The sequence below is a fragment of the Pinus tabuliformis genome, chromosome J (genome assembly GCF_031772625.1).
Source record: "Pinus tabuliformis cultivar Carrire ecotype Pingquan chromosome J, CPIR1, whole genome shotgun sequence".
In the NCBI taxonomy this organism is placed as follows: Eukaryota; Viridiplantae; Streptophyta; class Pinopsida; order Pinales; family Pinaceae; genus Pinus; species Pinus tabuliformis.
The window spans coordinates 239,622,824-239,694,912 of NC_142295.1; the positions used below are offsets into that span (position 1 = coordinate 239,622,824).

The window sequence follows — 72,089 nt, forward strand, 5'->3', positions numbered from 1 at the left end:
AAATCAAACTCACTCCTTGCATAATATCTGGTCTTGTAGCTATGAGATACATGAGGCTACCAACTGTTACACGATATTTTGTCACCGACCCCGCATTCCCTGATCTGGGACACTGTCGATCCGTGTTATTGACATCTTCTTTGTTTCATGTTGCAAAATATGTGTCAGTGTCTTCCTTGTCATATCAGGAAGAATACCTCAGTTCATTACTCTTGGAGCAGACCCTTTTTAACCTCTATTTTTGGGTCGTCGCGGGTCATCAGTTATTCCACCCGCAAAGATGGCCAAGATTAAACTAAGCCTAGCAACATCGTCGCCCTGTCCCTGTGTTTCACTCACGACGAGCTACTTTTGGCGGGGTTTTTTTTTTTTTAAATTGTCGAAGCTTTTGAGTGGAGGTCCTAGGGCTGGTTGTTGGATCAGTGAGCTCGGCTCTCTCCTTTGGGTTGGTTGTTCCACCCTTTGTGCAACCTCCCAAAGGGATAAGCTCTTTCTCCCATCTTTTAAGGAGGCTCCTCCTCCTATAGATACCTCCTTCATAGCTAAGATCTATTAGAGGGAGTTAGAGAGAGTGAGAGAGTTTGGCGAGAGTTTGGAAGTAGCTTCTAATGTAACTTAGCACGGGATAGTTTTGTGTGGATTTGGCTTGATTGTATGAGTGTTCTAGCATCATAATTTTGCCTTTTGGGTAGGAGAGAGAGTTATTCATCCTCTTGGGAGATAATTCATGAGTGAATGCTTGCGGAGACATTTTGATAGGACCCTTCAAGGAGACCTATAACATCAAGGCATGGTTGTAAGTTTTACTTCAGTTCATATTAATACAAATCAACAGTTTATTTCCTATATATTATGTCAAAATTGCATATTGCTAGCTTGAAGTTCCTTGACCCTTTAAGTGGATTGTTTTTGTTGTATTCTATTATGTTTGTTTTTGTTCTCTCTATGTTGTTTCAGGTACAAAGTGATTAGAAGAGAGCTGGAGCAACACAACGAGAATTTCATCAAACGAGGATTTGAAGGTAGGCCTTTATGACATTAACTATCTAAGGGAATTTGCTTTGATATTGTTCTTACGATGACTAGACCCACTCTAGGGCTAGAGGGGTCGCCTCTGTTCCCAGAGGGAACTTACCTGCTTCACACCAACCAATATTTTGAATATAGTTGGATTGACATCTGATCCTTCATCATCCTCGCTTAAATTTGTACCTGTTGCCACTGGTGCAGGGACAGGTTTGCAATTTTCCATCCTGAATCTTTTCAACAAATATTTGGCATATTTATTTTGACAAATAAAAATTCCCTTTTTAGATTGCTCAACTTCTATGCCAAGAAAATATTTCATGAGACCAAGATCTATCATCTCAAATTCTTTCATCATGGCTGCTTTAAATTCATCTATCTCAAAATCACCTGTAAAAATCATGTCATCAACATATAAGCAAACAATCAAAATCCGTCCATGCTCATTTACCTTTGTGTACATGGTAGGTCCAATGTTGCTTTTGAAAAATTCATTCTTGATCATGTAGCTACAATTATGTTATACTAAGCTCTAGGCACTTGCTTTAGTCCATAGAGCGTTTTCTTCAACCTGTAAAATTTCTCTTCATTACTTTCAACTTCATATCCTGGAGGTTGCTGCACATAAATTTCTTCTTCTAGAATTCCATTCAAGAAGGTTGATTTCACATCCATCTGATATACTTTCCACTTGTTCTGAGTTGTTGTGGCTAGAACTGCTCTTATAGTATCCAATCTGGCTATCGGAGAAAACGTTTCTCCAAAATCTATTCTTAGTTACTGTGAGAATCCTTTTGCTACAAGTCTAGCTTTAAATTTGTCAATTTCACCTTTCTCATTCAACTTTGTCCTGTACACCCACTTCACACCAATGAGATTTTTGTCCTTTGGAAAATCAACCAAATCCGATGTATCATTCTTTTCAATAGCTTCAATTTCTTCATCCATGGCTTGCACCTAATATTCATCTCTGATTGCTTCTTCAAACAAAGAAGGTTGGAATGAAAACAATGCAAAATTTGAAATAACATCCAAATCATCATAAATATCTTTCAGAGATCTCATCTTTCTCTTACCATTGTTTGATTCATCACCTGATTGACTATTGGGAGAATCTCGACCTCTTGATATGATTGAAGATCCATGCTGTTCAAAAAATCTTGGAGTCCTTGTTGGTGTGTCTCTGTTTGGTGTCTTCACTTGTGATTCTTGTTGCTCCTTTTTTGCTACATCATCATCTTCCATCAATGTCACTTGTGCATCAACTGTATTGTCTACAGTTCCATTCCACGACTCTTGTTCTTTGAACACAACATCTATGCCAATTATGGTCTTCTTGATGACAGGGTTATACAATTGTAGGCTTTTGATTGCTCACTATAACCAGTGAATATGCATTTTTCACTTTTATCATCCAATTTGCCTCTTTTCTCTTTGGGCACATGTGCATAAGCTACACATCCAAATACTCTAAGATGAGATACACTACAAGACATACCTAACCATGCTTGTTTTGGTACTCTGTTCATCACACTCCTTGTAGGAGATTTGTTGATCACATAAATAGCACATGTAACTGCTTTTGCCCAATACTCATTAGTCAAGTTTCTGCCTTTCAACATGCTTCTTACCATGTTCATAATTGTCATGTTCTTTCTCTCTGCTACACCATTTTGTTGCGATGTGTATCTAGTAGTAAATTGTCTTCTAATTCCATGTTGTTTGCAGTAATCATGGGATGCCTTTGAGTCATATTCTCCACCACAATCTGACCTCAATACCTTGATCTGTTGATCACTTTGGTTCTTTGTTAAGGCTTTGAATTCTTTGAACTTTGCAAAAGTTTCAGATTTCTGCTTCAAGAAGTAAACCTAGGTCTTTCTGCTATAATCATCAATGAAAGTAAGGGCATAATAGCTTCCACCAGTTGATTGTGTCCTCATAGGTCCGCACAAGCTCTGATACCAACTGTTATAAAGGAACAGGAGACAAAACACTAGCTCAAGAGGTTTCTTTGCTCTGTATGCAACACCCTTTGGAAAACTTTCATGACGTTTCTTTCCCAAGATGAAACACTCACAAGTACTAGCAGATTCTTTGATGGGAGGTAATCTTCTGACCATATGTTTCTGCTGTAACAATCTTAAACCAGAAAGTGAAAGTGTCCAAACTGAAAGTGCCATAACCAATAATAATCAGAACATGCAAATGTAAACTTAGTTGCTGCTTGCTTAGGGGCTTGTCATATATAACACATTCTTAATCTTGAAAGATAACTTTGTATCATTTCTGTGTTAATTGACCAACACTTATAAAATTATGTTTGAGACTAGGAACATAATATACCTCTAAGATTGTCTTCATCTCCCCCTGCTTGGTCATAATGTTGACCACTCCTTTTCCATCTACTTCCACAGTCTTGTCAGTCCCCAACTTTACTTATGTTTTCACAAATTGATTGAATTTTGCAACCAAATTCTTGTTTCCTGTTGCGTGGTTACTTCAACCACTATCTAAAGGTTCTTGCATGGTATGACAAGCTAGGAACATGGAGTTAGTACTCTCTGTAGTGACATTAACTCTCTTGTTCCCTTGATCAACATAGTGACCAAATTTATTGCAGTAATAACATCTCACATTTGATTTGTCAACTCTTTGATTATTGTTGAAGCTTTTGTAGTTGCTTCCATTTTCATGTTCATGCTTTTCTCAGCTATCTCTCTGACCACCATATCTTCAACTTCGTCTATTGCCTCTTGATCTACTTCTGCCTCGACCTATGTCTCTTGAAATAGAAACCTGACTTTTGAAGGCAGACTCTAAAGTGGAATCCTTATTTCTGTCTGTCATTGCCTCATGTGATAGAAGTGATCCCATTAGCTCATCAAATGTCAATTATGCCAAATCCTTGGCTTCTTCTATGGCTACTACCACAACATCAAATTTGGTAGACAAAGATCTGAGGACCTTCTCAACCATTGTTTGATCTTTAATTTCTTCACCATAAATTTTTCACTGATTTACGGCAATTATGACCCGATACATGAAAGAATCAATGTCCTTTGTCTCCTTCATCTGCAGACTTTCAAAATCTCTCCTAGTATTCTGCAACTTAACAATATTGACTTTGGCCATACTTGTATAGCTTGTTGCCAAAGTATCCCATGCTACTTTTGCTAAAGACATGATCATAATCTTCTGGAACACTGCTCGGTCAACTCCCCATTGAATAAGCTGCAACGCTTGTGCATTCTTCTTATTGTCTTTCTTCCATTGTTCCCTCTCTATATTGTTTAGAGCTCATTCTAGTGCTTCATCCTTAGGTTCTGAAAACCCAAGCTGGACATAATCCCAAACATCATGTGCCAACAACGTGGTCGCCATCTTAATGGCCCACACATCATAATCCTTCCCTGTAAATAGTGAGAATTGGGACTTGAAATTTGAGAAAGCCACATTTTTCTAAAACAAATTCTTTTAAAACCCTTTCAATAAAAAAAACCTTAAAATCTATCTTTTATAAAAAAAAATCCCAAATTTTATATTTTTTTTTATTAAAAAAAACTTTAAAAAATTCTTTTTTCCAAAAACCTTTTAAAAAATTCATTTTTGAAAAAACTTGTAATAAAAAACTTTTTACCACACCTTTAAAAAAAATAAACTTATAAACCTCACGTATTAAAAAAAACCACTGTGAATTTGATATTTTAATAAACAACGTGAACTTTTATAAACTACCCACGTGAGCAAAACGACTCCTTTGACTTCGCAATTAATATGTTCTTTGGTTGATTAACGCGTCCATTGTGGTGATGGCATGTGTGCTATCACCTTACACGATGATGGACTCCCACATTATTCCTATAACATTTCAAACACCAAAGGAACCCCATGCATGCAAATCACGTTAAGTTTAACTGTTGTAACACGATGCTTGCTTACACCGACCTGCTTTATAACGCTTTGTGTATAACGTGCAAGGTATGTTATGGTATTAACTAGGAGAAAAAATATATATTTCTCCTTTCACACGGATTGTTGTTTAATTTGTTTTCCCTCGCTTTTGTAACTTTGCTCTGATATCAATTTGTTGGAAAGGCACAGGAGACAAAACATTTATTCACACACAAATCACACAAGTTGCGGCTCTTCTATTGAGCACACACAACTTAATCCTGACAATAAACCTAGTGAAGGGTATTTATCCTTTTCCAACTAGCGATTTGCCTAAAATATCTTGACATGCAACCACATACAACCACACACTAAAAGTCGCCTATCACTTAACTCGACTTTACTCAACACTCAACCCTCAACATTCAATTAACTGTCTCTAAGTCTAGCTAACCCCTCATGTAGGAGTAATTATCTTATTTTAACAATAAATACTCTGAACTTGGAAACAAATATAAAAATTGTCTGAAATAAAAAGTAAACCCTTTGAACTTGAAAAAAAAAATTGCAACAAAAAATAATAATAATAATTTGCAACATATAAAACAATAATTTAAATATAAACTAAAATATTAATTTTATTATTAAATTCAAAATAAATAAATAAAAAATATTTATATTTACATGTAAGTCGGAGGTCAGACCTTTCTATTTCATATAACAACACAGATGTACCCCACCTTCCGACTCTCGTCTTAACCGACATCGGGCCACATATTGCAATAGAATGAAACTAGAATCAGATGTCGCGATCTCCCGACTCTCGACTTCCATCTCATCCTGACCTCCCAACTTGCCTCCTTCCCCGACCTCCTGACTTGCCTCCTTTCTCGACCTCCCTCTTAACCCGACTATGCTCCACGTTGGGCTCCCACTATCCGCTACAATATACAATATATGAAGAGTGTCCCGACTTCCGACCAACCAACTCGCCACCGCTTTACGAGGTTGAAGGTTGGACATTGCAGTGTTTCGGAGGATAAACCTTCAGAGGTCAGAGCTCGAAGGTCCAAGGCAACTTTCGTGGTCAGAGGTCGGACACCGAAACACAACGGAAGAACATTCTCTCGCCCCAACCTCCCGACTCTGAACTTCCCCATATTCGCATCCTCTCGACTCTCAACTTCCCTTTTAGCCCAACTATGCAGTGCATTAGCCTTGCACTATCCATTGTGCTATACATCATATCAAGACCGTCCTGACCTCCGACCACACGACTTGGCACCCCTTTCCGAGGTCGGGCATCGGGCCTTTCTATTTCCCAAAAAAATACTTGCCATATACTGGACTTTCTGACTCCCGACTACAACACCACAGGAGAGAACACCCAAAAAATATGAACTTTGTTATTCTCCACACCCGACCTCCCGATTTTCGACCTCCCGAATACCTCCACCACACTGAAGGTCACCATCACAACTTCTAACTACCTAACTTCCTTCCACTCTACATAACAATAAATTGTATATCGGTATGAGTGCCAACCATAATTATCTTTCACGTTTCCCTATTTATTTGTTTAAAACAAAATAAACATTCCCCCAATTCCCGCCACGAAACCTCGCATCGATTTTCGGACGCAAGTGGTTGAAACATCTCGTCACTTTAATGATTAATTAACACATCTCTTATGAATATATTAATGGACATCCCAAGGACCTCAAGAAAATATAGCAACTTCCCCGCTTTCCACTCCCTATTTTGCACTCTCTTCTCTGCACCCCATTTACATCGGTTCTTTGAAACTTGTCCCTCATTACAAACTATCAAGTTGAAATTCACTGCAATCATCCTCATTTCGAGTAAGCATACAATGCCATACAAAATTCCATCACTTAATTTCATATATCTCATACAAAGTTGAATTTTTTTTTAACTCATTTGTAGGGCACAAGATGGGAACGAAAGGTAAATCCACGGAGTCAAAGCAAGCCATACAACACATCAAAGAATGCCTAAAGGGAGCAGAAAATCTTGAACCAGAGCTCTACAATATCAACACATCTCTCATCTCCGACACCACCTTTAAAACACAAATGGAAGATTTAATTAAGTGGGAAGAAATATATAATTTTTTTGAGAATAGAAGTTGTTTACATTCTTAAATTTTCAACTAAGGAAAAAATAGTGAGTTTGAAAAAATTAAAGGTATAGTGCTTCACAAAGTCGCTGCTATAGCCAAAACATTTCCTTATTATGACATTGTTTCATCGGCCATGCGACCTTTGGATTTTTACACTTACAGTGTACTAGATTTCAACAAAAATGTTGAGCCTCTTTGAATCCGCAAGTACTCTCAACAATTTACATGCTTAGTCCTCTCAAAATCTCCTTGAACACCCAGTTTTGATAATTGCAAGAACACTATGATAGCTGTGTTTCAAATTAGACATGAGACCTGTAAGATCCAAACTTCCCCACCTAACTATTAGACCACATTCCTAGAACTCTACATGTAACCAGTAAAAACATTCCATGGAAATCTCACTTTCTTCTACATGGCCACAACCATGATTGATTCATTCGGCTCTTGTGTCACGATAAATAGTGTCACAGGGTTTGCCGAACTTTAACCTTGAGGTTCGAAATTCGGTGAACCTCAAAAAATAAATTCAGGTTTGGGTTAAGTTCGATAAATTTCGGTTCATGTTAGATTTTTTGCGTGCCTTATTTTACGTGTTAAGTTTGATAAATTTATGTGCATGTTCGATTTTTTGCTTGCCTTATTTTGCGTTGCAAGATTCGTTATATTTCAACTGTGGAGTTCCAATCTCTTAGCGTTACAGGGTTTACCCACCATATTTCAATTTTAGAGTTCCGATCCCTTTTCATTTGGGTTGTCCAGCGTTTTCCCACCATATTTCAATTTTAGAGTTCCAATCCCTTTTCGTTTGGGTTGTCCAGCGTGCAAATGAAAACGTCCGCATACATCTAGTATAACCTGTATGGAAGCCATCGTGAAAAATCCGACAGTTTTAGAAGCCATCGAGGGTTCTCCCAGAAAACGTGGGTTGTTATAAGAGAGCCTTCAACTTATCGGCCTTCATGATTTGTAGATAAAAAAAATAAAAATTACCATTGATAGAACTGCAATTGCTTAGGTTATGCCCTCGCCAAGAGAGACTGTTGGTGTACATGCACTTAGACTAGCTGTGTTGGTGTACATGCACCTAGATTAGCTCCAGTTAACTTATTGCTTGCATGTGGCACATGTACACATTAACATAAGATAAAGCACACTTAGCTTTAGTTAGCTTTAGTTATTGCATGTACAACTAAGCTTAACTTAGTTGCTTTTATGTATTTATTCTAAAACTAATATTGTAGAATTAAGTTTTCATTCTTTTCTCAATTCTTGCTCGCTTCCTTCCTTCTCTTGCAAGCTTGTTTATTGTTTTGCAGATCTAGATCTGTGTATCTCAAAAATCTTACATGGTATCAGAGCACAGGGATTTGTAATCAGTGCAAAATCAATTTTATTTGCAGGTTCAGAAGATTGAAGCAACAACAAAGAATGGAGTCTAAATTGGAGTTTCCACAATCGGCAATTCTCACTCCATATAATTATTTCGAATGGAAGCCAAAGATTCAACTTCATCTCAGAAGTAGAGGCTTATTTCGAATAACCATGGAAACGGAAGTTGAACCAACATCGGCAATGGAGAAAACAAGATATTTCAATCGCATGGATGAGGCCTTCGGCATCCTATGTTTATCTATTTCTCTAGAACTGCTATTTCATGTTGAATCATGTTCAACTCCAAATGAAGTATGGAAAATTTTGGAAGGATTGTTTGGAAAACAGGATGAAATGCAAGGTCACATTCTCGAAAATGAGTTAAACTCATTAGATCCGAGAAACTTTGAGAACATTCAAGATTTTTTCACAAGGTATAAAGCCTTGTTGGTTTAGCTGAAAGGATGCGGGATCGACAAATCCAAGCAAGAAAATCAGTTGATTCTTTCCATTTTATCAAAACTTGGTCCAGAGTATGCAGTATTCGTCTCTACATTCTACACAGTCAGATTTGCAACTGGTGCAGCTTGGAAGATGCCCTCACTGGATTCTTTTATTCAGTCTTTGATGCATGAGCAAGATAAGCTCATCAAAATGGGCACACTTAAAAATTCCAAAGCGCATGCACTTACTGTGCATGCAAAAGGAAAGGCAAATTCCAAAGACCATCAGAAAGGAAAAGGGAAGAAGGATCGTGATCCAAGAAAGGGAGGACATCCCAAACCCCCTGATGGATCATCTGGCTCAAAGGAAAGGAAAGGAACGAAAGGGCAATCAATGTGCAATTATTGCCACCGTGGTTTTCATCCTGAATCTGCATGCATGAAGAAGACTATAGATCTTATGGCGCAGACACTCCAGCAACACAATCTTGGAGACCACATTCCTGAGAATGCTAAGAAGAAGTCTGGAGAAAAAGCACCAGATCCAAGAGGTAACGGGCATGCTCTGATTCAGGGGCTTCACATCATATGGCTTCTTCAAAGGAATCCTTTTCTTCTCTACATGCATACTCAGGTCCTCCCATTCTCATGGGGGATAATTCTGCAGTTGCAGCAATTGGACAAGGAAGAGTGCAATTCGAAGATGGAAGTTTTGAAAATGTCTTGCATATTCCAAGGCTTTCTGTGAATCTTCTCTCAGTGTATCAGAGGACACACACAGGCAACGGAAGGAAAGTGGAATTTACCCCAGATTCCGTGAGCATTTATGACATGCAAACCAATTTGAAGATTGCATCTGGGAAGGTACATGATCAATCTCGTCTGTATACATTTTCTGATTTTGTTCCTCAATCAGATTCTATTTTGCTACTTACGCATGCAAATGAAGAAAGTAGGATTTGGCACGAGAGATTTGGGCACTTGAATTTCAGATATATGCAACAGCTTAGTAAGCAAGGGATGGTCAAAGGATTGCCAACCATTGAATTTTTAGATGGTGTTTGTAATGGATGTGCTCTTGGAAAGCATCCACAAGAAAAATTCGAGAAGAGGCATGCATGGAGAGCCTCTTCACCTTTGGAACTTGTACACAATGATCTCATGGGTCCATTTCCGGTGCTTTCAATGAGCAAAGCAAGATATGTGTTGTCATTTATAGATGATTACACGAGATTCACTTGGGTTTACTTCTTGAAACTCAAGTCTGAAGTTTTTCAACATCTAAAGATTTTCAAAGCGCATGCGGAAAATCAGTCTGGAAAACGCATCAAAATACTCCGCACAGATAATGGGACGGAATATGTCAACAAAGATATCAAGAATCTTTGTGATGAAGCAGGCATACAGTTCCTTACACTCCACAGCAAAATGGCGTGGCTGAAAGGAAAAATCGATCTTTGAAAGAGATGGCTAATTGCATGTTGCATGCAAGATCTCTTCCGTCGAAATTGTGGGCCGAAGCTATTAATTGTGCCTCATACATCTAGAACAGATCTCCTCATAAATCTGTTACTGGAAAAACACCTTTTGAGGCTTGGACTGGCATGCAACCTGAAGTCATTTCCGCATTTTTGGATCTCGAGCATGGGCCTGCATTCCTCCAGAGAAGAGAAAGGCTTTGGAGCCTCAAAGCAAAGCATGCATGTTTGTTGGATATTCTGATGAAGTCAAAGGGTACATATTGCTTGATATCCACACTGAAGACCTCTTTATTGAAAGGAGTGTAAAGTTTGACGAAGATATTTCGCATGCACCAGTAGATGAACTTGTTACCAAATTTTCATCACCACTCATTGATGAGTATGCAGATGAAACTTCAGACCAACATTCTGATGAAGATGAGTCTTTTCCTGTGACCCCTGTTAGACCACTAGTTGTTGAACATCGAGATCATACTTCTGCATGTAGTTCGGAAGATTCTCGACCACCTTCAACACAAAAATGGCGCAGCATGAGTGATATCCTTGATGATCCTGCCTCTATCCCTCTGTTTGAGGAAGATCCGCAAGCACTCTTAGCTATGGAGCCATCCATGCCCATGCATGCTTATATGATGCATGGATCTGATCCACAAACTTATGCAGAAGCAAATGGGCATCCTGAATGGGAAGCCGCCATGGATGAGGAATGTAACTCTGTCATTGAGAACCAGACTTGGGATTTGGTTCCGCTACCTTCAAATCGCAAACTTGTGAGATGCAAGTGGGTTTACCGGACCAAGAAAGCATCAAATGGCCAAGTTAGTCGATATAAGGCACGATTGGTAGCAAAAGGTTTTCAGCAAGTACATGGTGTTGACTATGATGAAACTTTTGCTCCAGTGGCAAAAATGGATTCCATTCGGCTAGCTCTCTCCATTGCAGCAGCAAGAGGATGGGAGGTGCATCATATGGATGTGAAGAATGCCTTTCTTCATGGTGATCTCGAGGAGGAAATCTACATGGAGCAGCCACCAGGATACATGCAAAATTCTTCTCTGGTATGCAAACTAAAGAAGTCTCTCTATGGCCTCAAGCAGGCACCTAGAGCATGGTATGCAAAGATGGATTCTTATTTGTTATCTCAAAATTTTATACGCTGCAAATCTGATTCCAATGTTTATTTTCTGAAGAAAATTGACTCCTTGTTGATCATAGTACTCTACGTAGATGATCTTTTGATAACAGGTAGTTCAGCTTCTGTCATTACTAACATCAAAACTGCATTGCATAAGAAGTTTTCTATGACAGACATGGGCTTGCTAAATTTCTTCCTTGGACTAGAGATCCATCAGCGTGATTCTGGCATTACCATTTCTCAACCAAAATATGCCAGAGATCTTTTGGCACGATTTCACATGAGTGACTGCAAGCCAACAACCACACCTTTCTTATCAGGGATAAAGCTTGAGAATGGCAAAGACACACCATTGGTTGATTGTACATTGTATCGCCAGCTTGTGGGAAGTCTTCTTTATCTCACTCACTCCCGTCCTGATCTCTCCTATGCTGTCGGAGCAGTTTCCAGATACATGCAGGAGCCACATGAGTTACACTGGAATGCTGCAAAGCGCATCCTTCGATATGTCCAGGGGACAATCACCTATGGGATTCATTATGCAGCCAATTGTTCTTTGAATCTCATTGGGTTCACAGATTCAGACTAGGCTGGCGACACCATTGATCGCAAGTCTACTTCCAGTTATGTACTTAGTTTGGGATCTGGCCCAATTTGTTGGTCAAGTAAGAAGCAGGCTGCCATTGCTTTATCATCAGCAGAGGCCGAGTATAGAGGAGCAGTCAATGCCACTATTCAGGCAATTTGGCTACAACATTTCCTATCTGAGCTCGGGATTAGTGTCCATCATCCAACTGTCATCTGGTGCGATAATCAAAGTACGCTAAAGTTTTGCAGAGATCCAGTGCAGCGGCAGCGTACCAAACACATCGAGATCCACATGCACTTCATTAGAGAACTCATTCATGATGGGATCATCTATCTTCAGTACTGTCCTAGTTCCGAGCAGATTGCTGACATCTTCACCAAGACTTTCACTGAGCAGAAGTTTCAATTCCTGCGAGATCGTCTCGGGGTGAAGGACACGATTGCCTAGCAGTTGTCTTTTCTCTACTTTTGCATTATATTTTGAGGGGGGGTTTTCTTTCCACTGGGTTTTCCCTCTTTCCTCCTTTTTATGAATTGTATATGGGTACCTAAAATGGCCGTGTTGTCGGGACTCATTCAATTTGCATCACACTCACCTAAGTTATGCTTAAGGGGGGGTGTTGGTGTACATGCACTTAGACTAGCTGTGTTGGTGTACATGCACCTAGATTAGCTCCAGTTAACTTATTGCTTGCATGTGGCAAATGTACACATTAACATAAGATAAAGCACACTCAGCTTTAGTTAGCTTTAGTTATTGCATGTACAACTAAGCTTAACTTAGTTGCTTTTATGTATTTATTCTAAAACTAATATTGTAGAATTAATTTTTCATTCTTTTCTCAATTCTTGCTCGCTTCATTCCTTCTCTTGCAAGCTTGTTTATTGTTTTGCAGATCTAGATCTGTATATCTCAAAATCTTACAGAGACACGATGGTAAATTAGTCAACAAACTTTTAACTTCTTCAATTTTTACCATTTTAAAAAAAGTTGAATCACATTCATATAATTTTATAATTTGCTTTTAGATACCTATTTTTTTATACATATTAAAAATATATATATATTAATAATAATGAATTTAAATAATATATTAATAATAATGAATTATGTATTAACTTTTATTTGAATATCTTTTCTCATTAAAATTGTATTATAAAATATTATAATGAGATACTTGAGTTAAGTAAATTTTATGTTAAATATAATAATGTTTGTGTATATAAGAATTACAAATTTAATACATAAATATTATATTATATTATATTAAAAACATTATTTAAATATATATTGAAATTTAATGCCTAACCTTATTTGAATTTATCAGAAAATTCAAATTCGAATCAAACTTAATCATTATTTAACTTGAATTCAAACCCGAACCAGGTGACATTGACGATAAATCGATACTATTTTGAGAGTGGCCACGGCCTTTCTTGAATTTTCAACCACAGGAAATTGGTAGCATTTTTGTAGGGGCCAATTATTTTCCGTCGGCACAACTTGACGGGGCCAGGCCAAATATAGCTTTACTTTGACGAGATGGCTTCTCAACTTCACGTGTCAAGCCCACTCTTTACAATGAAAAGTAAAGTACGACAATACGAACATCGTTTGACTCTGAGGAGAAGAAATATTCTAATAAGGAATCTTTATTATATATATTTCAGGGTTTAATTTAGGTGGTACGGAAAATGTTATTATTTTGTCGGTTTTGGATTTGGTTTTAATTTTAAGATATACTAAGTTGAATTTATAATAAAAGTACTTACTGGACTTCATTCCCGTCCATTACAATCAACATAAGAATAATAAAAGCATTGTTTACTTCCCATATCTCTCAACCTTAATTTAAAAACAAAACATGTATACTTCTTACCATTTAAAAATATATGAGTTGTGATTTTAAGCCGGGCAACTTTTTTTTTTCAGGTTTCTTAATGATAATACATATGTTTATTTAATTCCTAATTAAAATCTATCTCTAGCTAATCGTTATTTTTTCAATAAAAATGGTGTCTTCTATTTAAATTGCTTCCTCACAAAGCTCAAAAAGCTCCCATGACTGGCCAATTTTTTATATTTAGTTTCCACAAAATCGAGTTTAACCCTCTTGAAATCCTCAACATTATGTTTCCAAGAAGCAACTTTATCTTTTGACCATACATTTTGTGTGTATTAAATATTTTATTACGTGTTATTTGCAACAAAATAGAATTTAACACTCTTGAGTTCCCCAACAATGTGTTACCAAGAAGCAATCTTATCCTTTGGCCATAGATTTTCGTTTATTAAACATTTTATTATTATTTTTTCTTCCTTAATAATGGGCATTGATTATGTCATTATGGCTCTATTGAGCATCTTAAACATATCTTATAAGTCATAAAAGGGGTGCCAATATTTAATATTGTTTTAATAGTATTATCGTGAAACAACGCTATTAAAAGAAATTTTGTTTACTTATTCAGGTAGACATACTAAAAAAATTATGTACTATGTAGGTTTTATGAGGGAGTAATTTGTTCCAATCTTATATTCATTAAAGATTGAAGTGAAAGCAAGTATTCATGATAGGACAAGGATTCGAAAGAAGATCGTTCATATTTTTGTTTTTATCGAAGTGTATATGTTTTTCCATTTATAATTAAAATTTAAATATGATAAAGTGATTTAAATACTGTTTGAAAAACTTTATTAAATTTGGATGTGTAATATCTTCTTCTCCACCACATAGTTTAATTAAATAATTCAATCAATATTACTGACTCTTAAAACTTAAGCAACCTTTCATATATGTAAAAAACAAACACATTGCAGCGACCTAGTCAAATATTCCCGCGTGTGTCTCCTCTTGTAATACGTGGGTGCTTGCCATGATGGCTAGGGAGGGGCAATGTGATAAGGTTTTCCCTTATAATGAGGTATACGTTACACCTTCCTTCCCTCTATTGAAACAAGTTTTGTCCTCCTTCGAGTCAATAGTGTGAGAGCGAATCTTAAAGTTATTAATTTTTAAACCATTAAAATAAATCAATAATAAATATTTTTTTAAAAGAGGTGCAAAGGAATGTCCAAAGAATAAAATATTCAAAAAGATTTTATAATTTTTTGTAGTGTTGATGGGAATGGTAATGATAAAGCTAAAATGCAATTCCATCCCTAGTTTGAATTAACTATGTTAGTTAATTGCCCTTAATTTTTTTATGTATGGTTTTGTTAATTAATCAACACTAATATTTATGTATGGTTTCACTAATTAATATTTTCCTTGGAGTCATGAGAAGCGACACAAGTAACATGTTTCCACAGCTGGGAGAGTATTGAAATATGTATGTGTTCACTAATAAATCACTTATCCTGCGGGTTCAGTGTGTGTCACGTGCTCGCTAGTGGAACAATGCAAAGTGGTCCCATGACAGGCGAAACATTGTTTTTTAGTTAATTTGATCAAAGTGTGGTATATTGTTGCATTGTTTTGTTTTCGAATTTGGAGGGACTTTAGGATTCTATAATATTTTTTTCAGTGTGTTACGATGTTTTCTTTTGGAAAGAGCATGTGTTAATATTTTACAATATTTCTTCTGCCTGGCAAGTTTGAATTTCTATCCTTTATCTGCATGTAATGAATTCATAATTCAATGTTGAGTCTATATAATATCAACACGTAATAAAGTCAGAATTTGAAGGTGAATTTCTATAAATAAACAAAGAAGCCCAAACCATTCACATTCCATTGAGAGCAGTAGAAGATGGAGATCTGTAACATTCCATCACTTTTATGGACATTACTTTTACTCGTTTCTTTTTCCATTCTCTGTCTCAGTCCCTCCCCATTTTCTTTCACCCTTTAATTATGACACCGTCAACATCCTTGTCTCGGAAATGATTTTGATCAAGAGGCTCTCCTTGGACTTCTATCTGCAAGCATCTATGATCCATCTCAATCGTTAACCACTTCATGGAAAACCAACATTTCGTTCTACGAGTTGAGAGGTGTCATATGCAATCGGCGCAGACAGAGTGGTTTCACTCAATGTTTCATCCAAGGAATTGCAAGGTACAGTCTCTCCTTTTCTCAATAATCTCTCATTTCATAGAATGGTTGACCTTGCTAATAACAGTTTTCATGGTCACATTCCCTCTCAATTCATAAATTTGTTTTACTTAGAGATGCTTTAATTATATATGAATCAACTCCACAGTTCTATTATGCCCATTCTTGGTCGTTGTCGTAGTTTATGAGTCATCTCTATGCACTCTAACGAGTTCATAGGAAACATGTAGTGGACAACACTTCACTGGCCTATGAAGCAAAATCTGAGCATCCTCCTCATTTTCCAACTCCACCATAGGCTTCCAAAGCCTCACAGAGCCAGGAATATGCTCAAGCCCCTTCCTCAACACTCGACTCTTGTTAGCACCATCTTGTTCGATCTTTGAAGCTTACATCCACAACTTCACTAAATTGGGGATCGCCTTTACACCACGTGCAATGACAACTTTGGCTTCATTTGGACTTGCCAATTTGCAAACCTCTAACCATACATATTCATTCTTTAGGAATTCTTCACAAACTTTTCAATCAAATGTTGTGCATCATGTATCTACCCTACAACCTCCTCTATCCTCGCCGCCATAATCCAACCAGGAGGATGCTTTGGGTTAGTATGAGTAACCGACTTGAGCAACAATCTGGCCTTTTTAACTTCCAAAATATCTGCATCACTGGTAATCTTCATACTCTTGAGATCAATCAGATACCCATTAAGATCTACGATGGTCAATCCTGAAACTAAATTAGAGAGCCTATTGAGCTTCAAAGACAACACAGTTTGTCTCCCCTCTCCAACAGTCGTGAGATGAGTCACCAACGTTTGTGCCCACGGTGTCTCTGTGCGATCTGCAAACCTGTTTTTGGGATCCAATGCACTGACGTGCTCCTTCTCTTGCCTGGCATTCTCCAACAATGTATCCGGAATGGGAACAAACTCTCAAACCTCTTTTTCTTATCGAAGCGAATAATCCCCAATCTCTGGTATGATGTCCCACTCCTCGGTGGAGAGCGTATACAATTTCCTCTTAAGATCTGCAAACTGCTCTGTAATTTTCAAGTTTGAGGCTCTGTACTTCTCAATCTCTTATGTTTCAACCTTGCCTCCCGCCAGTCCTTGCGACGAGAGTCCATTATTTAATCAATGCTCTCCCAAACAACATCGACTTCCTTGTCATCCTCATCGTATTTGGAAAAGGCAAACAAATCCACATTGTTTCCCTCAAATTCATCGAACTTATGGTTCTCATCATATCCCTTCTCGTCGTCTACTTCTTCCTCCTCTTCGACACCCATGGCACTGGCACCAGCCTTGCCCCGCCCTTTGCCTATTGTCGCACTGCCTATGGTGGTGGAAGATCGATCTAGGGAGGGCCTCCCAGGCTCGATATTAGACCGGGCGGTGAACATTGTCACCCTTCGACCTAGCTGAAGTCTTGATGTGATAAGAAATTTCCACTGATTAAGGGATTTTCTTCACTTCCTCATTCTTGTTGATATTATTCAATAGCCGCCCATTTGTGTTTAAATTGGAAATTACTATATATAGATATTCTTTTCCTTTTAGATACTATTGCATCTTTCTATGCAGTTATGTTTATTCAAACCAACATAATATTTCATAAAGTTGTAGGTGCATTACAAACTTTAAAGGTATGTAATCTCTCAACTAGGAAACATTTGTGGCCTTGGAAATTTCAAAAATTTACAATAGCTTTTCACATGATTATCTTTGGACTCTTTAATGATGACCTTGTGAGTAAAAAAGTGGTTTATGGTCTGGTCTACCACCATATGGCACATAGATGATGATTTTTTGAATTGATTCATGTTTAGGAGGAGATTTTTTTCCTTTGATTCACCTACCACATAATGTGTCTAACCTTATTTATTTATTGCTTATCCAACTAGCACAGTTGAAAGAAAATAAATCCCCTTGGGATTTGCAAAGATATAACTTCTTAAGGCATAATGATTTGGAAAGTAGTAGACACTAACTTTTGCACACTAAAAAACTATGTTCATTTGATCATATATTGACCAAAGGCCATTTCGGCATAGTTGAAAGAAAACAAATCAAAGATCTAACTTCTTAAGGCACAAAGATTTGGAAGGTTATAGACATTAACTTTTGCACCCTAAAAAACTATGTTTATTTGATCATACATTGACCAAAGGCCATTTCAGTAGAATAAGAACTTGAAAGAAAATTACAATCCTGAGAAGATTAACTCTAACTATGCTAGATTGTACAACATATCACATAACTTGATGTCACTTGTTTAAATCGCAATCAAGGATCACTGCATTGGATTGGTTCTGAAATCTTGAAGCGAGATATATAACCAAATATATTATTCTAATGAATGTGTTTGTTTTATAAGGCTTCTCATTCAATTTCTTTTCAATAGTGTATCCATGCTCAAATTAGATAAATAATTTCAATGCTTTTTTTTTATAAAAAGACATCTCATATTTCATTGATGCAAAAAAGAGAATAAATCATACAAGCTATATCATCAAGCCAAAGTTTGAACATGCAATTTCCCCTCTCTACATGGGAGGGGAGACAACATATACAATATCAAGAGAATCAACCTTATGGCATCCCATATGCTTCTACTTACTTTCCTGACCATGCATCTGCCTCAAAAGATAAACACTTTCAAGTGAAGGGAGACGGTAAAAAACAATAGATAACTGAGCAATATCAAGTTCCCAACACGTTTTGTCTACTTTGCATTCCCCAAAAAAATGTTTCAATTGTTTCTGCTTTTTGAAAAATCACGGAACACTATCATTATGAAAACTAATTGCCTACATAGAAAGGGAAAATCATAAAGATTCAAGAGATACCATCTTCTCAAATGCAACAAGTGTTTTGGATGTTCTTTGAAATTAAACCCAAAATATGCACATCCATGCTCGAATTTATCAAGCGCCCAAAATATCTATCTAACGTAATTGGATAAAATTATAAAGCAACACTTGAAAATATATCTTGCATCCAAAACCCACATTTGTGTTATAAATTACCCTGTATCCAACACCCATATATTCCTCAGGAAATCTACGGTGCACCCAAAACCATTATATTGTTATTGAACATAATTGTACAGAAAAGCACACATTGTACAAAAATATATCAATGAATATGCATTTATCTATATACCAACCATAATGGAACATAATTATAGAGTAACTAACCTTCAGTTTGTTTATCTAGATCCAGAATCTCATCTCAGAAGGGAGTATAGCCTCTGTGTCTTTCATTCCTCAGCAACTTCATCTTCTCCTCCTTGGGCAACTCAAAGAATATCATGCTCTGTCTGAATACTGTTTAGAGGAATTCTTCATTGATTCCATGATTTATCACGTAGAAAAACCCGCAATCCGGTGATACCTGCCATCTCACAAAAACATGAATTGGAGAATCAAATAGACGAGAGGCTTTCAATGCAGCTAAGTTGGTGCGAAATCGATCACCTATCTAATAAGAGAAGTCGATTTTTGTAGGTCCGAACTTGAAAAATCTATTCGAGCAAGGGATGAAGCTATTGGATTGTGCATGGTTAAACAACAAGGAGTAGCCAAATGGAAATGGATATAGAAATTAAGTCAGATTACATGAACACATGTATCCTTGATCCAAAGTCTCAGGGATAATGCTTTATTGACCTATATGGCCATAATGCAAAAGGATTAGTTGTATCAACTATGGAGGTGCGTAATCAAACTCCAGTGGGGGCCAGTGAATCACCGCACCTCTATGGAATCTGTAATTTCCACCCTGGGTGTCACGCCCCAGGCCGACGGTAGTCTTTAAACCGCTCTTGGCGAGGTGCGGCACCACCGAACACTTTCTTTTCACCAATACTTATGTTTGTGGACTACGCCTAACCACTTATCCCTACTTAGTTTGTGTTTCGCAACCAAGTATTATTAATGTTCCTTTATACCAATGAACACCCATACACATTCATTAACATCAGCAATTATACATGAAGAACACAATTGCGCAGTATAAAGGGAGGGGCGACTCCCTGAAAAGTGAGTCTGCCCGATATTATATTATACAGTTTTTTACAAAGTTACAAAGCTTTACAAGTATACTTGGAAACACCAAGTTTCATACTTAGCTAAATTTACAACCTTGTCACACCTCCGTGCGACAACCAAGATTTCCTTGCCCAAGGCGGGCGGGCGCGCCCTCACACGAGCTGCCTTTCGCACTTCACAACCGAACCTTGTTTCCATGCATGATGAGCAATTGACTCCACCAAGTCACCAAGACACCCTCTTCGCACAACCGGCTTCACCAACATTTCACCGTGCACCCGGCTTCACTACGTTCCACCATTCTCCAACTTCGCACCGGCGGGCGACTCACCAAGTCTCCACCGTTTACCCTTGCACGATGGGCGGGCGCTCACCCGAGCTACCAAGACACCCGTGCCAAGTCTCACCCAAAACCAAGCTATGCACTACCTTCGTGCGGCCTTGCCCAAGAACGGGCGCATCACCAAAATCTGCGCCTTCCTATCTTGCTGCGTCCACCTCTTAGATCTGCGCACTTCTTCACATGATGAGCGAAGTTGTTGTGTGTGTCAAATGAGCTCCACGCCTTACCAATATATACGAGTGGCAGGGCGAAGTCTTGGCTGCCCAGCCGACTTGCCCACGCCCTCATCTTCATCGCAAATATACTCTAAACATGAGTCGGCCTTGCTACTTTTGTAGGTCGGCCGTGGGTTGAGCGTACATGCTCCCCATGCCTTATAAAACCATCGCTCTCCTCTTCTATGTGCTCGCATTACTACATAACGCCTTCGCACGCCAAGTCAAGCTCGTTCCTTTCTTTGTTTGTCATCGCACTTCATGCCGGAGCGCGTGTCAAGGACTGCAGGTCCTTACACTAGGGATCCTAGTTACTAGTTTGGAACATTTATCAACACTGCGGGTTTTGGTGTAACGGAAAACCTCTACATGGTATCAGAGCCCACAGGTTGCTAGATAAAAGGCGCACTAGTACTTTATTTTGCAGGCATTACAGCGTGGAGATTGAAGATCGACAGAAAAATGGAGTTTCCCAAAACATCGATCCTAACACTGTACAACTATCATGAATGGAAAGACCAAATGGCTCGATACCTTCATCAAAAAGTGTTGTACAGGATTACCATGGCTGCAGAAGTAGAACCCACTTCAGCCATAGAGAAATCCAAGTACCTCAAACGCATGGATGAGGCCCACGGATCCATATGCATGTGCATCTCCCCAGAGTTCATCTATCTGCCTGCAATACTCCCAATGAGATTTGGAAAAAGGTTGAAGAACTCTACGGAAAACAGGATGAGATGAAAGGACATCTGCTCGAAGTAGAGCTGCTGTCATTGGATCCAGAGAAATATGACAGAATTCAAGACTTCTTCACCAAATATAATGATCTATTGCTGCAACTCAAGGGTTGTGGAATTGACAAATCCAAGGAGGAGATTCGCCAAGTTCTCTCTATTATGTCAAAGCTTGGATCAGAATACTCCGTCTTTGTGTCTACATTTCATTCAGTAAGGCTCGCAATAGGTAAATCCTACACTATGCCTTCTCTCAAAGAGTTCACGGAGTCCCTTACTTTTGAGCAAGATAAACTAATTGGCATGGGGAAAATCAAACCTCCAAAAGTGCATGCACTTGCTGTGCATGATGGCAGCCACAATAAAAATCACAGATCTGATTCAAATTAGAAAAATCAGCAGCAAAAAGACAAAGGAAAAGCCCATTCCCATCCAAAGAAGGAAGGGTACACCAAGCCCTTCAATGACTCCTCCGGCTCGAGAAATGAGAAAGGGAAGAAAGGAAACAAATGCACCTACTGTCAAAGAGGATTCCATCTAGAATCCTCTTGCATGAAGAAACAAATTGACCAAATGGCAGAAATCCTTTAGAAGCACAACCTTGGGGACCACATCCCTCAAGGCGCCAAGAAGAAAACTGAGGATCCGCCACATGGGAAAGGTAACAATTTTCATGCTTTAGTTGCAATTAATTCTTCCCTTGATGCATGGATTATAGATTTGGTGCATCACATCATATGGCTGCTACGAAGGAAGTCTATTCCTCTTTGGATGCATGCAAAGGACCTCCCATCCTCATGGGAGATGACTCACCTATTGAGGTCACCGGAAAAGGTAGAGTGGAACTTTTACACGGAAGCTTTGAAGATGTGCTTCATGTTCCAAAACTTTTGGTAAACCTGCTTTCAGTTTATCAGATCACTCATTCCGGCACCGAAAAGAGAGTGGAATTCACTCTAGATGCAGTGAACATATATGACCTACATAGCAGCTCCAAAATTGCAACCGGTGAGGTAAACAATGGAGCCAAACCGTATACATTTTCTGAATTTATTGAATATGAATCCTCCTTATTTCTTACACATGCTAATGATAGTAGTAGGCTTTGGCACGAGAGGTTTGGTCACTTAAATTACAGGTATATGCAGCAGCTAAGCAAGCATGAGATGGTGGAAGGCTTGCCAAATATCAGTTTCTCCAAAGGAGTTTGTGAAGGGTGTGTCCTTGGCAAACATCCTAGAGAAAAGTTTGACACCGGCAAGACTCATAGAGAATCCTCTCCTTTAGATCTGATCCATAGTGATCTCATGCAGCCTTTTCCTCATCCTTCCATCAACAAAGCAAGGTATGTGCTTACATTTATTGATGATTTCTAATGGTATACTTGGGTGTATCTTCTCAGGGAAAAATCTGAAGTTTTTGCGCACTTTGAAGATTTCAAAGCACTAGTTGAGACACAGTCAGAGAGAAAGATCAAAACCCTCCGTATAGAAAATGGGGGGAATGTGTTAACACAACACTTCAGAACCTTTGCCTTGAGTCTGGCATACAGTTGCAGTACACAGTTACATACACTCTGCAGCAGAACGGAGTTGCTAAGAGAAAGAACCGATCTCTCAAAGAGATGGCTTCCTGCATGTTGCATGCTAAGTCACTGCCTCATAAGCTATGGGCTAAAGCGCTTAATTGTGCTAACTACATCCAAAACAGATCTCCTCACAGGTCTGTCAAGGATCAGACCCCCTTTGAGGCTTGGAGCAGCACTAAACCAGAGGTCACCCACTTCCGTGTTTTTGGCTCTCGAGCATGGGCCAGGATCCCCTCTGAAAAGAGGAAAGCTCTTGATCCATAGAGCACTGAGTGCATCTTTGTTGGATACCCTGATGGTGTGAAGGGATACCAACTCCTGATTTCCTCTACTGACAAGCTCATCATTGTCAAATTTGAGGAAAGTCTCTCGCATGCACCTCAATTGCCGCATGCAGACACCTTTTATCTACCTCATGTCCGAGATGATGACTCAGTACACTCACATGCAGATATAGAGCATGCCGATGTCGTGATAGAGCATGCAGATGCAGAGACAGAATCTTTAGATACAAATCTAGTGCATGCATATGATGATCCACATCCAAGCCCAGATTGAGCTTCCAACAGTGAATCAACTTCCCCTTTCATAAATCAGAGAACAAGGAGCTTACGTGAGATATATGCACAAGACCACCCAGCTGCTAGAAATGGTCTTGTGGGGGATAATTCTAATCCACGGAGGACTAGCTCAGAGTTTATTGAGCCTCCTCTTGCCCTCACTGCCACTGAACCAACGCCATCCTGGCATTGTCATTTGGTTCAGTCTTCTGATCCGCAGTCTTATGCTAAGGCTGCTGGGCATCCATCTTGGGAGTCTGCCATGGAGGAGGAGTATAAATCCCTCCTCGAGAACCAGACCTGGGATCTGGTCCCCATACCTTCATGAAGGAAACATGTCTAGTGCAAATGGGTCTACAAGACCAAGAGTGCTGCAGATGGGCAAATCACTAGACAGAAAGCTAGGCTAGTAGCCAAAGGCTTCCAGCAAGTGCATGGCATTGATTATGATGAGACCTTTGCTCCAGTAGCAAAGATGGATTCCATACGCCTTGCACTTGCCATTGCGGCTGCCCAGGGGTGGGAAGTACATCAGATGGATGTGAAGAATGCCTTTCTTCACAGAGACCTATCTGAGGAGATCTACATGGAGTAGCCACATGGTTTCATTCAGGATTCATCTTTGGTCTGCAGATTGAAGAAATCTCTCTACGGCCTTAAGCAGGTCCCGAGAGCTTGGTATGCGAAGATGGATTCTTTTCTTTTATCACAAAACTTTGAAAGATGTAAGTCTGATCCGAATTTTTACATGCTCAGGACACATGATTCTCTTCTTATCTTAGTTTTGTATGTGGATGATCTCCTGATCACCGGCAGCTCGGTTTCAGCCATTGTTGTGGTCAAGAGGGCCTTGCATGATAAGTTTTTGATGACAAACATGGGTCCATTACACTTCTTTCTTGGTCTTGAGATCAGCCAGGATACCATAGGCATCAAACTCTCTCAGGCTAAGTATGCACGGGATCTCCTCGAGAGATTTCACATGACTGACTGGAAGCCAGCACCGACTCCTTTTCTGTCTGGCGTCCGCCTTGAGGATGGAGGTGACACTCCATTAGTTGACAATACTCTCTACCGACAGCTAGTGGGGAGCTTATTATACCTCACCCACTCCAGACCATATCTCTCATATGCAGTAGGGGCAGTTTCCAGATACATGCAGGAGCCGCATGAGCTACACTGGAATGCTGCCAAGCGCATCCTCCGATATGTGTAGGGCACCATCACCTTCGGGATTCACTATGCAGCAGGCACTACATTGAATCTCCTTGGCTTCACTAATTCTGATTGGGCGGGCGACAACATTGATCGCAAGTCCACCTCCAGATATTCACTCAGTCTAGGGTCTGGCCCTATCTGTTGGTTGAGCAAGAAGCATACTGCTATTGCTCTCTCTTCAGCTGAGGCTGAGTACAGAGGAGTAGTCAACATCACCATTCAGGCTCTGTGGCTACATCACTTCCTCACTGAGTTGGGCGTCCAGTTCCACCAGCACATTGTCATCTGGTGTGACAACTAGAGCACTCTCAAATTTTGCAGGGATCCAGTACAGCGGTAGCGGACGAAGCACATAGAGATCCATATGCACTACATTAGAGACTTAGTGTTAGCCTCTCTCACAAAACAATAATAAATCCAAAAATAAATAAATAAATTAAATATTCCAAGTTAGGAATTTCTGCCTAACTCTTGGGTTGTTCCTCTAAGATAGGAGTTAGTTTAGGTAACTCCTATATTGGTGTGTGTCTGGTGAGAAATTATCTCAACCAAAGAAGAAATTATCTCAACCAAAAGTGTCTAAGATAGCACGCACTATCTTGAGAACACTGTCTCTCATCTATTTATTTGTAACACTATATTCAATTATTTGAATGAAAATGTGAGAGAGAATCCCTGAGGCTAAAGCCTTTTCAGCCAATATTTTGTGTCTGGTTTATTATGTGTGCTTTATATATTTTTTTGAGTTAATTTCATTTTCAATATGTGGTATCGAAGCTGTTCTAAGTTAAATCCTGTCTATGTGGAGACCGACCCTGCCGACTGGTGCAAGTGCAGAAGAGTATAGTTCATGGGTTGTGATCCAGAGTGCAACGTGAGTATTGTATCCGTGAGAGTTGGTTCAACGAACGAAGAGAGCACAGGTTGAGCACAGAGTAGCAGTGGTGATAGCCTTCAGCAGAACAAACTGTAGACATCTTCACCAAAACATTCACTGAGCAGAAGTTTTGCTCTTTGTGCGATCGTCTTGGAGTGAAGGACACAGTTTCTTACCAACTGTCTTGTCTTCCTCTTTTCTTTTGATTACATTGTATTTTGAGGGGGGGTTTTTTCCCACGAGGTTTTCCCTCTTTCCTCAATTTTATTACAAGTTGCACTGTATTTTGGGTGACCTTTGGCCTTAGTTGCCAGGACCCATTTTCTATTTTTTCCCCATAGTGATGTTCAGGGGGGGTGTTGGAGTACTACACACCTACATGCGGACACTTAGTTAGAGCATGGGACTACATGCAAGATTCCTTCTGCATGATTTACTCCCTGATTTGCTTCTTCTTTAACTCCGCAACTGGCTAGTTCTCTCCGGAACTTGTTGTAGGTGTTGAGTCCTCTCATTGATCACCACTATGGTGCATTACCTTGGGATCTTCACCCAATAATGCTATATCATGAGAATTGTAACCTATTTTCTAATGAATCATTCTTTTGTTCTTTCGATTTTCTTTTAGTGTTTTTGCTTTGCAAAGCTGTGTGTTCAACCTTTACTAGCTAGATTCATCTGTGTAGGTTTTCTAACACATTTACATGGTATCAGAGCCTGGACCCAGGTTCGATTCCCCCAAGTTGCATTTGAGGGGGGTGTTGGAAGAATCACCGCACCTCTATGGAATCCGTAATTTCCACGCTAGGGATCCTAGTTACTGGTTTGGAACGTTTATCAACACTTGCGGGTTTTGGTGTAATGGAAAACCTCTTCACAATCGACGCCTGCATCCTTCCTGCAACAAGGAGTAGCAATGGCAGTAGTTACAAGTAATTACACTGACCTATGTCAAGTTGTAGACCTCTCAGCGGCATCAACACCTTCTTCGACTGACGATTGAACTTGTACGTACGTTGATCCTGCAGTTGATTGAATCGAATTTTATCGCCTGGTTGGCTAGGGTGAACAGTGTTTACTGATGCCAAACCCGCCTTGAAAAACTCCTTCAGCGTAAATATATTAAAAAAAAACTATTAAAAAGGAAAACTAACTAGAGGTAATACTTTGTAGATTAATGAATTGTTTTAAATCTCCCTAATAGAATCTTTGGAAAACGAAAGAGAAAAAATGTTACATATATAATTTGTTTATGCTTATGACAATAATATATAAATAAATGTTTGATGGCGTAGATTACCTAGTAGAACGCATTATATCTAAATGAAACATATTTATTGTTTGTGAGGGACATTTTGGGCATTGTTTAACTTGGTGACAATTTCATTTGGATGATTCAATTTTTATTTAATTTTATTTATTTATTTATTTATTTTTTTTTAAATAGTGATTGAATCATGTTTTTATGGTGAAAATGGATTCCATCAAAAATTTCTGGGCACAAAAAATCCTGAAACTTGACAATTGTAATCTGAATTTTCAAAAATTTCAATTAAATTTTCTCAAAATTGTGCCAAAATTTCTATTATTTTTTGGGTGAAAACCTCACGTCCTTAAACTACGACTTTGAAATTTAGTATTTTCCTTTTAGTTTTGAAATGGAAAAATTAATATTACATTATAGCATAGTTTTATTATTATTATGTCGATGGTGAACATATATGATCTATTTTTTTGTGTAATAAAGTTGTGATATTTTAATTTTTTTAGTGTAAAATTAAATTTTTGTAAACGAATTTTATTATTTTTTGATTTGTTAGAAAATAAATTTTTTAAATATTATTGGATGGTAAGAGATGACATATATCTCAATTTTTGAGCCATATATGGAGCGGCTAGATGACATTCTATTGCTATTAATTGTTCTTTGTATATCTTGTTTTCTGTTTTGGTAGTTCTAATCACACTATAAGGCGTTTATTATCTAGAAAAAAAGTGACATGCATGATATTCATATGCAATTACATTCACGATATTCAAATGCAACAAATTCTCTAAAGATCTTCAGAATCATCCATTTTTCAAAAGAGAAAAACATTAGTATTTGTATTATATATATCACAATCCTTGACATGAAGCTAAAATATAAGTCACTTTACTCCCTTAACAAAATATTTTCATGTGAACCAAAAAGCCAAAAATAAACCAGGAAATACAATGTATTCTCAATATACACCAAGATATGTCCAAGGAAGTAAAGCCAAAAAAGCAAACAAAACTAACACAGCCTTAGAAAGTCTCAATAGTAAAACCCAACAGAAATCAAAATATCTAAAGACCTAACAGTATTAGATTAGGGGCAGTCTTCCTTCCTCCACCAGAAAGCCATCAGACGCATGTCTGAAATGTATACTCGCTAGAGCAGCCAGGAGACCCTTCTTCGATAAACCATCAACAATAGAATTCAAATCTCTTGAAAAATATGAGAATATTATATTCTCAAAAGACTTCTTAAGGAGCACAATACAGGCCACCCAATTGTCATGGTGGGGAGGCGATAATATGGTCCTTCCATAGATCCCATCAATAATAGATCTGGAGTCACCATATATGGCAATGCTAACAACCTGATGTCTTTTAGCAAACCACAAGAGTCCCCAAAGAGCCATCAATTCGGCTCTGGTATTTGTCCCGAGGCCACCACTCCAAAACATATTGAAGTGGAACCTAAGAGTGAGTCTCATCGAGTCACCACAACCACAATGTCCAACCTATGCGGTGTCGTCGAAAAAATTAGCCAGAAAATGTACTTGTAGAATTTTGATCTATTTTTGGGCTCGTTGTCAACTAATTTGAGCCCCATCGTAGCCTCCAGCGAAGTCAGAATGTTGGAGCAAATTCTGGATATATATACCTATATACCATAAAAAATCAGAACGTTTCACGCCCTCAAAATTTCCCAAATGTTTGCTTCTATACCAATCCATCATTGACCTTCGTTTCATATATTTTTCAAAAATCATGTCCTACCAATTTCCTTTCCTGTAGAGAGCCCACCACAGTGATTTAATTAATAATTCCCATCCAAAAACACAAACATCTAGTATACCCTAGCCACCACACTCCTTCTGTGTAGTAATGTAGTCAAAATGAACCAAATGAAATTTGTGCACGCCTCTAGAGCCTACCCATAAAAAATGTGCCATAATAGAGTTGTTCTTTTGGAAACATGGACATGTAGAGAGAATAAATGCATCTAGTAGACCATTAATTGTTGTAATACATATTGCATTAAATTATATCTACCACCCATAGAGAGCCTCTGGTGTGACCATAAAGAGAGTTTGTTTTCAAATTTGTCCAAAAGCCAGCTCTAGTCAACAGATCTGTATTTTTTCGATTTCAGCCAAAAACCCAAATAAGTGAAACCATCTTTCAATTTGGAGATTTAAACCCTAAAGAGCCCAACAATGTACTCGATTTCCTTCATGTCCCTAGAAGGTGGATTATGATGGATTTGATACCATTTGAAACCAAACGAGATGTGTCACCATACCTGGAAAAAATGTAATGCAATATATGCCATTGTTCCCATGATACTTGACCGAAGGTCAAGACATCATCAATAAAGAACATGTGTGTAACAAAAACGTGTCGAGTAATTTGAAGTCCTCCAAACAAGCCCAGAGATCGAGCCTCATCGATATTCTTACTTAAGCCATCCATGCCAAGAATAAAAAGAAACGAAGATAAGAAACAACCTTGACATAAAACATGACTAGCCCAGAAGAGCTTCAATGGGAAACCATTGATCAAAACAACAAAATTAACAGACAATATGCAGGCCATAATCCAATCAACATTATTCACAGAGAGCTCGATTTTAGTGAGGATCAATCATAAAAAAATCACAATCAACTCAATCATAAGCCTTATGCAAGTTTGGCTTCATAACCAGGGCCTCTAACTTTTTGGACTGAATCGAGTGTATGCATTCTTGCGCCATAGCCACCACATCTTGAATCAACTAGTTAGAGATAAAGTTGAACTACTCCTAAGAGACAAATTAAGAGACAACCTCCTTCATCATGCCCGAAATAATTTTAGAAATAAGTTTTTAGGTGATATTACATTGGGATATCGACCAAAATCCTAGAAAGAAAAAGGATGAGAGGATTTTGGGATGAGGGCGATAAAGGTTGAAATTTATCGCCCCAGATGTGTGACCCAATATACAATATTCCTCAATCATATCAAGTATATCCCTGCCCATGATTTCAAAGAACTTTAATAAAAATTCCACTGTCTAGCCATCTAGGCTTGGGAACTTATCTTTCGCAAAGGATTTGAGGACTTTTTCAATCTCCTCTACTAAAACAGGACGACCCATTGTAGTGTTTCTATCTTTTGTGAACATGAGCGGGTAATTCCAAATACGCCAGAGTTGATCTTCAGTGTCGACCCTCGAGGAAGTAGAGAATAATTTCTCAAAGAACATCATGACCTTACTCTAAATATCAGTAGTGGTGAAAACTCGGTCCCCGAAGCCGACACCATCTCCGATATAATATTAATTTTCCTCCCACGATTTTCAAACTGGTGAAAAAAAATGTGTGTTCCTGACTCCTTCTCGAATCCATAAGGCCTTACTCTTAAGTCTCCAAGAGGCTTCTTGAAAATCAAGAATAACCCTCTTCTCCTTTTCAAGTTCCTGCAAGCGGGCCAAAATTACAACTGAAGGGGCTGAGAGGTCCATAATATTACCAATGTGTGCCATCTCAGTCTCAATTTTGTGCAAGTCCAGTCTCATCTTATGTTTTTTATGGCGCTCCCAAGTCCTAATCACACTCTTTAACCACCGTAGCTTCAGAGTGATCTGGTGCATAGCCAAGTGCACCTGTGTGTGATTCAAGGAGGTCCAGAAATTGTGTACAATCTTAACAAAATCTTCATCTTCCAACCACATTCTATTAAATTTGAAAGGAAGGCCCTTGCTAATATCCTCCCTTCTCCATTGAAGAATAATCGAAAGGTGATCTGAAATGTGAGTCTAGACAACCCATGACCTCGTATTGCCCAAAAGCTCCAGTAAATTTTCATGTACCATAAATCTGTCAAGTAATTTCCCAATATGATTCTCACTGACCCTGCCATTACTCCAAGTAGGAGTGAGTGGGTGAGGTTGAACCTCCACTAAGTGATTTGCTTTAAATAGGTCATGCAGTCGAGCAACAAGAGGATCCCTTTTGCTGCATGAACCCCAACATTCCTCGCTCAACATAGTATCATTCAAATCACCAGTAATGAGCAAAGACCCTATCTTTAGTACCCCACATGCATCCAATCTTTCCCAGAAAGCGGGCCTGTCTCGGCATGGTGCATATATGTTGTGAAAATGTAGGTGACAAGAAAAGACCCTAATAAAACTAGACAAAAGTATACTTGCAAATAATTTATATGCTTTCAGATTCACCTATTTTTGGTCCCAAAGAGCCACCATATATCCAAATAGACCACACGAATCAAAGCCACAACCCAAACGTATGTCTCGGATTAGACCAAAACCACAAACTATAATGTCACCAAACATATAAATCGTCAAAAAATTACCTAAAACTTATACTAAAAATTTAATTACAGAACTTATACAAATTACATATCTTGTACCCATTAGTATGTCCTTATAAATTGAATAAAACTAATAGAAAAATATGCGTAGAAACAAACCATTTAATTTTTTTCCAATATTTCCTTTCACTATCACTACCATGGTTCCACTTCAATAAATAAATAAAAAAAAATTATTAAAAAGAAACTTAAATAAGTTTTTCAGTCATATTTTCTCCACCTCCAAATGTAAATATTAAAATCAATTAATTAAATTATATTTTAACAAAATTCAAACTAAATTTAAAATTAAAAAACTCAACTTACCTAAATTGGAATTTATATTTTATATAATCAATAAAACCATTTAAAATAAATCACGATCTTTGAGGAAAAAATAAATACCAAATTTTAATAAAGTTATTGGTAAAGGAAACCATTTTAATTCCTCGGAAGGGAGGATGCACTTCTAAACCCAACAAGTGGCACACAGCTCTATTGGAAAAATCAAACTCTGCCAACATAACAAGTTTTAACTAAATCTTCTGGGTAGACTTATTACCTTTAAAATCAAAATAACCAAAATCACCATTTTAACCAAATAGATGTTATTGGGATTTCTTTTATAATAAAACATTACCAAATAGATGTTATTGGGATTTATTTTATAATAAAATATATACAAGTGAACTATGAGAGATTAGAAAACAATACAAGCACCCACTCTGAAACGCTGGTCACTGTCCACTGAATCGAAATAACATGTTCACACTGAACTGTATAAATATGAGAAAGGTGGCTATTCTATTATTAATAAGACGCCATATCCGGGGACATATGGTCTAATCGGGTCAATATGTTGTAACTTATACTAACGTGTACAAGATGTGTAACGTGTACGTCGTCTCATTTTTTTTTTAAGGAATTTCAAATCCGAAGCACTTCTCAAATTTGATTTGATTGATGAACGATTCAATACTTAACCTAAAATGCTTTTCAATCCTTTTAACATTTTGACGGTTTCTTAAATTTTTTCACTTAATAGCAAATCATTCCATAAAAAACAATTTTCCGATCAAATTCCATTATGAGTAGAAAGATAACACTATATGAACATCGAGTTATTTTCAACCTTCTTGATTATTATCTTTTTTAGTTGAAATAATTATAATCTATATATGTTATGGTTATGAGGCTGAACACTTTTTTAACTAAAATATTTATTTAAGGCTTTTTTTTTGCTCGTGTTAGGTAGGGAAGGAGGCATATTACAACTCATGGTTTTGGAGGTTTCATTGCTGAAGGAATTTGTTGTAATGGTAATACTATATTTATTTAATTTTTGATTAAAATAAACCAGGAATTTGTTGTAATGGTAATATTATATTTATTTAATTTTTAATTAAAATTTATTTTAATTAAAGACACAAAAATATTTATTTTGTTTTCTGTTTTTTTGGTATTTTTTATATTGGAGAAACAGGCATAGAGAATAAAAAACATACTGCATATAGCTTTAGCGAAGCATGCGGAAAAATAGAAACACCATGTCTGTTGTGAATATTCCAAGGTTGTTACTAAGGTTATCACAACATTCCAAGGTTGTTGCTAAGGTTATCATTTCCACCACAGGAAACTTAGGGAAGCGATTGAGATTGAGAGGCATGTCAAAAATATGAATAGAGACAATGGTTGGAAACTAAGTAAGAGTTAGATTCCGCCTCTCTCTTTATGATTCTTCCGCCCTTTCTTATCCCTGCTTTGCTTTTGTTTCAGTCTGATTCATCATTTATCCCTTATTATCCTTATTAACATTCTTTAATTACTTATGTTTAGCTTCCTCTCTTTAAATTATGCTTATCCCTTTAGCAATTTTTTTTTTTACCCCTTGAAATTTTGGATTTTTGTTTTATCTCCCCTCTTGACCTTTCATCTCTCAATTTTGGTCCATCCTCTTCCTTTTATTATTTTTTCATTATTATTAAGTGTAAGAAATAACCTAACCTCTCAAATTATCAATGAAAATATTAATAAATAATCATATTAAGTGTATTGATACTACTAAAATATGTATACCCCTAATAATATATCTTGATGTAACCTCCTTTCTAATTTACTAATATTAACCATTCTTTACCTAAAACTACAGTTTATATAATTCAACATTTCTCTATTTCTATTTAAAGGAAATAAGCTAACCTGACAAATTATCAATGAAAATATTGATAAATCTAGTTTTCAACTAACTGGAGACAAGTCAACCCATAACAAATAAAAATATAAAAATATAAATAAATATTATTAATAAATAATTATATTATATAAATCAATAATATTGAAGGAAAACATTTTATAAGTTTTTCATTTAAATATATAATATTTTATTAGATCTCTTTCTTAAATAATATTTTACTTTCCCATTAACTATTTACCAAATAATATTTTACTTTCCCATTAACTATTTACCAAATAATATTTTACTTTCACATGGTCTTGAGGATGAACCACATTAGTTGGTTTGAAAGGTGGACCAAATCCTAGCTATGTGATTAATCCAAAAGACTTACATTATCACAAAGGTCTTAGATCCAACAACATTATATCTAAATAAAACATCTTTATTGCTAACTCTGGGTAATGATGCATCCTTGCCATTTATTCATTTAGATTGATTGATTTCTCACATTGTCTTGAGGAGAAACCACATTACTTGATTTCTCACATTGTCCTTAGGATGAACAACATTAGTTGGTTCAAAATGTCAACCAAATCCTAGCTATGTGATTAATCCAGAAGACTTATATCTACATTATGGATCACAAAAATCTTAGAGCTAACAACATTATATCTAAATAAAGCATCTTTATCTTTTGTGGGACACATTTTGGACTTTGTTTAATGATGTGACAATTTTATTTGGACAACTTTTTTCAATTAAATTAGGGTTTTGTTTTTGAAAAATAGTATTTGAATCGTGTTTTCGATGAGGGAAATGGATTTCATAAAAAATAAGTATAACACTCAAAATCTTGATCTTATTATAACTTAAATTTACAAAAATTTCAATCAAATTTTATCAAAATTCTTTTAGAATTTTTATTATTTTTTAAAAGAATTTAAAAAAAAAATGGTGCTGAATTTATTTTTACCATTAAAAAAAATTTAAACATTTAAACATTTTGATTTTTTAATTTTTTTTTAGCAATTTCCGGTAAGAAATTTGCCTTCCAGCAGAATTTATAATGTCTGTAGTAACGAATATCGACGCACACCATATTCATATGGTGCGGTTTCTCTGAATATCTTCAGCATCATCCATACGCAGTAAATATGTACGATCTATGCCTAGAAATCGCTGCTGATCAAAGTACGCAAAAAAATTGTACGATTTACACGTTGAATGCGCCTTGAGATTTCGAGAGAAGAAGGAAGGGAATGAGATTGATTATTGGAAATTGGAATATTGTGTGTACTACCTAATAGAAACGCAGAAGCTTTCGCGTTGTAGATCAAAGCCCACTAGAAACGCACATGCCAAAACTTTTATTTACCCTTAATCATTTTATAAAAATGATTTTTGTGATGAGAAAATCCAGGTAGGCCAGATTCGGGAGCAATGGAATCAATATCATTCAGCTCAACCTAATAGTGTAGTGCACGAGATCAATATTGTGCGCATGAAATATATTGAATATATAATAAAATTTCAATATTGAATATATTTGAATAGGGCAAAGAAGCGTTTACAATTTAATGTTATTTTTAATTTTTAATTATCATATTTCATGGGACAAGGAATTCTTTACCATAAAAACATCTTATAAAAACATCTTATTTATGAGAAGGATGTTTAAATTGACCTAATTGGGAGTGGGATATTCTTGTTAGGTTCATAGTCAATTATCTAAGTTCTTTGTTCATATTTAGTTAATTATTTATTTTATTAACAAGGGAAGCTGCGAGGCAGTAAGTCCTGGATTAAGTTCAGTGTGAGAATTGGGGAAAAACTAGCTACTTGTAATCAGAGCTGTAATTGGGGAGCAGTGAATCAGAAAAGATTTTACAAGAATAGTGTTCTGCATGTGGAGTAGTGAATCAGAAAATATTTTACAAGAATAGTGTTCTGCATGTGGAGTAGTGATCTGTGATTTTCTGCTGCGAAGCATTTGATCCATTCTGCAGAGCCAAAAGACAAAGATCTGAGCTATTAAAGTGATTTTCATGTTGTTGATATGAGTGTTTCTATCACTGACATCCGTAGATATGAGTTGGTGTTTGTATTTGCCCAGAGTGGGCGAAGGAATTAAATTTGGGACTATAGACTTACCTGCTTCGGTGTTGGACCACTGTGGTGGCTGAGATCGTGTGTTCTACATGTGGAGTAGTGATCTGTGATTTTCTGCTGCGAAGCATTTGATCCATTCTGCAGAGCCAAAAGACAAAGATCTGAGCTGTTAAAGTGATTTTCATGTTGCTGATATGAGTGTTTCTATCACTGACATCCGTAGATATGAGTTGGTGTTTGTATTTGCCCAGAGTGGGCGAAGGAATTAAATTTGGGACTATAGACTTACCTGCTTCGATGTTGGACCATTGTGGTGGCTGAGATCGTGTAAAAAAACAGTAATGCTTTTAATAAAACATCTTCATGCATTGCTTTACTTGAAACATGTTCATGGCAGGTTAGGGTGGCAACACAATCAACTCACAGACCAATACAATCCATAAGGTCTCTGCAGAATATCATTGACAATATTTGTCTTCGTATAAAATGAATATCAATATTCGAGCACTTGTATGTTTGAATACCCTAACAAAATTCCAAGAAATCCATGGCTAGCAAGCTTGAAGGGACAACCATAACATTTAAAGAATCCACTGCCTTGAAATTCATTTGAAACAACAGCAAGTTAGTGGATATAAGTAGGCCATACACTAACTACAAATATACTGAGATGCAAGTTTCAAGCTTGAAAATCTAGTGCTCAGAATAATGAAACACATTAGTGAACTAAAAGAAGAATTTACATGGCCATTGATTCCAGTCATCGAACCATCCAATAGCTATTCTCGCCTACAGGCATCCCATTGAAGTAAAAAACAAAAAAACTGGCTGGTGTTCCTAGAGATCATGAGGGATTGATCTCCACAGATTAGAAGGCATTTCTGGGTTGATAGAACAGAAGAACATAAATATGAACAGAAACAGAGCAGCATGAATAGAAACAGAGCAGGTGGCAGCGCAGCTTCTAGCTCTTGGGCTGGTGTATGAGTTATGCTTTATCAATATGTTGGGAGGTAGGCTCGAACTGTCTTCCCCAGCTGCTTGGGATGGGAGGCACTGTATTCCTATGGCTCTGAACAAAATAAATGCTAACAATTAAGACATTAGACCTATCAAGCAGCCATGGCTAGCAAGCTTGAAGGGACAACCATAACATTTAAAGAATCCACTGCCTTGAAATTCATTTGAAACAGCAAGTTAGTGGATATAAGTAGGCCATACACTAACTACAAATATACTGAGATGCAAGTTTCAAGCTTGAAAATCTAGTGCTCAGAATAATGAAACACATTAGTGAACTAAAAGAAGAATTTACATGGCCATTGATTCCAGTTGTAATCAGAGCTGTAATTGGGGAAAAACTAGCTGTGGATCATTTCAACAGTAATGCTTTTAATAAAACATCTTCATGCATTGCTTTACTTGAAACATGTTCATGGCAGGTTAGGGTGGCAACACAATCAACTCAGCCTGCTTCTGTAAACGCAGCTGTGAGCTACCCTCCCCAGCACTTTGTGTATGTCCATTAAAAAATTCTCATAATCAAGATAACACCAAACAAGAAGAACAGTATACAGAATTTGAAGCATCCATACTAAGCATCAACTTCTACAGGCATCCCATTGAAGTAAAAAACAAAAAAACTGGCTGGTGTTCCTAGAGATCATGAGGGATTGATCTCCACAGATTAGAAGGCATTTCTGGGTTGATAGAACAGAAGAACATAAATATGAACAGAAACAGAGCAGCATGAATAGAAACAGAGCAGGTGGCAGCGCAGCTTCTAGCTCTTGGGCTGGTGTATGAGTTATGCTTTATCAATATGTTGGGAGGTAGGCTCGAACTGTCTTCCCCAGCTGCTTGGGATGGGAGGCACTGTATTCCTAAGTTTTTCATAGTTCTAGAAAAATTCTATGTGGTTCCAATCAATTGTATTCCCAGTGACCAGGTTAACGATAGTGTTAGTTGAAGTTATGTTAATTGACAATCTGTTCTCCATACCAGATTGGTAACAAAAGGAAGAGAAGTTTCCCCCGATGGCTCAATCTCCGAGAGGCCCAGTTAACAGAGATGGCAAATGACAGGAATCCTTGGTAATTGTTGAATTGTATACAAAATCCATTAAAGAAGATACAAAGAACACAACAGTTGAAGGACAGAGAGGAAAGCTTCGAGTTAGTGATATAAAGCCTGAGTCCGGTTGCATCATAGAGTTAGGCAAAAAGGAACCTTCAAGAATAACCAACTTTTGTCAAATTCGGAGAAAATAGGGCGACTGGCTCCATGCTTCCTTTTGAAAGGGTCATATTCAGAGAATGAATGATCAATAGCTTATACATATAAATATATTTGACCATCCGTTTTGAAATATCAACACTGAGAAGGCTAACTTGACAAGGATTTTTTTCATATTGATGATATTAGAAGCTACAATCTATCCGCTAAATATATATTCATCTCAAACTTTCCAACTCTGCTAGCATATAAGTCAAAGAATCTTATTGTTATATAACCTCTCAGGTTAGACACAAACATAAAATAGACCCCATACAAAATAAATGCTAACAATTAAGACATTAGACCTATCAAGCAGGCTGATACTCTTTTCAGAAAGTTTTCATATATATAGAAAACTGTCTCAAACAATTGATAACAGATGGCCCAACAGATGCCATAGCTCCCCAAACAGATTGCTACCCTAGGTGATGGCCCAACAGATGCCATAGCTCCCCAAACAGATTGCTACCCTAGGTGATGGCCCAACAGATGCCATAGCTCCCCAAACAGATTGCTACCCTAGGTGATGGCCCAACAGTTGTCATAGCTCCCCAAACAGATGTCACCGCCATTGCTATTTTTGCTATTCCCTTCATGGCAATCAAATTTGGTTTTCTCCTCGGGCTAGATAGAAGGACCCGGAGGGCGCTTTCCTGTAATCAGGGAAGGGCTTTCCTATTCTTTTATGTGCACCTTGTCAATCAATGCAACCACCCTCTATGGCCAGCTTCTGAAAACCTATTGCCGCGGTATCGTGAACTTTGAGACGTTAAGTGGAAGAGCGACCTAGGCCTTGAACCCTTGCTTCCCCTAGAGTCGTTATAAGTTGGGGTTGTAGGGTACTGTCTTAATTAAGAAATTGTATCCGGTGAAGCCTGTCCCCCCAACAATCTCAATAGTGCCTACCCACCCGCATGACTCCAGCAAGTGGTTGTTTCGAACGCCCGTCCCGTCCAACAGCTCTATGTGAAGCCCGTCCCCATTCCTATCGCTCAAAGTTTGGGGCATCTGTCTCTAGCTGCTGGCTTGCTACGGCTGCTCAGGGACCTTAGCGTACGACCTGGGTTGTTTCCCTCTCGACTCTGGATCTTAGCACCCAAAGTCTGTGCGAAGCCGCTTGTTCTTCTGAGAACAAGGTTCCTCCAAATCCTCCACTCTACTCTCAACCCTTAGATCCGGATCTGGCGAATTTGCTGCGAGTTAACTGATTACGATTACTGTTGTGGAAGAGACTGCTGCAGAACCTGCTAATCACGCTGCACCACAACACTGTCATCACTGTTGCACCTTCGCCAATGTCAGTTTGAGTGATGCAGGTAGGTTAGGCATAAAGGTAGGTGAGGTAGGCTAGTAATGATGAATAGATGGTGGAAATGACTACATGTGAGGTCTGATGCTGAGGTAGTGAGGATGAGAGGGTAGGAATGAAGATATGGGAGGTATGCTTGATGGTGAGGTAGGTTAGGTCGGCAGGTTAGGTATGATTGGCTGGGATAGATGATGGATGGGTAGGTGAGATAGGCGGGTTGAGTGAAGCAGGCAGCAGGAAGGTTGATTGAAGGCAGAGACAGTTAGAAAGCCAGAGCCTGTAGTTCCTAATTCATATGTAGAGGATCCAGCGGTAAAAGCGGCTAGAGAGGCAAGGGTAGCAGCAGTAGCTAAGGAAGCACCAGTATAAGCGATCCCGGTGCAGATCCAAATCCATACTCAGAAGCAGTTCCTGGTCCAGATTAAGCAATTGATCCCGGCGATGAATAAGTTGATCCGGTTGGTTCTGTCGTTGATGAAGTTTACCCACTACCATCTTGCTTAGCGTACCTTCCAGTAGATTAGACGTCTTGCCCAGCATACCTTCTAGCTTATCCACCGGCATCCTTTCCAGGTCGAGAGCTCAAAGGTTTAAGCATCAACGGCAGAGGCAAAGGCAGGAGCCATACCGACCATTCGTTCGAAAGATCCAGTCCCCTCAGCATCTCTTCTAGTTCCAGTCCCAGATCCGGTTTCAGTTCCAGCCATTGACCCGGTCGCTTTGCGATTCAGGTTAATTCGGCTCCTGAGCAGGTCAGGTCCAGGGTATTAACAACCAAGCGAGGCCAGCGAAACATGAGACCTCCGCCATGCATGGACAGCTGCAGCACCTGCATGCAGAACACCTGCCTGCCAATATGCTCAAACTAAAACTGCAAATAATTCAAACTAATGTTAAGTAATGTTAACATTAATATATGAAATCGTCTGATGGTCACCAATAATAAACACGGCTAAGCAAAATAGCCTATGCTCCGGCCTCTTCCGCCTCGGGAAGAGGCCAAATAAGATGGCAAACCAGAAGACTTTGCTTATCCTGGCACGACGCATTTGAAAGCATTTGAAAACTTTGGTCTAATCACCGTAATAGCACTTCAAATTAATGCTATATCAACCCATTTGGATTACTATAGTCCCTGGCCATTGCCAGATGGCAGGGACTAATAAGAAATAAATTTAATTTAATTATTCTTTCAATATTTTGAAAGTTATATAATTTTTTTTTATTTAGTTTATATTTATAAATAATTTTATTTGATTTAGTTTATATTTATAAGTGATCATACTTAAAATTATATTAATTTGAAAAATATATATTTTAAAAAAATATATTTAAAAAAAATTCAATATTCATTATAGTTAAAATATTGTATAAAATAATTTAAAGTAATTATTTTAATAGAAAAAAGAGTAATTGAAAGAAAAATATGGATTTCGCAATTATGTAACATTTCGATGATGGACTTTGTGAAACATTATATTTTTGGAGTTCTTGGTTGGAATCTAGTGAATTTTTTTTTGATCAAATCTTGATCTTTGTTGCCTAAAATTGTTTTTTGACTTTATATATGGATTCAACACCCTCAAAAACCCCTTGGGCACTTGGCTTGTGGAGAGTTCACAACTCAAATTTGTTATTCTAACAAATCCCTATGGAATTTTAGATGAATTAGACGAGAAAATATGTCAAAAAAACCCTCCAAAACTTATAACAAATAGACTAAGGCTCAATGATGTATTATTTAGTATGAGGGAGACAAGTAACTGCTTATGTGTGTTTAACATAGAGTTGATGTATGCACACTCACACATTTTCCTCACCTTCACGACACACACTACTTGAAGATGGATCAAATACATAGAGATTGCAAGTTTTCCTCAATTTTTTTAAATATAAAAATGGTTTTCAACTTAAGAGATTTGATTTTTTTTTTTATATGATAGTTTTAAAATTAAAATAAATTTTAGTTATAACATTTTAATAATTTGTTTCTTAATAAGTAAAATATATAATTCTTTTTATCATTAATATACAGTTTAAATATAGCAAATACAATACCACATAATTATCATTAATCCATCTTAATTTCTAATCTCTATATATATATATAAATTATAACTCAACCATTATTATGTTATTTTATATTAAATTTAGTAGGATGAAAACCATCTCAAGCGATAAAACATTTCTAAAGTCTAACATTAAAAGTAAGATTAAACGAAAAGTGAGTGAATGACAATTCTAGAGTATCGGTGTACCCATCCTTAAGAGTTTGTGTGTATGCGGAATCATTTTTCTCACCATGTTATTTATTTTAAATTCATCTTTCTATCATCGTAAGTGTATAACAAGTGAATTGTATAAATTTTATATAAATTTATTGTATAAATATTGATAATAATTATTTTAAAAATTGATTTATTATATTAAAATAAAATAAATGATAAAACTAATTATTTTTAATAAATAATGTTTTATATATTATGATGATTAACTTTTATTAAGAATTATGTGGTTTATTGATTTTGAGAAAGTAGGAGATTAATTGTGATTTTCTAATATGTTATTTTTATAATAAATAGAAGGGAAATAAGGATCATTATAGTTTTGTCTACTTAACAACAAATCAAGCAGGTTGGTAGTAGCGTAAATATTTTGGAAATGAGAATAGGTGTGAATAAAAGCCTGACAATCTAAGAGAAAGTATTTTTCATCTTCTTCAGAGAATAAAGCTGAAAAATTCTTTAGTCCCAAGGTGTTTTAGGAATAGAGAAACTCCTAGTTTTACTTGGAAGCTTATGATAATTAGTTCTTATTTTTGCAATGTTCATTTTCTTTTTTTCGATTTAGCACTGTTCAAGACAAAAAGATAATTCTGATTAGCAAGTATGGGGTTGATCACCTCCTTATAATACGTTAGATTCATTTTTCCCTCTAGTTTCTTATCATCCCGTAATTTATCCTTAAATTTGGAAGTAATAGTATCTTTAATATATTTTTATTCTCCCATATGATCTCCTCCTACTTTCTATATTAAACCATTTTAAAAATATTTTTAAACTAAATATTTAAACTAATATTATCATCATAAAAATGTGCCAAAGGCATATTGTCGCAAGGCTTAAGACCACTGAAGGATGGTCTAAAGAAGTTAAATGCAATATCGATGTTAAGCAAGGGTGTCCCTTATCCCTTAATTTTTTGATATTTACATTGATAAGCTTGAAGCCTGACTAGAAGTTGCAGGACGAATTGGCACAAAGCTCACTGGTATGGTCATTTCTCTTCTCCTATATGCTGACGACATTGTTCTTTTGGCCAAAATCCATGAGGATCTCAACAAACAACTTAATATCCTCCATGATTACTACTCTAATATGGGTATGATTGTTAATAGCAACAAGACTAAATTTATGATAATTAAGTCCAAAAAGGCTAACCATGATAATTTCACCTACGATAATAATTGCTTTGAGAAATTTTCTTCATGCAAATACTTAGGTATTGAAATTAATCATTAGCTCAATTGGAATTATAGCATTGAAACAAGAATTATTGGTGGCTGGAAAGCATATTATGAGCTTGAAAACAATTGTAAGACGACTGATCTCTGGGTTTAAAGTAAAAAAAAGTTCTTATTCAAGACTCTTGTTACCCTTGTGATTTAATATGGATGTGAAGTTTGGGGTTGTAGTATATCTAGAGAATCATGGAGGAAGATAAAGATGATCCAAAAGAAATTTAAAACATACAACTTCAATATTAAAGCTAATACTCCCTATCTTATCCTCTTGAATAAAGCTAGCCTTTCCCTCGTTGAAAGCATAACTATGTTTCACTATTTGATGTATAAAAATAAGCTTTACAACATGGAAACCAAGAGGTTCCCCAAAATTGCTTCTATCTCTAGCCAAAACCCCCAACTTTGGCTCAAGTGGGGTTGGCACAAGGATGCTCAGACTTGGGCGGTAAAGGAGGAGATCGTCTTGGAGAATAAAGTTAATATTAAAAATACTATCACTTCCAAATTTAAGGACAAATTGTGGGATGATAAGGAGCTTGAGGGGAAAAGGAAGCTAAGGTACTACAAGGAGGCGATCAACCCCACTCTCACTAACCAGAATTACCTCTGTCTTGACTAATGCTAAGAAGAAAATGAAAATTGTGAAGATAAGAACTAACTCCCATGAGCTTCAAAGTGTAACTGGGCGTTGGTATATCCCCAAAACATCTGAGGAAGAAAGAATTTGTCAGTTCTGTGACACTAAGAGAATTGAAGATGATAAGAACTTTCTCTTGATTGTTCAACCCTCACTCACATCCTTTATCATTTCCAAAACGTTTGCCAAACTTCCAACCTTCTTGACGTGTTCATCTAGAATAACTACAGTGATCTCGGAATGCTCCTCTCCCTTCTATTTGATTATAGAAATATCTTTTAAAAAAGTCTCAACTAATTTCTTTTCTTAAGGTCTGATATACCTCATCGGTATCTACGGACGTTAATCATCATCATCATTACACTGAACATTTCATGTCAAATATAGTTTTAAGTCAAGCAGTACCTTGGAGCATACATTATTACAAAAGATATAGCATTAGTAGATTTTCTTGTTAATCATGTTGAATTTACACATCTATGAATAATTCCAATTAAACAAATACATAGCATACCAACATAGATCCATTTTAAATATAGATCTAACATGAGCACAGAAGGATCCAATTTCTTCATGTGTAATTTGTTTTAGGAGCCGACATTATTTAAACGTTTTTATAGTTATTTATTTATTTATTTTTATTTAGATTTTTTAAAATTTTTATTTTGGCCGACAAAATTTCAACTTTGATAACAGACAAACAACATTACATAGTTATAGAATGAGCCTCTTGGCTCAATAAAAATATGTTTCAACTTAATAAACCAACCATCTAATTAGTAAACATTAATTTTTCAAATTTTTATTTTAAAAATATTTATAAATGCATAAAATTACTATAAAAAAAACATGCAAAAAGTTTAAATCAACAATTTAATAAATAAGAAAGTAGATGCATTATGTTATACTGTAAATAATAATAATAATAATAATAATAATTAAGCATAATATATAAAATGCATAATATTTGGTTAACAAATTGTTTACTTATTGGTTTGAGAATATGCTTAATAGATTTAAGAAATTAGACAAGCTTTTATTTATCTTTTTCAAAATCAATATTAAATATATTTTTTTTGAATATATATATATATATATATATATAATTTTTTATTTGAAATATTTATATTATTATAATAACTATTTTAAAATGATTTTAGGTTTATTATAAAATTAGTAAAAATTAGTATTAGATAATTTACCATATTTTATATTATTACAATAAATTTATTGAAATAACTTTTGATGAAGTTGAAAAACATTAATATTATATCATAATATTAGGTGTATTATGGATTTTTTTATATATATTTATTTATATAAAAATTTAATACAATAAAATCACATAGAACTATGTTTAGCTTTTATGAAAAGAAAATAATAATTTTATTTTTATTAAATAAAATAATACAAATTCTCTATATTTAATGCAAAAATAAATAAAAATATTGTAAACAATGATTCAAATTAAGTTCGAACCATATGCAATGATCTGATTTGTAATCCATCAAATACATAACAGTAAAAAATAATAAATATTTATTTTAAACCTACAAAATCAATATTTAATTTTCTATTTTCTATTTATTTATGATGCAAACTGTAGAGATAAGTGGAAAATATGATTGATAAGTGGGAAAAATGATTGATAAGTGAGTTACTTAAAAGAAAGAATTTGTTTTATGGATTATGAATAATATATATATATATATATAAACATGTTTTTTAAAATAATTTATCAATAATTAATAAAAGAGATTTCATTAAATTTGAATTATGAATATAATTATATTATTTGATAAAAAATATAACTATATTACTTAAGATAAATTAAATTTTTAAATGATATATAAATAATCTATTAAATACTTAAAAATATATGTTATTAATATATTATATTTTTTATTAAAATTTTATGAATAAATTTGATATTAAAATTATATTATATTGTAATATAGTTTTAATTTTAAATAATAAAAAACCTCCAACAAAATTGTCTCCTCTAAACATTAAATCATTTATTTAAAAAAAATAGAAGCGAATTTCAAAATGAAATTCAAGGGACTCCTTAATAATCAATGTTCTTGTTAGTTTTATCTTAGGATTATTTTTGCATAATTTTTTATTTTTTTTAATCGGTAAGAAAAAAACATTGTATTTATATATAAAGTATAAATTAGTACATCTGTCCAAGAGTATATAGTCATTATATTTGTTCACATATCATCATAATGATTTGTCATTTGATATAAGATGTTGGAATATACCACCATACAAAATTAAAACATGTATATAGTATGGAAAAAACATAAACTGCAACCTATTAAAAGACTTATAATTCACAGCATATCAATTGTTAGTGATGCCATATAGTAAATCATCCATTCCAAAATGTCAAAAGTTCCATGCAAAAACTGCCATCAAGAAAGATAAAAGAGGCAGATCATAGATATAGTCCCCTCCATGTGATATGTTATCCCAGGAGTGGGAAAATCCCCGCATCCAGTGTATTGTCTCCCAGTTTTATCTCAATATGCATCCCATCTAATGCATCCAGTAGTCCCATCTTAGACATCTTGTCTGCATTCTGGTTGTATTCCCTCCCAATGTGTTGAATCGTGGAGTCTTTAAGGGTGCCCCATATATTCCCAATCCGACTGAGCCATCCATGTAATTGTGGTTGATTTATATTGATGTTACCCTGAATATGATCAATGATAGCCAGAGAGTCCCCAAATATATGGATGGAAGGAATGTCCAGATATGTAGTGAAATGAAGGAGGCCCCATAATGCAATAATTTCAACCTTCATATTAGTACCCCGGCCAGCACCCCAGTGTACCCAATATTCTTGTTCCTTCGATATTCTGACCCAAAAACCACATCCACAAATACCCCTTTGTGCTGCCCCATCAAAAAAACCTGTCGGGTATACATTCCCAAGGCCAGGCTTCCTACAAATAGTCCACATGGGGCCCCTGTAGTTGTCCATTGTATAGTGATACCATCCAATGATGTGATCCATAACCTGAGTTTCATGTTCCCTGAAATTATCAAAGATAATCTTGTTGTGCCATCGCCAAATTTCCCAAAAGAAAGTTAATGGAATAGTCCGCCATTGTGTTTTTTGTTTGCTCCACCAACCCAAACATTCCGCGATGTTTGAGTATTGGTTGAGTGGGAAATCGATGGCATGCACAATACAACACTAGATCTTCATAGTAATCGGGCATCTGAGGAATATGTGGTCATTATTTTCCACCACTTCCCTACACAAAACACATACTCCTGGCCCTTGCCAGTTCCTCTTTTGTAGATTTTCCCATGTCAAGTTCTTGTTTTTCCAAACAAGCCATACAAATAATATGATCTTAATAGGGATTTTTGATTTCCAGAATTTAGAAAAACAATATACCTTATTTTTGTGCGCCCCTTGTATGCAGAAATTATTATAGATGTCTGCCACAACTACGCCTCCTGCCTTCATTTTTCCCCGCCAAGTAATCGAGTCTCCGCCAACCTCCCATCTGATACCAACCAATTCCAACTCGGTTATAATCAACTCTCATTCCCCTACCAGTGTACCTTCCAGTCCCATCTCATCTGACCATTTCCAGATATGTAAGTGTCCTTGCCATGTTGAAATGGCCTGGTTCCAATAGAAAATACCCCTACTATGTATACAATGAATGAGCTCATAAAAGAGAATTAAATCCCTTCTCATACCAAGAATAATTTCTTGGTCAATCAGAATCTGATGTCCAGAGCCAAAAGCCCAGCATAAATTCTGTAAGAAACTATGTCTGATCTTGTTAAAAATGCACCATATGGCAGACCCTGAGGTAGTCCCAATGAGATCCCTACGCATCCAAACAGTGAAATCCATGTCCTTTAAGTATTTGTGTCTAATAATCCTTCCCCATATGCCTCCTCCAAAAATACCCCTCCACAGTGTTTTTAGTAACAACGCCCATCCAAATTGCCTCAGATCTAGTATACCCCAACTGCCCAATCTTTTTGGAGTAGTGATAGTGGCCAAACTAACCAGGTGATATTTATATTTGGAGGTCCCACCAGACCAGATATATTGTGCCATGATCCTATTAAGTTTCTTGATGATGGTACTCGGGATACAATATAAATGGGCCCAATACACACCCAACTGTGTGATCACAGATTGTGTGAGGGTAATACGTCCACCTAGTGAAAGACATCTGTTCTCCCACCCCGTAATATTTTTATAGTACCTATCCACTAACCACATCCAGTCATTTATCCTGTATTTGTTGGGTTTAATATGATATCCCAAGTATTTCATGCCCCCCTCCAATATCTCAGCACCAATACCAAATAAATTCCTGATGTAAGAAATATCCTCCAGGTTGTGGTTATCACCAAAAAATTGATCATCTAGCCTAATTTACTAGATGGATCGAAGTACACCATGTAAATCCAATTTTACCATAGTAAAATTGCTTTCACTGTGAGAAATTACTTAATAAAACACCTTAATTTATAATTAAACTCATGAAGAATAATTAAATAAATCATTATTTATTTGATTTTCTTCTAGGAATAATTAATTAAAGCATTGTTCAATTATTATTCCTTGTCATATTTGATCCAATTATGAAAATTAAACAGATAAATCATTAATTATCTTATTTTTCTCTAAGAATAATTAATTAATCACTAATTAAGTATTATTCTTTGTTAAATTTGACTAAATGCCTTAGGAATAATTAAATAAATCCTTATTTATTTATTATTCCTTAACTAATTTCTTGAGATGATAAATAAATCATTTATTTATTTATTATTTCTAAATAAAAGTTTAAATATTTTTTCCCTCCTAACCAAATATAATAAAATATTAAAAGTGGCTATTCCAAGAATAGGATCAATAATATTTTATTATTGCTCATTATTCGAGGATAACTCAATATTTTGTTATAAATAGAAGGGCTTTCAATTCATTATTCACTTTTGATTATTTTCATTGTTGCACTCACTGTGGTAACTCTAATTATTTTCATTGTCGCAAACCATATTTTTGCTGGGTTTATATATTATAGAGGAGAGAGACTCTACACAAGCTGAAGACGTTTGAGGATAGCAAAGAACCCATCCCTTCGTGGGGGACTGGTAACATCTATTTGTTCCCTTCACAAGTGTTATAATAAAAACTATTCTTTGTATATCTGGTTTCCATTTGATGATTGGAGTTATTACTCTTTCTTTTTGTTGTTTAACTATGATTGTGGCATAGATCCAGACTCTAGAAGGTTTTGTTTCTATCAGTTGCTACAGGTCTACAATGTTAAGCATCCATTAATATTGTTGAGATTGTTTGTCATCCACAATCTTAAGTGGGTTCTTTTCGTACATCTTTGAGAAGAAAACACTACAAAAAAATTGGCAACTCTGTTGGGGAGTATACTTTAGATCCAGAAACCTGGGTGACCTTCAGTTTTAAGCTTAGGGTTTATTATTTTTTCAATTCTCTTAATGTTTCCTAGTTTTTTAACCCTAGATCTATTAAATTTCTGACTTTCGCAAGCTTTCTGGTCGTTTCCGCAAGTCACAAGAACCAGCCACGACAAAGGCGACACTTATTTCCGAGATTTGCCGACCAGGATCCACGGAGCAGAAATCACACTTTTTGGCCCAAAAAGTGTGATATGAAGGCCAGAGTGCACTTATTAGCCCAAAAAGTGCAACCCCTATAGGAAAACAGGTTAGTATTTGCGATTTTGGGGTTTTAGGGTTTTTCTCAGATTTGTTTCTCGGTTTCGCATAGAATTGTCTGCTGGGTTTTCTGACCTCTGTCTCATCCATCTTAGGCCTTGATACACTATGATTTACTCGTCGAAGTCGAATTTAACCTCCCCTATGGCTTCTAGTATGCTTCCACCTTTCTAGGAGGAGTTTAGCTGCGTGAGTAGTTTGAGTTTCTGTAGCGCTTTCAACCACATTTTCCAGATCTGTACCCTTCTCTTTCAGATCTATTAAGATAGGTTATTACCGTCCATAGTTTCACATTTAAACTTGTTTGGTCATTTGCCTTCGGGTCCCATCGGTTTCCCTAAGTGTTTCACCCATCTCCCTATCTTTTTGCAACGATCTTCCTCTCTAGTTTTTTTGCTGCTATTGCACCACTTTCCAGCACCTTAGTGTCGCTTGATCCCAGTCACACCAACATTTAAATGTCTTAACCGTTTTAGTGTATTTTCTGTCAATTTAGCCACAAAACAGCGTAGTGTTTGCAAACCCAATTTGGGTGGGGTTTAGTTAATTGTTTTGTTGTTCATTTTTTCTTATTAATTTCAATTTATTTTCAGAAAGATTTTTTCCTTTTTTTACAAACACGATCTGGGCTTAATCAATAAATACACTTGCACACACAAGCACACCTTAAGTTATGGGCACTTGGTTTACACCACCAAGCCAAGACTTAACATAATAAATTTATCTCCCCTCATCGAGACAAAGGCATATTGTTGATATCCCTTTACCATTTTTGTGTCACATGTGTCTTACCACCATTGCGTCACCAAGGAGTTTGTCGTGGAGACTATTAAGCCTTCACCCCTAGTTTTCTCTTGGGCATATTACCCCTCCCCATCGGGTTCAAGTTCATAGCCCTCCGAGTCCCCATACCAACTCTTCTACTAGTTCTTATGATTCTTCATCTGATTCCAAGCCTCCTTCACCACATACCATCACCATGTCTGAACCCACAACTGGTGCAGGAACCCAACCTGGTGTTGGCTCCCGTTCTATCCTGATGGTAACATCAAGCAGAACAGTCTCAGGAACTGTTCTGGCAGCCCCCATGCTCCCCTTTATGGCTAGGTTAAGTCTATCAGATTTTAGCCAATTGATAAACGACCCCATACACCATGATGTTGGTTGGACTTCTATGCCGACTAAGCTTCCCTCAGACATCCCAAAGTTTGAGGGTAATGTTGGAGAGGATCCTACCAGCCATGTTGATCCTTCCACATGTGGTGTTCGTCCAAATCCATAACTGATGACTCCATTCGTCTCCGTCTATTTTAACGCACACTTACTGGAGACGTTGCAAAATGGTATGTAGACCAGCCCTCCACATCTCATTTCATTTTCATAACGCTTGCTAAAGCATTCCCTTCATACTTCCAGTTACCTCTCCGGTACGATACTGGTACGGAGCTATTGACCTCATTCTGTTAGTCCTCTGCCACTCATTTATCTAACCATGTTCAAGAGTGGCGTCGAAGGAGGAGCACATGTCATTCCCCGCCTTTTGAATACGTGTTTATCTAGACTGGTTTCTCAGGAGCTTTTTAGCACCCATTGGAAAAGATGTTGCATCCCATTTTCCCCAGACAGAGGAAGAGGCTCTCTAAACCGCTCTGAGATATGACCTTATTTATGCGCAATCCGCTTATGTCTATACTGTCATTCGAGATCTCCCTCGTCCTGGAAGTGCCAATGCACCGGGGGCATCTCACACCACTGACGGTATCGTTGGAGCCCTTTCACACCCTTCGCCATATACTCAGCAAAGTTATGGTTGTCTGCAAGGGGGCACTAGTTCCTCTAACACGCATGCCCCTCCTGCTAGAAACATGTTTTCAAAGCCCCAACTTGTCTACCAAACTATTGCTCCTCCTTATGCACAGTCGAGTGCTCCAACCACTCAAGCATTAGCGTCGCAGCCTCCCAGGCATCCTCAGCCCCAGCAGCCACAATGGAGTGCGACCAATCTCCAAAATTCGAAGAAAAATAATAAGGGGAAGGGTAACAAGGGTAACTAGGGTAATCAACGTAACCAACCTAGTGAACCCCATGGGAACCATCCTAACACCAACAACCAGCAACAGGGCAGCCAGCCCAAGCAGAACAAGGCTATTCGTACGAACAAGCCTTATGCATGTTTTGGTGTACATGGTCATTATACACATGAGTTTCCTCTCTTACCCCAGATGCGCCAAATGTGGGAAGCTCAAGCAACTTCTAGAGGTAAATAATCGCCCCAGAATCCTACACCATCTCAATCGGCAGTGCTCACAAATCCTTTCCCTTACCAAGGATTTGTTGTTGCTCAACCTCAGGCAGGTCAAGCAGCCCATCCCCCTCAACCTTCTGGTCCTGGTGACTACCAGATCCTTATGATGAACTATGATGAGGTTTAACCCTCCAATATCAACCTGCAAACTCGGTCGCGTCAATATGACAAGCCCTCGAATTTGAATGCCACTGAGTCCAAAACCAAAGTATCTATTGATCCTCTTACAACACCAAATGGTTTGTTACAGATCCCTCAACCTAAAGTTGAGGCCCTTCCTAAGATCCCAAAGGGACCATTATGCCATAATGCAACTTCTAACAAAGCTTCCCATACATGAAGTATAGTAGACGACTTTGCACAATCACCTGTTGCCATGTTGACAATGGAAGTCCTCTAGTCGTGCCCATCTCAAAAGAAAGCTCTACTAACTCCCTTGGGTGCAGTAGATCCATCTCACGATTGTCTTTCCATATGATACATTAGAACATCCCCCATTGCCTTCATCCATTGCTTTCCAGATACCAGTCTGAGTCTGTAATTCCATCATCTCTCGATGCATTATTGACGAAGGAGCATCCACTTATGTGATGTCTCCTACTATTTGGAAACAACTAAGTCACTTGAGTTGTCCCCCTCCACCATCACTTTGCGTGTTTGGGATGGACACTCCTTCCAGCCCCTTGGCATGTACCGCAACTGTCCAGTGACTCCTGCAGGCAAGATTGTCCATGTCGACATTGAATTCATTGATGCCCCTTTGGATTACAACATTCTCTTAGGTCGTAGTTACAAATATTTCATGTCAGTCGTCGCGTCTGTGGTGTTCCACAATATGTGCTTCCCCCACGAAGGGAAGATCATTACCATCGATCAGTTGACTTACTACGAGCCGACATCCGTGACCTCCCCCGAGTCCATTATCTCGTCAATGTCCGACAAAAAGTCTTCAACTCATCTCACTGGTGATTCACCCGAAGTCTATAAAGATTCCTCATTGTGGGGTGCTTTCCCTCCTCCCCCTCCCATCTCAAAGCCTAACTTTATGAGTGTTTGCACATTACAAGTTTCACGGGCTGCCCTTAATCAATTGGGTACACTTGACCAACAGCCAGCCCATCAACACTCTGTTTTTGTCCTTCCAGCCGAGCCCTCTAGATCCACCCCCAGGACCTCCCCCGTTTGTGGGTGCCTCTCCTATGTTTCCACCAAGAACTGTTCCTCGAGATCTCAACCATCCAGGAGCTATTCCGCTGAGACATTACCCTGCAGGACATATACCTTTCTTATTTCCCCCTCCGGGAGTATTTTTTGTGCATGTTATGGCTTCACTGGTCCTTCCTAACATGTCTTTGGGGATCCCAATATGGTACATCGATCCCCGCAAGAATTCCACCTAGTCAGTTAAGACCTTATCATGCTTTGAACTCGGTTCAAACGGTCCCCATGACCACTGTCACTGCTTTAGTTCCATCACAACCTCAATAGGAACCAGCTCCTGTTGTGAAATCATTTGGATAGGGGGGCAAAGCTAAGAGGAAAGAACCTAAGGACAAGGCCCCTAAGCTACTCTAACCCCTAAGGCCCCAAAGCCATCACCTTCGTGTGCTTTGTGTGAAGTTGTTGGGCATGCCACTAATAATTGTCATGAACTTCCTCATCTTAAACCTTTGGTTCATGAAACGTTCCCTAAGTCAAATATCCCTGAAGTCCATTTTAACTGACTCGGACCACCTAAGAAACTCAAAACGTTGCGCACAAACCCCCCTTGTGCCCTGTGTGATAATCATGGTCACAATTCCCATTATTGCCCTCGTCTCGATGAGTTTCGTGATTGCCTTGAATCACTTCGTGAATACGATGCCACTCATAGTGGATCATCTACTCCTCTACCCATGGACTCTAGTACCACTAGTAAACCAGAATAGGGGGAATCTGGTCCTTACCTCGCCCGATGTCAATATGATGGACACCACAGGCCATATCCTTTACCTGTCGTCATCCTTGAGTTCCTTGAAAGCAAACCTTTCTGAGATTTCTGCGCACGCTTCTATTGAACCTCCTTCGACATAATCACAGGTCTCAATATCTGCAGATCCTCCATCTACAATATCATTGTCTACCATTCAAAATTATGCATATGTGAACCTTCTTTCTTAGGATGATGCACCAGGTATCGCCACCGCATCATGTAGTCAATATTCCTCCCGTTCCCCCATCTTCCATTCCGATAAGGACATCATGGAAGCCATGACTACCCCTGATTATCATTGGAACGATATGCACCATCGTGTGTACTTCCTCCCATATTTGGAGTCCACCACTCTAAATACATCCAATACGCCCATAACATACTAGGGGGCACATAGGCCCCTACATCTCATTATCATCCTTTAGAGGATCTTGTGCCAAGTTGGGTCAATATGCTTGAATCCCTTTTTCGAGCACTCAGAACACAATGGCGGTCCATAAACTCCTCCTGCTAGTGGGTATCATCCCTATCTTTGCACACTAGATCAATCCCCTCCATCACATATGTTTTTGGGCAATATCTCATGCTTGGGGGCATGATGGTTTTCCCCTGGCCATCTTCTCAATTGATTAACATAAGTCTTGGCCTAGATCCCAACTGGATCTAGGTATGGCCGATTATCATCCAATTCATTGGATATTTTGTCCTATCGGCCTCCTCAGTGAGCTATATGCCCATCGCATATCGTAGATGTTTGATACCATCTCTTCAAATATTCTACTCTATGTCGATAGAGTCCCCATGTTTGACTTAGTGTGTGAGGATGATTCTAGAACTCCTCTAGTAGTTCTTCCTCATTTTCCTCTTCCCTTAATTCTTCACCAGGAACCATTGTTCCAAGAAGAATTAAGGCCATATTTAGACAAGTAAGGCCACTTCCCTGAAAGTTGTAGATTCTGATTCTGGCGGTAGGTTTGTCTGCTACGATGTCCATAAGATTTAGGGCCTTCTCCTCCCCTCAAATTGGAGGGAAAACACCCTTTTATAGGAAAACCCACAGTTTTTTTGTCACACATTGCAACCAAGCCATAGCATCTTTTGACCAACCATCAACACCATTGGAAATCTCTCACAGAGTACTATAATGGATCTTCCTCAGTTTTTGATGATTTGACACTTCACCAGGAAGCCATTTTTCCAAGAAGGGTCACTTCGTTACCTCTCAAAATCGATTTTTTTCATAAAGAGGCACTTGTACTTTGAGGTCCACCTTGTCTTAATACTTTTCATACCATATGTCGATATTTTCATGAGTAACCATAATCTACTCATGTTTTGATGGTCCCCAGCGGGCCTATTCTGTGTGCCAGTGTCATCGAGTCACCCTTGTTCACAACATCCACGATGAGTCACTCTTGCATCCATGGAGTCTGTTTCACGTTCCATTATATCATGTCACAGTATTCCATCGATATTTGCATACTTTTAATCCTGTGTTGCCTATTTTGGCCTCCAGTCATACTGTCCCCATCCCCTCCGGAGTTGAGTTAGTCGCTGCCAGGTCAACCATGCACTTTATGATCTGACAAGGGAAGTTGTCTATTTGTCCCTCAGTCCCACTTTTCCCCATTATCCCTGGTGTCAGTCCATAAGTCACATTACTATTTTCCCTTGTGCCTTAGTTAAGGATCCTCATTGCCTCACCTATTGCGGGCCTTATTCTATCAACATCAACTCATTTATTCCAGAAGAATGGCATAGAGGGTGGTGTATCTTGGTTCCAGCTTCCATTTTTGTTCGGCGCCTCAGATCGAGCAAAGGGTATCATTATTTTCCTTTGACTTGGTTGTTTCATGTTTGTGATTCATACACTTGATAGTCCAGTGATGCCGCAGATTGTACCAGTGATTCCTGGGTGTGTGTGAGATGTTTCAGACCTCATGAGGGGGTTGCCCTTTAGGTAGCCCCCCACATGCCAAAATGCATACCTACTATGCTACAGCCTCAGATGCAGTTTCGCGAAGTTGATGGGTTCGGTTCCTACCGATCGTAGTGTTCATAGCATGCACGTCTCCTCCAGATGATCTATTCAGTTTTGCAGAGCCCTTCCTTGTTCAACAGGGCTTCTCCAATTGTTCTACCCTCCCTCTCACCAATTTTTTGAGGGAAGGGGCCTTGTATCTCATGTACTCAAATATTGTTGTATTCATTCCTAGCTCATGTTTTTCCAGTTGCATTATGTATATGGGACTCATTGTATTATTTTTTGGCTCTGTTATGCCAACATGTCATGTACCATTTAACATGTACTTCATTGCGCAATTTTATATTTTTCGGTGAACCATTATTTTTGTACTAAGTTATCTCAGCGGGTATGGGTATGCCTCCCCTGCTTCATTGAGGTCCGGTACCACAAAACAAAAGGAGACTTGCATTAGTCTCGCCCCCTCTGTCCCTATCCTCTTTCACTTCAGCTTTATTGGTCTCTCTCTCTCTCTCTTTCTCTCTCTGACTCCCCTGTGTTGTCCAGTGGTTGTGTCTTTACAACGTACTTCGGTCATACGTTTTTCTCCTAACACTCATACGTTGGGGGGGAATCTGTTATCACCAAAAAATTGATCATCTAGCCTAATTTACTAGATGGATCGAAGTACACCATGTAAAACCAATTTTATCATAGTAAAATTGCTTTCACTGTGAAATTACATAATAAAACACCTTTGGTAAGTAATTTATAGTTAAACCCATGAAGAATAATTAAATAAATCACTATTTATTTGATTTTCATCTAGGAATAATTAATTAAAGCATTTTTCAATTATTATTCTTTGTCATATTTGACCCAATTACGAAAAATTAAACAAATAAATCATTAATTATCTTATTTTTCTCTAAGAATAATTAATTAATCAATAATTAATCATTATTCTTTGTTAAATTTGACTAAATCCCTTAGGAATAATTAAATAAATCCTTATTTATTTATTATTCCTTAACTAATTTCTTGAGATGATAAATAAATCATTTATTTATTTATTATTTCTAATTAAAAGTTTAAATACCTTTTCCCTCCTAACCAAATATGATAAAATATTTCAAGTGGTTATTCCAAGAATGGGATCAATAATATTTTATTATTGCTCATTATTCGAGGATAACTCAATATTTTGTTATAAATAGAAGGGTTTTCCATTCATTATTCACTTTTGATTATTTTCATTATTGCACTCACTGTTGTAATTCTGATTATTTTCACTAGCGCACACCATATTTTTGTTGGGTTTATACATTATAGAGGATAGAGACTCTACACAATCTTAAGATGTTTGAGGATAGCCAAGAACCCATCCCATAGAGGGGGACTGGTAACATCTATTTGTTCCCTTCACAGGTTTTATAATAAAAACTATTCTTTATATATCTGGTTTACATTGGATGATTGGAGTTATTACTCTTTATTTTTGTTGTTTAACTATGATTGTGGCATAGATTCGGACTTTGACAGGTTTTGTTTCTATTAGTTGTTGCAGATCTACAACTTTTAGCAGCCATTTATATTGTTGAGATTGTTTGCCACCCACAATATTAAGTGGGTTCTTTTCGTACATCTTTGAGAAGAAAACACTACAACACTTGCAATTACCATATACAATGTCTAATTGGGACTTCTACACCAAACAATGTGAGGTCTAATTGGGACTTCTTAATGGGGAGATCCCTTGACATGTTGGCGGGTCCAATGCCATCAATAGGCTCCTTCTGAGGTTGCAAGTTGAGAGGTAATTTATGCTCCCTTTTAAACACCAAGTCTCCAACCTTTTCCTTTCTCCTCAAGGCTTTGCATGCATCTTGTACCTCAAGTGAATATATGTTCTTGACTCGTACGCTAATCTATTTCACTTGTCCTGTGGCAATGGGTCTAAGGAAAGCCTTTCCTTTGCTAAATATCACATCGTAGCCATGGTATTCCAATACCGCGACAGAAACAAGATTCTTCTTTAGTCCTGGAACATACATCACATCTATGAGTTTGAGAGGGGAGCCAGACTCCCTCTGAAAAGTAACTATACAGATACCGGTCACGCTATACCTCTCGTCATCTCCAAACTCTATGTTCTGCTTGAGGTCTTTCTCCTCCAAGTCACTGAAGAGATACCTATTCCTCGTCATATGGAATGAGGCACCGTTGTCCATATACCACATGATTTCCATTGTAGTGCTTGCCATGCATGCAATAAGAGTAAAATCAAGTTCGAAATATGAAGCTAGAGCTTCAACTATTGCTGCTACTACAGACTCCTTCTTGATTGCTTTCTTCTGTGGAAATTTCATGGCATAGTGCCCGAACTCGTGACAGTGAAAACACTTGGTGTTGGAAAATTATTTCTTCTTTCCCTCCTTGCCTTGGGACTTCTTTCCTTCATCTTTATTTTTTTTGTTGACTAATGAAATATCCTCTTCCACTGCTTTGGATGAGGTCCCATATTTTGTGTTCTTCCTTATCTCTTCTTGCACCAAGTCAGGCTAGAAATGCTCCCACTCTGGTGGCTTCTCCCTCCCATTTACCAAATCCTGGTAGTTGTGTCAGCTCTTGGCAAGGCCTAGAAGTGCTAGGCTGACCAGATCATCTTCAGTAACTGTAACACCAACACTTCCAATCTCATCCCAACATTGGGTGAACTTGGTCAAGTACTTTGGTATTATTTTTCCCTTCTCCATCTTGATTTTTCCAAGTTTGTCCTTCAGGGCCAGCTTCTTGTGGTCACTATTTTTTTGAAACAGATATGTCAAGGCCTTCCACATTGCATATGGAGTCTCCTTACCGTGGAGGTTAGAGACAATATGATCTTGAACTCCTTATAGGATAATATTTCTCGCCTTTGCAACACATTTTCTACACTCTGCCTGATCTTGAGCATCAACTGCTAGAGGCTTATCGATAACTTTTTCTATGAATTCCATAAGCTCATTTTCTTCCAACACTGTCTCCATCCTATCTTTCCAAGCAATATAGTTCGTACTACCCTTAATGACATATTTGAGTTTCAATCTGTAGAACAACATCCTACTGACTCTAAAGAATGATACTGCAATTTCGATTTCACCTACAAAAGACAAACTCATATTCTCCTCTTCTAGAGTGATTTCTACTCTAATACCATGCAAAAATTCCTTGTATATTCAAACTCCTAATTATAATTTACCAAAACAATAGACTTGAATCTACTCTACTCATCAGCGGAAACAATTAAACAATTGTGAAATCATGAAGCATACAAGATAAAGAATTCAATCAACACATTACACAATGATTTCCTGGGAAAGCCACAACCTAAAACCCCTGTTGGGTAAAAGCATGTTAATGTGTCTCATTATATGGCAAAAGCAAAAAAGTACTGAAATGAAAAAAGATAAAAAAAAAATAATATAAAAATATCAATTAAACGAGTTGAGTTTCATACTTGTTAATTATAAAAAAATAAATGTTAAATTTGTAACAAAGCTAACTCACAATAAATTTTGGTAAAAGCTATAGTGAACCTATTTAATGGGTTTTAAAAATATAAATAATGTTATAAAAAGTAAATACTAAATTTGCAAATAAGTCAACTGATAGTAAATATTGGTAAAAACTATGGTTAATCTTTCACAAAATATAAATAACTTTATGTAAAGTTAAATGAAATGCTAAAACTCTTTAAAAATATATATAAAAATAGAAGTAGAATTTCTAATCAAATAATTTTATATATTATATTTTGAATAATATAAAATACGTTATTATAATATAATTAAAAATTTTATTATAAAAAATATAAAATATATTTTAAAAATTTTCAAAAAATAATTTTAACATTTTGTTATATGTTATTTTCAAAATTCTATTAAAAAAAATTGATTTTATAAACTTGAAAAGGTAGTTTCTTGGGTCGCGGTTTTATATATACGAAAATATGATCATTTTTACTAGTATTTTAATAATAATTAAAAAATATGCTTACTTTTTATTTTTAAATTTGTTTAGCAATCTTTAGAATGTCTACAACACATCTCTCAAAGAAATTGGAATTAAAAAACATAAATCAATAGAGAAATGGGGGGTGGCAGTTTTGTCACTACTTAAAAATTGCTGTAAAATATTAATGATATCTTTTAAAGAAAATGAATAAATTAGATAAAAATTATATATTAAATTTTAGAAAAAAATATGACATGAAATTGAATTTAAATTGACATGTTTTGTCTTCTTTTTCCACCACCTAATTTTTGATGATTTTGTAAATTTAAGAGTAAACATTCCAACTCCATTTATTTTTATAAAACTTCTTTGCCACAAAAAGGGAAAAAGTGATACACATTAACATGCATTAGTTAGAAAATATGAGAATATTACTATGATTTGCTTAAGCCCGAGTAACCTCTGCACTATCTTTATCTGTCTCACAGGTCCCTAGATAAGCCTAGGCCAATACTTAACCAATTTATTGCTTTCCCAAGTCCATATTTCCTTGCATTGTTTCTTTGGGAATTAGCCCCCTATTAATTAGGGAAATTCCTCAATTGGAATTGTGCAATCCATCATAGGCCTTCCTCTGATTGCATGCGCCACCTGTACAATCCGGATGATTATAAAACTGATAGTACATTGTCCCTGAACTACAATCTCAACTGGGTAACTCTCAGATATGACATGCATGAGTTATTTATGAGTGAATCATGAGTTAGTTGGTTGATCACTACAGGCAATACCCCACTCCTAGGGCTCCCACTAGTTCCTCCAACAGTTGGAACTAGTTTAACTGACTTTAACTCAGTTAAACTGAATTAATTATTTACAACTCAAATAAACTCAACCAGGGCTCCTATAATGTAGGGGATACTCTACATGACTCAAGTTAGACACTTAACAAAAATTAACTGAGCCAACTAAGTCAAATTAACTAATACAAGTTGTCATGTGATGTGGAATTACAATTTTATTCCTAATTTAAAGGAAAAAATTAAATTAAGATTTTCTTAATGCCATGTTCAACATTTCTTGTTGCAATTTTCAACACAAGTTGTCGAAAGTACTACCACCGAGACGTGCAGTGGACCATAACATTGATATAGAGTCAGGGAAGCAACCACTAGCAAAAGCTCCTTATCGTTTGTCAGGACCCGAATTGGAGGAGTAGAAGCGCTAATTGAAGGAATTCGCTGATGTAGTCTTCATATGACCTTCAAGGTCCCGATATGGTGCTCCAGTGTTGTTTCAGAAGAAGAAAGACACAAATGAGTTATGGATGTGTTGTGATTATCATGCACTGAATAAGCAGATGATAAAGAACATATATCCTTTGCCACTGGTGTAAATTGCTTTGATAAGCTTGTGTTGAAAGCCCTAGTGTTTTCAAATCTCGATTTGAGGCATGGGTATTGTCAGGTGTGGATAACAGAAGGCGATGAGAAGAAAACCACAATAGTGACAAGATATGGGAGTTTTGAGTTCCTTGTCATGCCATTCGGGTCGTGCAACGCTCCTGCTACTTTTTTCTGTGTTGATGAACAATGTCTTGCATCCATATTTGGATTTGTTCGTAGTGGTATACTTGGGTGACATCGTGGTGTTCAGTCATAACATGGAGGATCATAAGAAGCACTTCGCTTTGGTATTTGAGGCACTGAGAAGGAATCGGTTTTCTTGAAGAAGTAAAATTGTATGTTCTCTCAGCGTTCCTTGGAAACATAGTGGGTCAAGGTCACATACGAATGGAGCTGAGCAGGGTGTAGATGATTGAGGATTGGGCTGAACCGAAGAATTTCCATGATATGAGATTCTTCGTAGGGATGACAAACTACTAACGGAAGCTTGTACAAGGTTATTCCAAGGTGACTGTACATAGCACTGACAAATCTTTTGAAGAACGATAAGCGATGGAATTGGACAAAGAGATGCCATGCAACATTTGATGAGTTAAAGAGGAGGATGGTTACAACACCGATACTGAAGCTACCAGATTTTGAGAGATCATTTGAGGTGCACATGGATGCTTCTGATTTTGCAATTGGGGGAGTGCTCATGCAGGATGGACATCTGATGGCATATGAGAGTCGAAAGTTGCAAGATAGAGAGCGATGATATTCAGTTCATGAGAAGGAGATGACTGCAATCATCCACTGTTTAATGGTATGTCGACGCTATTTGATTGGGAAGCCATTCATTGTCAAGACTGACAACCTTGCAACAAGTTATTTTGCATCTCAACAGAATTTGTTAGTGAAGCAGGATTGTCGCAGGACTTCTTGGCAGAATGCGACATGACTATTGAGTATAGTCCAAGTAGACTTAATGTAGTTGAAGATGCCCTCAATTGGAAGGGACAGTTAGGCCCTCAATTGGAGGAGGTGGAATACCATGCTAAACGAACTAGAATTCGAGTTCATATGATCGATGAGATGCAAAGTAGACTATGTGCCAATGTGGAGAAAAATATTCAGGTGAAGCGCATTCTGAAGCGGGTGAAGGAGGGGAAAACTATGAAGTTTTTCCTATGAGATGGAATCTTTTTATATGGGAACCAACTTTACATTCCGAAGTCATCTGGACTTAGGAGGCACCTCTTGAAGGAGTGCCATGATTCTCCATGGGTTGGCCACCCAGGGCAGCGTCGTTCTTCAACATTGTTGGAGAGAGGGTACTTTTGGTAGAAGATGAGGGAATATGTGGAGGAGTATGTACATACATGCATCATTTGTTAGCAGGACAAATTAGATAACCAGAGACAGAGAGGATTGTTGTAGCCTTTTCTGATTCCGGAGAGACCTTGGATGAGAGTTTTTATGGGGACTTCATCACTCAGTTATTGTAGGTGCAGGGGTATAATGGGATTATGGTCGTTGTGGATCATTTTTCCAATTATGTTGTCTTCATTCCGACGAAGATATATTGTGGAGTCGATAATATTGCTAAGTTATTCTTCAAGAATATTACAAAGTATTGGGGAGTCCCTTTGAGTATCGTTTATGACCGAGATCCGTGTTTTACAGGCATATTTTGGACCATATTTTTAGGTTGGTCGGGACAGAGCTGTTGCATATTTCGAATTACCATCCACAAATAGATGGGCATACTGAATGAATCAGCACACTGCTGGAGGACTACTTGAGACATTATGTGAGCACTAATCAAAGGAATTGGCTTGAACTCTTAGATGTGGCTCATTTTGTCTACAACTTGCAGAAGAGTTTCGCAACCAGGTATAGTCCATTTGAGTTGGTTAATGGACTGATACTGGTCAATTGCTCTAAACACCACGTGATCGAGAGGATTCCTTAGGAGTCCACATGCGAAGATATTTTTTACAGCATGGGAAGAGTCTTTGGAATTAAGCATAGGTGCAGCTACACGATGCAACTGGGAGAATGAAGAAATGGGCAGATAAGGATAGGAGGGACACACATTTTGATGTTAGGGACATGGTTTTTATGAGGATCACTAGAGATCAGTTTCAACCATTGAAAGGGACTGCGAGATCTTTGACGAGGAAGTATGAAGACCATTTAGGGTGAAGAAGTGAGCTGGGGAAGTTTCTTATGAGATGGAGCTATCGAACCACATATGTTCGAAACATCCTGTGTTCCATATGAGTTAAATCAAGAGATGTAGACTTGATGCACATCATGCTGAGAGGACAACACCACCGAGGAGACCAGCCATGATTGTGGACAGACCAAACTTAGTTCTAGACAAGATCTTAGATCTCAGAACTACATGAGTTGGGAGTGTCGCGAGGAGGGAGTTCTTCGTTCAGTGGAAGGATGCACTGGAGGAGAGTGGTTGGGAAACAAAGGATTCACTATGGAGATGGAAGAAGGAGATTGCAGAGTTTAATGACGAGTTGGCACGATTGATTGGAATGTCGAGGATGGTAATGACTCGTGGTGGGGGAGGATGTCATGACCTCGAGTCGGCATCACCACCCTTGGGTGAGTCGGGCGCCCAACCAAGCGCACACAAAACTTAGGCGAGTCATGGGTACGGGCACACCCGTGATGTGCGACGGGCATGCAAATGTAGTGGCGGGTGCGCCGGGCACCTGCCACTACATCTGCATGCCCGTCATACATCATGGGCATTCCCGTACTCGTGACTCGCCTAAGTGTCGTGTGCGCTTGAAGGCTTGCGGATGGAGAGTGTTCCTGATGAACATTCAGTTAAAGGCATGCGAATGGAGAGTGTGCCCAATGAATGTTCGGTTAAAGGAAAAATGCAAGGCAAAGACCTGTTATAAGTGAGACATGATTTTGTTTAAATATGACGGGGGAGCGCACGACCGTGGGTGCACACGCAGGCATGACGCCCACACTCGAGCGTGGGTCAACCGAACGAGTGCGAAGACATACCAACCGGTCGTAGCACCCATGTTAAAGTAAGATTGAGTGGAGGTGTTGCGACAGGTCAACCTGTGTGTGTGGTCGATGGGCAAAAGTGCGACAAGCTGACTCATGTATATGGCATAAGGGGCGTGTTACAACTGGTGGGCAAGTCGACTTGGAGGGGACGACGCCCCAAGTGACACGACCCTTTGTAATACCATTCAGCGGGAGTCCTATAAGTATGGCAGATGCGTTGGTCGATGGGATCATCGAACAATCGTAGAGTATAATCTTTGATAGATCGAAGTGTCAATAGTCGAAAGGTGTATTGTCGCAAAAACTTGAACGAAGTCTGAATTGAGTCTGGTGACTTCGGCATGCGCCTGCCTTGCGGGCAGAGTCACAACATTGTAGTGGCAACGTGAAAAAGTCACGGTAGCATGCAGCAAGTCAAGACAGTGCATAGTAGTGGTCACGATGGTGTATAGAGGTAACGAAAATATGCAGAGGTCACGACAGCGTGTAGAAGTCATGTTAGTGTGCAGGGATTCATGTAGTTTGTCACGATTGTACAAAAAATCGAGTAGAAGGCTACGCTTGTTCACGGGAAACCTCCTCTTATAAAGTATTGTAAAAATTCTGAAAATGATAATGAAAGGTTGAATTAGAGAAATATTGTTGTTGGTCTCTTGATTGGTAATGTTGCACTGTTTGGTTATGTTTTCCACGCATAACGAGTTAATAATAGAAAAAAGGAACACTGTGATAATAATAAGATAGTTGGCAGGCGTAGTCTGGAAGAAGAAAAAAATGTTAAGTAAAATTACTCTTGTCCGTGATACACGATGCCCAGGGTAGAACCAAGTTATGGGTGTGACAGGGAGTGTAAGGTCCCCGAGCTGCAGATGACTAGGGCAAGGCCGCATGACGATGGATCACGGATGATCTGGGTAGCCACAGGAGAAAACGTGAAGCCGTTTGATGGAAAAATGGCTAAGTGTTTGGTCGAAGGTTTATATGGCGAGATGGTCCTAGGTGGGGACGCCCGAGCCATGGGCCGATGTGCGGAAAATAGATTAAATGCCAAATTGGTGGGTCAGTTGGCATGGGCCAATGTGACCACAAGGGCGGACAAAGTGTATAAGTATGTTGATGGCTTGATGGAGTTTGGCAATGAAGCAAGGGCGAACAAGTCTTCACCTCAAGAAGAAGTGCGAGCTAGCTTGAGCGTTCTGAAATTAGGCGGCAAGGTGTAGGCGGACATAGGGGACGAAGCACCCTAGCCGTAGAGTTAGGCAAACTGATGGGTGGCTGCAAGGCTTGTAGGCATAGACACAGGAAACAGGTAGGTTGGAAATCAAGTCGGTGGGTCGAGTTGGTAGCGCGGTTCGAGTAGCCGCTTGGGCAGGTGCACACGGAGCATCGAGCGAACAGACACGGGTTGTGTCAACCGGCGGGCAAGAGTTGGCAAGACCAAATGTGGTGTGAACGGGCACCGGAAGGCGAGCTCGTAGGGCGCGCATGCACAAGCTAAACGAGGGTCGTTGGGCGAGCGAGCTGGGCGTGGTGACCGTTTGGCGAGTTGGTGCAAACACGAGTCGTGTGCAACAGGCAGTTGGGTGGATGTGGCCGGGCGGGGTGACACGACGGGAAAAACGAGCCGGCGGTAGTGCATTTGGTTGGCGAGTTGGGCATGCGACCGGTGGTTCCGATAGGCATGCCTGAACGAAAGAACGACGAGTTTGGCAGTCGCAGTGGGCGCGCCCGAATGAAACGAAAGATCGTGTGACGGGCAAGGGCGCTAGTGAATGGGTGAACGACGACGAGTGACACGACGAAACGACGAAATGAGCAGGTGCGATGAAGTGTGCCCGGGGTGAACGAAAAGTAGGTGTGCACATTTGACACGACGGTTGAACAGGCGCTCGGATTGTGCGATAAGTGCACGAGTTGGGTAGTAGCTTGTATGAATTTTCCCAGTGGTTGGGCGAGGCTGCACGACAGTGCAGGAAAGTTAGATTTTGCAAGTAAGAGGAGAAACTTGGGGCTTCCATCCATTGTAAAGTGTATGTGTAAATCTGAATATTATCATTGTTAATACAGGCAGACTCATACTTACAGGGAGTTGCACCTCCCATGATATTCCGTTGTGCATTTGAATGTTAATAGTGATAATATGTTAATAATGTGAAAGTTTCCACTATGTGTTTAAAGAAATATTGTACTTAGTACTTGAAAAATATTCTAAGTATAGAAGTAACGCGTAGTCCACGATCGTTAGTGTTGTTAAAAAGAAAAGGGTCGGTGGTGCCGCACCTCCTATAGTGCGGTTGAAAGATCACCCCCAGTGTAGGGGCATGACAGTTGGTATTAGAGGTCCGTATTCCACGGGCTTTGGTGATTCAAGACTTGACAGGTGGTTCAGGTTTGTAGTTTATGGTCTATACTAGATCATAAAGGAAGCAGATGGTAGAAATGGCGGAAGAACCTGAGGTGATGACAGGTGAATTTAGCCAAGGTGCTAGAGAATCTTTCCTTAACAGGGTATTGGATCGTATGGAAGAATTGGGTTCCAATATGGCTTCGATGAAGGCCGAGAACATGCAAGCTCATGAAGGCTATGCGAAGTTGAAGGAGTAACTTAAAGACCTCAAGGTTCGATACGAGTATACGGAATGGGAGTATACGCAAACAAAATAAGAAGTCAAGAATATTGGTGAAGCAATGGGTCAAGGTTTGGCCGAAATCTTGAAATTGCAACAAGCTCTTGACGATGCTATGAATGAGATCGCAGTTTTGAAGACACAACTCAGGTGGAGGTGTGACTCATGTCAAAGTCGAAGAGCCAGATTCTTATGACGAGACAAGGAGTGCGAAAACTCTTGTTAACTTTCTATGGGATATGGAATAGTACTTGGAGCGTTTGGGATTATCCAATGAGGAAACCAAAGTGAAGGTAGCTACTCAATTCCTGACGAAGGATGCTAAGATGTGGTGGTGAAGGAGGATGGATCAGATTGCCAATGGCAATGTTGAAGACATAACTTCGTGGGATGACATGAAGAAGGCTTTGCAAAACCACTTCAGTCCACAAGACGAAACATGGGATGCAAGGATGAAGATAAAGTATATAAAGCAAATGGGAAGTCTGCAGGCATATCAGCAAGAGTTATCAAGTGTAGTTTTGGAACTTCTAGACATGGTGGAAAGAGATAAGGTATTCAACTTCATCATAGGTCTGAAAACTTGGGCGCGGAATGAAGAGGAGGCAAAATATTAAGACACTTGAGGAGGCATTTGCTGTTGTGGATTGTTTGGTGGAACACTACGATGAGGGTTCTGATGAGAAGAAGAAGAAGTATGACAAACCGAAGGAAAAGACTATGAAAGAGGACACTTCGAGATCAAATGACAAGTCGAAGATGAAGAAACCGTTGAAGTGTTGGATATGCAACGAACCACACATGGTGAAGAATTGTCCTTCAAGACCAAAGGTGGCTGCCTTGGCACAATCCAATGTGAAGAAGAAAGAGGAAACTTTTGTAGGAGTTATGCAGATTCTAGGAGCTACAATGGCTATGGAAGCTATCTCGAGGAGAGACCCGGAAGGAAACAAATTGGAGTATGTCGAAATGAAGGTTGGGAGTGTTGTTGTGCTTACTATGGTGGATAGTGGCGCAACTCACAACTTTATGAGCGAGGATACTATGAGAAGGATTGGGCCAAAGTTTCTACCGGTGCAGGCACAAATGAAGACAGTGAATTATCCTTTGGATTTTGTGATTGGTGTGGCTGAAAAAGTGGATGTGACACTTGGTGAAAGGACGGGGAAAGTCGATTTCACAATGGTGCGAATAGATGACTATGAGGCTGTACTGGGCATAGAATTCATGAAGGAATTTGATGTTATGATTGTTCTCCATATGAAGACACTGTACATTTACAACGGACAAGAGGATGTACCCATTGGTGTACCAACCTTGGGAGTAACTAAGCCTGAATGTAAGTTGACAACAATGAATATGGAGAATGGGAAGCGAGATGAAGAAATCTGTAAGCGATTGTCTCTTGCAGAGGCAAAGATTATGGAGCAGTCACAGGTTATTAGGACATTGTCAGATAGCATCTTGGATCTATCTAAGAGGCTGGAAGCGGTGGAGGATGACGATGACGAAGAGTATGTGAAACCGAATGTTCATATGGAAGATCGGTAGGCATACTTGTAGAGAATGGAAGTGGAGGATCCGGATAGGTGGATTGAGTTGATTAGTGAGGAAGAGCCTTCAGGCGTTGCTCCCTCCTCATCATCTTAGACTATCATAGAGGATGAGGCTCATTGTTAACTGCTCATGGCAGTGAGTCTCCAAACACTTTGAGGAGGCATCTAGGGGTGAGATGACACAGGTTGACAGGTAGCATGCAGTGGACAGTCATCACGATGTAGGGGCATGAGTTCTTATAGAGGCGATGCATGGTTGGATTAGCTACCCAACTAATCACCGACATAAGGGGTACCAACACATGATTCCTTGCAGAGCAGTGGCATATCTATGGCGTGAAGCAGGTTGAGTAGTGGACATCTGGATTACCTGTATACACAGTTGTGTGGATGGTTATCTTGGCAGCGGATGGTTGCTGGGATGAATATTTGTCGAGGACGACAAAGACTTTGAGTTGGGGAGGATGTAAGGCCCCCGAGCTGCGGATGACTGGGGCAAGGCCGCACGACGATGGAGCACGGATGAGCTGGGTAGCTGCAGGAGAAAACGCGAAGCTGTTTGATGGAAAAATGGCTAACTGTTTGGATGGAGGTTTATATGTCGAGGTGGTCCCAGGTGGGGGTGCCCCAGCCATGGGCCGACGTGCGGAAAACAGATTAAATGCTGAATTGGTGGGTTGGCTGGCATGGGCCGACGTGACCACAAGGGCAGACGAAGTGTATAAGTATGCAAATGGCTTGATGGAGTTTGGAAATGAAGCAAGGGCGAACAAGTCTTCACCTCAAGAAGAAGTGCGAGCTAGCTTGAGTGTTCTGAAATTAGGTAGAGGTGCAGATGGACATAGGGGCCAAAGCACTCTAGCCGGAGAGTTAGGCGAACCAGTGGGTGGCCGCAAGATGTGCAAGCCGCAGGCAGGTTGGAAAATAGGTAAGCGGGTCGAGTTGGTAGCGCGGGTCGAGTAACCACTTGGGTGGGCGCACACGGAGCGCCGGGCAGACAGACACGGGTTGTGTCAACCATCGAGCAAGAGTTGGCAAGTGTCGGCGTGTTGTGAACGAGTGCCGGAAGGCGAGCTCGGCAGGGCGCGCACGCACAGGCTGAATGAGGGTCATCAGGCGAGCGAGCTAGGCGTGATGACCGGTTGGCGAGTTGGTGCGAATGCGGATCATGTGCAACGGGCGGTCGGGTGGATGCACCTGGGCGGGACGACACGACGGGTGAAATGAGCCCGCAGTAGCGCGTTTGGTTGGCGAGTTGGGCATGCGACAAGCAGTTGCGATAGGTGCGCCCGAATGAAACAACGACAAGTTGGGCAGTCGTGTTGGGCGCGCTCGAACGAAATGAAAGATCGTGCGACGAACGAGGGCACCAGTGAACAGGTGAACCAGGCATGGGTGAACGATGATGGGCGGACGAAATGACGAAATGAGCGGGTGCATGAAGTGTGCTCGGGGTGAACGACAGGTAGGTGTGCACATTTGACACCACAGTTGAACGGCGCTTGGATTGTGTGACAAGTGCACGAGTTGGGCAGCAACTCGGGTGACTTTGCCCGGTGGTTGGGCGAGGTTACACAACTATGCAAGAAAGTTAGATTTTGCAAGTAAGAGGAGAAACTTGGGGTTTCCCTCCATTGTAGTGTTTATGTATAAATCTAAATATTATCATTGTTAATATGGACAGACTCATACTTACAGGTAGTTTCCCCTCCCATGATATTTCGCTGTGCATTTGAATGTTAATAGTGATAATATATTAATGATGTGAAAGTTTCCCCTGTGTGTTTAAAGAAATATTGTACTTAGTACTTGAAAAATATTCTAAGTATAGAAGTAAGGCGTAGTCCACGATCGTTAGTATTGTTAAAAAGAAAATAGTCGGTGGTGCTGCACCTCCTATAGTGTGGTTGAAAGATCACCACCAGTGTAAGGGTGTGACAGGCGGGGTGGCACGCTCCCTCCCCTTTTCCATTAATGCAAGTAGCAACAGCGTGACTAGAAAATCTTATTTTTTAATATTAACTGTCTCATCATAACAATTTACTAAAAACTACAATCACAACTTTAAACACAATGTTTTTTCAATAAAATTTACATTTAAATAAAATCTTTAGTTTCTAAAATTTCATTTTACTTTTTGTTAATTTAATTTCTAATAAAAACATTAATGATAATCATATATATATCTATCAATTTTTTATATATAATAAATATGTTATATAAAAATTTCAATAAACATAATATTTTTATATATAAAAAATTAATTTTAAACTTTCTTGCACTTTATTATAGTTCAACATTGAATAAAGCTACAATAAAAACAATATACCCCACATCATTAGAAAAAAAAGACCACACTAAAAAACGATATACCCCACATCAAAATTATAATCATCACCATTTGAATCTTTCCTTGCCTCAAAAGAGATGAGGAAAACTAGACACATTCTTTTGAAAACGTTATGACATACATAACTCCGTAAACATGCCATCAAACATTAAACATATTTTACTTCAATCTAAGACATAGGCTGCTTTTTAAATTTGGCAGGTAAGTATCTTGAATTTTTTTATTCCGAACTTTATTAAGTAACAAACGTCTAGAAATAGACCAAATTTGTTGTAAACTCAACCTGTTTTCGAAGACTGTTACTTTTATTGTATTTAAAGATATTATTAGAGCAGTTTTTAAGTGTATATAGTTTTGATTGGGATTAGATTATGATAGTTTTATTTTGGATTAGACCATAAAATTGATAGGTTCAAATTTCTCCACTTAATCAGACCACGACCATAAAATTGATAAATCCAAACTTCTCCACTTAACGTTAAACCATATTCACTCACTCTACATCTATCTTACAACTTATAAAAACATTCTATGGAAATCTCGTTCAACTCTAAATCTTCTGCCACATGGCCACAACCATGATTCATTCATTCGGCTCTTGCGTCACGATAAATCGATAGTATTTTGGGAGAGGCAACGCCCTTTCTTGGATTTTCAATCACAAGAAATTGGTAGTATGTTTGCAGGTACCGACAACCTAAGGCTTTTAAGGGCCATTTATTTTCCGTCGGCACAACTTGACAAAAGGCAACGGCGCCAACCCAAAGATAGCTCTACTTTGACGAGATCGCTTCTCAACTTCACTCCTAACTGGATTTCACGTGCCAAAATGCTGACCCCCTCTTTACAACGAAAAAGTAAAGTACCACAATACGAACATCCTTTGACACCAAGTTGAATTTATAATAATGAATATACTGTAAATTTCAAGAACATTTTTAATTCAGATAAATAAAACTAAAATATTTAACCTCGTTGCTGTTCATTAAACTATGAAATATTCCTTACAATCAAGAAGATAAGGATAATAAGAACAATGTATACTTCCCATATCTCTCAACTTTAATTAATATATCTTACATTTTAAAAACAAAGTGATTTTAAGCCGTGCAACTTTATAGCACACTGAAACGTTCTATTTTATTCTCATCGGAAAAGCTGAAGTGGTCATTTCATATTTTTAATATGAAAAATTAATGGCTCATTGGTTTAGCCTTTTATTTATTTTAAATGAAATGTGATTAAATAATTTTTATCACACATTTAGATTTTTTAGTTTAAATTATAATAAAATTATTAATTTTATTATTAAAAAAATCAATTTTTTATTAAAATTATATATTTATAATTGCAAAATATTAATTTTCCTCATGTTGACTGTTAGTTTAGAATAGAGTCATCTATTTAATTTAGATTCGTATATATAAATTATATTTATTAGTATTAAATTATCTATTTAATTAGATTTGTATATATAAATTACATTTATTAATATATTTAGCTGTCAGGTTATTGGATATTGGATGTTTTTGTATAAATTATATATATTAGTATATTGGATTTAGGTTGTAAGCTTTTGGATATTCTCTCACTATTGTTCTGAGAGTGCCAGTCAGAAAATTTGATCCGGTAATCCAAATTATTCCATTCGGTAATAATGTTGGATATATTCTATTTATTAATTTAATATTTAAATTAAAGTTCATTTAATTTAGTGTGTTTTTATACAAGTTAGTACTATTAACTTGCATGATGTTGGATT

The 72,089-nt window shown here is 37.9% G+C and overlaps 1 pseudogene; it reads right to left on the reverse strand.

Moving 5' to 3' along the window:
• Positions 1 to 6,007: 6,007 nt before the first annotated feature.
• On the reverse strand, positions 6,008 to 39,778 carry LOC149226632 (protein STABILIZED1-like; annotated as a pseudogene).
• Positions 39,779 to 72,089: the final 32,311 nt, after the last annotated feature.